Raw genomic sequence first — 72,089 nt, forward strand, 5'->3', positions numbered from 1 at the left:
GTTATTGTCACTGCCTTTTCTCAGAAGGTTTGGCGCAATCTTGCAGTTTCTAGCATATGCCTTACACATTATAGGATTTTTTAAATTAATTTTGCCAACACATTTTGTTGGGGTGTGTCTCTTACTGTATTATGCATAGTAATACCTCTTTTGCATAGAATATATTGAACTCGTCGAAAAAAAAATTCTAACACATTGTTTGTTCAAAGATTTTATCTTCTGTCACATTGATTCTCAACCAATGCTTTCCATTCTTTAAAATATTTGAATGTCTCATCCTTACTTGAAAGTATGTAGATCCATACCTTTCTGAACAGTCATCAATGAACCTCATAAAATACTTAGCTCCACTATGTGATGGTACTCTAGATGCAACCACCCCATAAGTTCGAATGAATCTAATCCAAAGTGTCCTTATTCTTGTGAACAAAAATATAAAATTTAACTCTACAAGCCTTATCATAAACACGCTCTTCATAGAATCTAAGTCTCTCAATATGGTCTTCACCAAAAACTCCATGTTTCTTCAATTCTAACTTTCTACTAAAATGATCCAATATTTTTTGTCATGGCTGAGATTTGTTATTATTTGCATTTATCACAACTGCAGAAGATACAATGACAGTTCTTCCTATCAATCAATATAGGTAATTTCTTATTGTTCCCTTCATAATCGATAAGACCCCTTTCAATACCTTCAAAGTTCCATTATTTTCCTTGAAGGTGTATCTAGATTGGTCTAAAGTTCCAAGTGATATGAGGTTTCTCTTTAGATCTAGAATATATTGATAGAATTGGTTGGTGTTTAAAAGGAGGGTTGAATAAACACCACAACAAATTATGCTTCTTAAATCGAGTTCAGTTGTGTTAGAAACTGAACTGATGTTTTCCCAAGTGTCGATATCAGTTGGGCAACAAAAATAATGCCGAAAGAGCATAACTGATATATTAGAACAATATCGAAGTAAATGGCTTAACTGATTAGTAAACTAAAATTAAGTAGGCACCAGTTCTTTCTGAATGTTCGGAGAATTGAATAGCTCCTATTTCACCCCTTCTTTTACACATGAAGGATATTCATGAGAATGCTTTGAATCGTACAACACTTGTAAAATCCTAGTTTAGATTGGTCTTACCTAGTTTGCTCGACTAAATGAATACAATACAAAAACTGATTCGAATACAATGATTTTACACTTGAAAAATTAGCACAATATGATCCTTAAGATGATAAGATATAATTATATGTAAAGTGTTCTTTGAACTCTTCGATCAGTTTGGCTTGAGAACTGAATGCCTTTCAGAAAATACTTCGTAAGCTTGAGATGAATAGAATTCTGAGAGGGCTTCTAAATGATCTTCAATTTTTTTATAAGTATTTCCAACGTTAACTTGTTTAAAATATACCCGTTTCTCTTAAAACATATCCATTGCAGTGTCCTCTTGTCTGATTTTGGTACATGAAACTTCATCCACTGTTCCAGCTGGCACTCTGATGTAGATTGAATATAGTGAGAATTTTTGTTGGACTCGAGACTGATGACTTGATCAATATGTGGCTATGTGCTTTACAAAAACTTCAGTCAAGTTCCATTCAGTTTCGCTTGACTCGTTCATTTTAGGTAAATGTATCCAGTTTTGGTAATTGTCCAATTCAGGTAATTTGTTAGCTCTTGTACTAGTTTACTTAGCTTGGTTGACTTGTCAAGCTTAGGTAATACCAGTTTAGCTTCTAGGCGAATTTACCCAGTTCGATAAGATGTTCATTTTAGCTTAGGTTCAGCTTTTCCTTTTAAATTTCTTGGCTTCAAAAAAAAAAAAAACTTAATTGCTCCAACATATGTCTAACCTCTCGAATGATTTTCTCTGTTCCGTCAAACGTATTTATCATGACTAACCCCATTCCCGGCACCCTACAAGCTTCATTATTCCCAAGAAAGACCGAACCAAGTCTAGTTTTAGTCAATTTTTCAAACCAATCACGATTAGAGGTCATATGGAATGAAAATCCTAATCAAGGATCCATTCTCTTGAGGAATCCACCTCTGAAACTATTAGAACCTGGTTGATTCATATCCACATTTTACAATAACTGCATCCCCTAGATCATGTAGCTTTTCATTTGATTTCTTCTTCTTTTTAGGGCATTAGCTTAAAATTTCCTTTTTTGTGGCATATGAAGCACATCCTTCTAACCTTATTATTTGATATGGACCTAACTCTTTTCTTGTCTAAGTCCCTTCTTTTTTATCTCCCTCGAACCATCAATACTTCTCCTGAATATTCTTCGACTTTGGAATTCCTTAGAAACCAATGTTGCTTGTACTTAGCTTCCTCCGGGATAACAAGAGTTTTAGTTTTGTTATTTGTATTTTTTTCACTTTTGGTCTTATATATTAATGATAAATTTTTATTTTCAGTCCTGTAAATTGCGTATTTTTTTCATTTTTTTTAATGTTACGGTAATTTTTTCATTTTTAGTCATGTAACTTGTATATTATTTTCATTTTTGATCCTTTAACTTGTATTTTATTTCATTTTTGGTCCTTTTATAACCGATAAAAAGATCAAAAATGAAAATAATTACAAGTTAAAGGACCAAAAAATGAAAACAAAACTTAATTGCTCCAACATATATCTAACCTCTCGAATGATTTTCTCTGTTCTGTCAAACGTATTTATCATGATTAACCCCATTCCCTGCACCCTACAAGCTTTATTATTCCCAAGAAAGACCGAATTACCAAGTCCAGTTTTAGTCAAGTTTTCAAACCAATCACGATGAGGAGTCGTATGGAATGAAAATCCTGAGTCAAGGATCCATTCTCTCGAGGAATCCACCTCTGAAACTATTAGAAACCGGGTGATTCATATCCACATTGTACAATAACTGCATCCCCTAGATCATGTGGCTTTTCATTTGATTTCTTCTTCTTGTTAGGGCATTCTCCTTTAAAATTTCTTTTTTTTTTTTTGTGGCGTATGAAGCACATCCTTCTAACCCTAGACTTTGATCTGGACCTAAATATTTTCTTGTCTAAGTCCCTTTTTTTTTTTTTTATCTCCTTCGAACCATCAATACTTTTCCTGAATATTCTACTTTGACTTTGGAATTTTTAGAAACCAATGTTGCTTGTACTTCCTTCGGGATAGCAACAATTTTAGTTATGTTATTTGTATTTTTTTTCACTTTTGGTACTATTAATGATAAATTTCTATTCTTAGTTGTGTAACTTGCATGTTTTTTTTCATTTTTAGTCATGTTACGGTGAATTTTTTTTTATTCCTGTAACTTTATATATTGTTTTCATTTTTGGTCATTTAACTTGTAATTATTTTTATTTTTGGTCCTTTTATAACCGATAGAAAGATAAAAAATAAAAATAATTATATGTTAAAGGACCAAAAATGAAAAAAAATATACAAAGTTACGGACTAAAAATAAAAATTCACCGTAACATGACCAAAAAAAAAGCATGCAAGTTAAAGGACTGAAAATACAAACTCACCGTTAACAGAACTCAAATTGAAAAAAGTGCAAATAACAGGACAAAAAAATGTAGTTATCTCTGCTTCCTCCAAAGGTAGAGTCTCTCTTCCAAATATCAGCATAGCAACAAGAGTCTCATATTATATGGTCAATGAACTCAACTCAACAATATCAATCCTTGATCTCCTTTATCAATCTTGATTTTCTATGTTCTCAAAGTCAAGTATCACTTTGTTGAAATCATCAACATGGTCTTCTAAAGATTTCCCATGCAAAATTTTGGAAGTATACAACTTCTGCTTCAAATATAGACTATTGGCTAATGAGTTAATAATATACAAGTTATCCAATTTCAACTGTGACGTCCCATATTTAGACATTTTCAAAAATTAAGATGCGGAAAAATGTGGGGAATTTTTTTTTTAAATACAATAGTGCAGGGCATGCATCGTGTTTGCAAGTTCAATGAATCGTGAATGAAATTAAAGTCTATGTAAATAACACTAAAAAAAATTCTAATGCCTCTAACATGCATAAAAGATTTGAAACAAAAGATGCAACCCTACAATCAACACCGGTTCTTATACGGGCACACCAAAACAACTACTTACATAGCAAATCTGAACCGACCATTAAAATCTTAGGAAAGTAGGTGAAACATGAGTTTCAATAAAATAAACTTAGTGCCGAAGAAAAATACTTTTTAAAACATTTGTGACACCAAGCATAAAACTATCATAATGAAATAAACAACATAAAATGTTAAAAAACCTAAAATCATTAAAATCCACTGTCACGAGACCATCATTGAAAATACTAACTCTAAAATTTTCTTTAACATTGACTTTTAAAGATCTTGCATAAAAATAATGTAACAACAAAATATCAATAAACATATGCAAAATTTCTTGCTTTAAACTCCAGAGATTCGAACAGCCGTGTCATACAATGCATTCGCCTCTTGAACTCTTCAGCCTTTCTACAAAAGTTTTTAATTCATTTACTTCTCAATTTCAATTGCACCAATCAAGCATAGTGACCGTAAAGACTCAACAAAAACATGCATTACATAGCTAATATATAATAAAAATCATCATTCTTTGGACGTGCAATACTTAAACATAAACATCATGCATAGAAGCATATATCATAAAATTCTTCATTTGGGGTGAGGTATTATGCATAAATGTGGCAACCATTAGAGTCTTTGGGGTCCCATGATCACGACCGTTGTATAACAAACATATAATTGGTGCATCCCATACCAGCCTTGTGCCAATATGCGTACCGTCTCTGCCTTGTGCCACTTAAACTTTCATTCTTTTGGAAAGGCCCTCCCAGAGCTTATCCCAGGGCACCAATCCCGTATTTGTCACCACAAGTCCACAACAAGGCATCAAAAAATTTTCATGCATACATAACATCATTCAACATTATAACTTTGTCGACTTCATCATTCTTTCTCATCATAAACATCATCATCATAAATTCATCATTTTCATCATAAAACATCTTAAATTTCATAAAATCTTATCATAAAACTTCTTATCGTTCATGAAACATAAGTAAACACATCTTAAAATCGTCATGTCATCATGAACCTTGAAAATAACTTAAAACTTGATATGTCATTCTCTTAAAATCCTTTCATGCTTAAAAATCATGTATGCTAAATGAAATAAAGATAAACACGTTCATAAATCTTTCATAACATTTAATCCTTTCATAGAGAACATAGCTTTCGTGAGAACATAATAGCATATAATACATTATATAACTAAACCGATCCACGTGAGTCGTTCTTGACATAAAACTTGAAACTTTTTGTATAAGAACTCTTAAAAATACTTAAAACACCTTAAAAGATCATAAACATGAATTTGGAACATAAAAATGAAATAAAATTTCTCCCGGACAGAACTACCAGTGCAAGGGCGCAGAAAAACAGCGCAGTGCTAGCGTGACCCCCGATGTAGGGGCGCTAAAAAACTACGCCCCTGCACCGGCGCTACTGTCTGCGCACGCAGGAAGCGATGCGTAGGGTGCGAAACTCGTTTCTTTCTCTCTTTTACGGTCTTTTTCGATCCCTTTTCAAAGCTACTCATTCATGCACCCATTGAAACTTATGATCAAACACATGAAAAACTTCAAAAACGCGAAAAAGATTCATCCAAAAACACCAATCTTCAAAATATTTGTATCAAACTTTACATTCAAAATACACACATTAAAATTCCCAGATTCACATAACTTTTTCATCAAATCTCAAAAATCTTTAAACGAAACATTCACTCGTTGAAACCTTGATTTCCTACATGAAAAATCTTCAAAACTTGAAAGGATTCGATAAAAAAACACTACAACTTCAAAAGCTTTAAACTAAAAATATATCTATACCTATTTAAAAGTGTGAATAAAAGGTCAAAGTTTTAAAATTGTGAAATAACAACTTTGTCCTTTTATTTACACTATAAGCAAAACCATATAAAAATATATAGGGTTATGAAAGTAAAAACAACATTTTAGTTCGGGCATAAACGTAAATCAATATTTATATTATACGTAAAATTGATTATTATGATAAGGTTAAAATTGACAAAGTGTGTGCATATTAGATAAGGATTTAGTTTTCCAAAAAAATTGAAATACCAAAATATTATATTTTTTATTTTCTTGTAGATAATATGATAAGATCAAAATTGACAAAGTGTGTGAATATTAGATAATAAGGATTTCAGTTTTCAAAAAAATTGAAATACCAAAATACTTTATTTTCTATTTTCTTGTAGATAAAGTGAATATATTTTTCACAAATATTTTTTAAAAAATTCAACAAAATCTTAATTTAATACTAAGAGATTGAAACACCGTATATTTGATTTTTATTTGTTTGTATACTGGATAAACGTATTTTTTTAAAAAAAATCTTATATATTTTAATTTGTGTAAGGACCTATTGAGATAAATAATTATATCATGAGTTCATATTTAAATTTAAAAAATATTATATTTTTAAAGTTATTAATATATATATATATATATATATATATACATACATACACATATGTTAATTAAATTACACACCCATCTTGAAATAAATCAATTCAAATAGAGTCAAGTTTTAATCTAAAATAATAAATAAATAATACACCAACACACACATATCATATATACAAAAGTTGAAATTAAAAAAATTTAACTAATTTTCCTCCTCATAAAAGCTAAAACCATTAAAAAAAATTATGAGATAGTCTTACAATTAATGAAGGAATATTAAATACACCAAAATAAATAAAAATATGCATTTACTCTCAAAATAGAAAAAAAAACGATTGAAATAAAAGATGAAATGTAAACGTTTTTAACTAATGACATTGAAAATTCAATCAAAAATTTTGGGAAATAAAACATTATAAGCGAAAGGAGATAATTATATTTTGAAAAGCAATAAATTTAAAAAAAAGAGGATGTCCAACAATTACATCAATCATTAACGATATTGACATACAAGTAATATAAGATAATACATACCAGAATGTAGTTGGAAACGATGAAATTATTGTTATTCTTGTAACTAAAATTTTTTAGTAATAAAAAAATTATGTCTAACGAAAAAATAAAATAATAACGCTAGCAAAATGTAAATGATTGATAGAAAAAGACATCATCACAAAAATTCTATTAAGATGATGTGTATATTGATTCTTTCATAGAGAGATAAAAAAACGGATGGTAAATGAAAAAAAAATGAGAGAGAAAAATTCAAAATATAAAAGGAAAAAATAATTGCGCAATAATTTAAATTAAGGTTTAGAATGAATTATCTATATTATATTTGTTTTTCATAAATCAATAGTCACAAAATAAATAATCAACACATAAGATAAGAAATTACAAAATAAATATTTAATTTAATAAACATATCTTACTTATTAATAAATACAGAATAAATAATATTGCTTTAAAACATACATACATGAGTTAGAAAATAAGACGAATTCATGATAAGAAACAGACCATAATTGCACAAGAATAATAAAAAAACAATAAAAATGAGTTATTGATAATGTCTTATTCTAAACTGTTAATGTAGATATAAAATAATGATTACCATAAATGAAAAAATTATTGAAACTCGGAGGTTACATTGTTCGAAAATATTGTAAATTTTTTTATTAGTTGCAATATTAAATATTATATTGATTCCATAACTAAACATGTAATAGTTTTTCTTTCAAATAGTATATATATTACCAATTATTATAAAATATATTTTATTTAAAAAACGACAACACTTCAATAAAAGGATGATAATAGATCAGTTCTAAACTTAGTTTTGTATTAAACCTGCCCCAAAGAGACGAGTTTAGACTCGCCCAAACGTATTCACAAACAGGTCCGCGTGGTTCTTCGCGTTTAGCCAGACCCATCATAGAAATTGCTATTAATAAAGATGATAAGAATATTGATTTTTTCACAGAGAAAAAATAATGTATTATAAATGGAAAAAAAATCGTGAAATAGATAAAAATTCAACATATAGAGGAAAAATATTTATTAATAATTTAAATTAAGGTTTAAAATGCATTATATATGTTGTTGTTGTTGTTGTTGTTGTTGTTGTTGTTATTATTATTATTATTATTATTATTACTATTACATAAATCAATACTCATAAAAATAGTAATTAACACATAAATTAGAACATTACAAAATAAATATTTTATTTAATTTGATTAACATATCTCACTTATTAGCAAATACATAATAAATCATATCGATTCAGAGCATACATACATAAAAAAGAAAATAAAACAAATGCATGGTATCAAACATATCATACTTGCACAATATTAATCAACCAAATGATGAGAACTCGAATTAATAATTGAATCTTTCACAAAGAAATAAAAAACGGATGATAAATGGAAAAACAATTGAGAGAGAAAAATTCAAAATATAAAAGGAAAAAATAATTGCGCAATAATTTAAATTAAAGTTTAGAATGCATTATCTATATTACATTTGTTTTCCATAAATCAATAATCAGAAAATAAATAATCAACACTAAAGATAAGAAATTACAAAATAAATATTTAATTTAATTAACTTATCTCACTTATTAACAAATACATAATAAATAATATTGTTTGAAAGCATACATACATGAGTTAGAAAATAAGACGAATTCAAGATACGAAACAAACCATAATTGCTTAAGATTAATCAAGAAAACAATAAAAAAAACACTAACTGTAATAATTGTATATGTTTCAATATCAACATTGTGACAAGGTAAAACTATATTAAATACTATATTTATAAACTTACATGAGTTATTGATAATGTCTTATTCTAAACTATTAATGTAGATATAAAATAATGATGACCATAATGATAAAAATATTGAAACTCGGGGGGTTATATTGTTCGAAAATATTGCAAATTTTTTATTAGTTGCAATGTTAAATATTATATTGATTCCATAACTAAACATGTAATAGTTTTTCTTTCAAATAGTATATATATATATATATATAATTATTATAAAATATATTTTATTTAAAGAACGACAACACTTCAATAAAAGGATGATAATGAACCGGGTCTAAACTTAGCCTTGTATTAAACCTGTCCCGGAGAGACGAGTTTAGGCTCGCCCAAACGTGTTCACAAACAGGTCCGGGTGGATTTTCGCGTTTGGCCAGACCACTATATAAATTGTTATTAATAAAAATGATAAGAATATTGACTTTTTCATAGAAAAAAAATAATGCATGATAAATAAAAAAAAATCGTGAAAGAGATAAAAATTCAACATATAAAGTAAAAAATATTTATTAATAATTTAAATTAAGGTTTAGAATGCATTATATATGTTATTTTTATTATTATTGTTGTTGTTATTATTGTTATTGTTATTGTTATTATTGTTGTTGTTGTTTTTTTTTATTTATTATTATTATTATTATTATTATTATTATTATTATTATTATTATTACATAAATCAATACTTGCAAAACAAATAATTAACACATAAATTAGAACATTACAAAATGAATATTTTATTTAATTTGATTAACATATCTCACTTATTATCAAATACATAATAAATCATATCGATTCAGAGCATACATACATAAGAAATAAAATAAAACAAATGATGGTACCAAACATGTCATACTTGCTCAATATTAATCAACCAAATGATGGAAACTCGAGTTAATAATTGTATAATAATCAATATCAATATTGTGCCAAAATAAAACTATATTAAATATTATATCTATAGGCTAACATGAGTTATTGATAATGTATTATTTTAAGTTGTTAATATATATAGCTATAGAATAACGATAATTGTAAGTGATGAACATTGAAACTGTAAGTTTTTGGTAAAGTGACAAGTGATCGGTCCTACAATTGGTATCAGAGTTAAGGCCATGAGTTCGATTCTCATTGATTACAAGGAGTGCAATGAAGATTGTTGAATGCAATAATTATCCTTGCTGGGTAAAACAATCGAACCATGACGCTTGGCTGCTGTGCGGGTTAAAAGATTTGAATTGCACTATTACCGCCAGTTATAGCTTTTGGTAAAGCAGCAAGCACTCGATCCTATATATTGTTACAAATTATTAATAAATTTTTTTTTATTTATAGGACAACATCACTTCAATATACTACAAATTTTAGAGACACAAAATAAAAAATATATACATTTATTCTCAAAATGGATAAGACGGTTGAAATAAAAGACAAAATGTTAACATTTTTAATCAAACGCATTCAAAATTTGAACAAAAATTTAGCAACAAAAATTATTGCAATAGTAGATTTCGAACAACTTAGCTTGAATTAAAAATAGAAAAAATGTCCAATAACACATTGATTATTAACGATATTGATTTACAAGTAATATAAGATAATAACACAAGAATGGAGATTGGAGACAATGAAATTATTTATACTCTTGCAAAGAATTATTTCAGCATGATCCAACAAAATAATCAAAGAATAAAGATATAGAAATAAAAATAATTGATAGAGAAAACATCACAAGAATTATTATCGAATATGATGAGAAAATTATTTTTTTAAGAATAACTAATGGATGACAAACGAAAAAATCGTGAAAGAAGAAAAAATGGTTATGTAAAGAAAGAAAAGACGTTGTAATTTAATTTAGATTTTAGAATGCATTATCTATATTATTATTATTTTCTCAAAATCAGTAGTGGTAAAATAATTTTTCAACACTATTTATTATTTATTATTATTTTCTTAAATTTTAGTTATTAAATATGTCATGACATAAAATTATATATTTTTCTCAATGTCTAATTTATACAAAACTATAGTATTTGTTACAACCATTATTTGCAATAACATCTATAAATTCAATTAGACTTGTAACATATAAAATATTTAAACAAAAATTATTCGTACTCATTTTATAAAAAAATGTTTTAAAAATAATATTATATTGAATTTAATATTTACTAAAATATCATGAAGATTATTAACTAATTGCATGTTTATCTCATCCCATCTCAACTCATTTATTTAACAACATTTTTACTAGTACATAAAAAAAATACTCATATTCAAACATCTTTTCTCAAAAAATTTTAACATCTTTATAAAAAATCTTTAACCAAAACATCAAGAACGATTCACGTTTCACAGTTATATATCATGCTCTTCAAAATCTCTTAAAATAAATGCAATATACATTACATACACATCAACATACATGTTTTTCATATCAATATATATATATATATATAAAAATTTTCAGCTGCCCAACCAATGATGCACAACTCATCCCCGACAACTAAAACCCGGTAGTGGGTTTTAGTGATACGAATTTTTTTAAAAAAAAAAAAAACAACTAAAATTCGGTAGTGGGTTTTAGTGGTCGGGGACGAGTTGGGCAGGAATGGTTGGGCAGCTGAAAATTATAATATATATATATATATATATATATATATATATATATATATATATATATATATATATATGAATTTTCAGCTGCCCAACCATGTTTCCCCAGTTGGTCCGCTGCAAAAAAAAAAACAAAAAAAAAAACAAAAAAAAAACAAAAAACCACTAAAACCCACTATCGGGTTTTAGTGGTCGCGGACCAAATGGAAAAATATGATTGGGCAGCTGAGCATTCCTTTATATATATATATTCTGGATTGGTGGTTTCAAAAGCGTTTAAAAACTTGCAACCATTAAACGTCAGACAAATTACATAACATTAAATTATTTAACACGATATTTAAACATATATTTTAACAAATAAAATCTCAAATTTGAAACATAAAACCTCACGGAAAATAAATAGCATGAAAAACTTTTTAAACACAATCTTTTAAATCATGAATACATCACATTAAATGATCATTAAAATCATTTAATTAAACATTATCTTTTAAATTATAAATAAATAAAATAAAATCATTTAATAATCGTGAGTATTTCGGAATTTTGGCGTTACATCAACCATATATATATGGCCGTTGAAGATTTCTCGTGACTTCTCTCAACACTTTGTCACTGAGGCTAAGAATCAGTGGACTATGGGTTTTGTCCAAGATCTCTTTCTTTCTTTGTCAGAAAGAGTGGATGACATTTCCTTCTCACCAGCTAATGCATCTTCCAATCCTTGATGAACCAGTAGTGCTCGATCGTATCTTCAAGCACCAAAGACCACAATCATTTTTGCCAGTAAGTTTTTTAATATCGCGCAGATGCCATACTTTCTTCAATCCAATAGGCACTTGATATCATTTGTTAAAGTACTAAGGGAGTGTTTGCAATAGATTGTGCTTTTGTAGAAATGATTAATTTATAGATTATAAAAAAGTTAAAGAAAAATCAAAAGTTGATAGTGTTTGGAAACAAATGTGAAAAATCTAAAAATCAAAGTTTGGTAGTGTTTGATAAATAAGTAATTTAAGTGATTTTAACAATGACCTTCTTATTATAATCATTTTTGGAGAATCATAATCACCACATGACTAGCTTTTGGATTTCAATTAGATTAAGCATAAGCTAACACATAATCTAGGTATAAGAAACACACAAAAATGATTTTTTTAAGCCAAAAGCTAATAATCACTTTTCTAAATTCTAGATTTTGTGCATTTGTAGCGACCAATTCAATCACTTTGAGATTAATTAGGATGCTATGACCAAAAATAAAATAAAATCTCTAGAAGATGAACGAGCTCTATTATATATATATATATATATATATATATATATACTATCTCGATTTGCTTCCTTCCCAAGCATATATAATATGTATGTATGTTAGAGTAACCGCCACAAGAAAATCCGGATCACCATCTTCAGCTTCCAAACTCTTCGATTAATAACTTCGAGTCCATACACTAGCTTAAAGGATGTCAATGCCTTGAGACAATATTTAACATTCTTTAGTAACATATTATATACTTTTACATAAGCCCCGTCATTGTTTATCCAAACAAAATTAATCCAAATGGATTCAAATATATATATTTAATTTTTATGGAATATAACGAACCTTTACATTGTAGCCTCTTAGTTATAATCCCGACTCTATAATTTTTTGCAAATTTGATTGCCAATTAAATCAAAATATTTCGATTAATTCCATTCATTACATTTGTTTTGATATGTTTGAATTCTGTGAATTTGAAATCCATCTTTATTGTTAGCATGAAGGACGAGATAAATTTGAAGAAAATTGAGTAATTTAAAATACATTTCATAAAAGCACTCTTTTTCTCAAATCCAAATTCAACTTATTGATGAATTTGCTTTGAAATTTCGGAAATTTTAATCTTTTTCAAATCCTAGGATCTAGTTCTGTTAGATTTGTTTGGACGTGCTTGAATTTAATTTCATGGATTTTGAAGCACTCCCATATTATTTTAGGCTATTTACAGATGAATATGATGAGGAAGATCAAATTCTTATACAATAGAAGTCATCTAATTAAAATTCATCATCCACCAAATTCTTCAATCAAATCCAAACCATTCCATTCGAGCAACCTAAAACGTTGTCGGATAATAGATAAGCTTTACTTTTAACAGAAAACGAGTCCAGAATTCATAACATGCTGATTACAATTGGGAATTAAATCAAACACATTATTCAAGTACTGAGAAACATACATGTAAATGAGTACTCTAATTAAAATTAATTAGATAGCAAATAACCTATAGATGAAGGGGTTGGGATTTGGGAATGAATGTACCTGAAAACTGCAGAATTCAAGCCCCCTTATTCTTTATTCTTTTTTCGATCTTCAGTTCATAATCAATCAAATTCTTGGAGCCAAGAGTACGTAGCACGTCCATATAAGATCTTTAGAGAGTGTTTGCAATAGATTGTGATTTTGTAAAAATGATTAATTTATAAATTATAAAAAAGTTATGAAAAATCAAAAGTTAGGGTGTTTGGAAACAAACGTGAGAATCTCACGTAGCTAGCTTTTGGATTTCAATTAAGTTAAACACGGTTTAAAAAACACACAAAAATGATTTTTTTAAACCAAAAGCTAAATCACCTTTTTTTAGTGATTGCATACGTTCGTAAATAAAAGTTTCCAGGCAATGGAAAATCTTAATCCCATTCAAATGTGTGTATATATATAGACAACCAACAATATATACAAACATTCATCCACTGGTACTAGGCCAAGAACCAGCAACACTTATAAGTCATCGGAATAACCATACAAATAAGGTAAGCCACATGAATATGTTAATGTTTTACAAAGCGTTTTTTATGCATTTGCAAACACACTTGTATATATATGCGTGTGTGTAGAGGAGGGATATTTTTTATTTTTTTTTTGTGAAGAATGTAGAGGAGGGATATTGTTGAAGTAAGTGGAAGGAATTGAAGGATCCTTTCCCATTTAAAAAAAACAAATGAAATCTCGCATATATATGATCAAGAAACCTTCAAAAAGCTGCTGCAACTCTTTGAAGCCAATAATTAGTAATCAACTCGAACCAACCAAATGGCCGGGATCATACCCATTAAAGCTTCTTCCACATACAATAGCAAGAAACCGAAAAGCCCGTTTCTTTTCCCTCGAAATCTCCATGAATTCACTGAAGTAGCAAAAAGGGTAATCTAGGGTTCCATGATACTCGTCGCTGAAATCTTTAAACAATATTTGAGAAAATCTCCATAAACCCAAAAAATCTGACACGGTGAGGAGTAGATCAAGAAGATGGTACCTTACATTCTTCGGATCTGATGCAGATGTAGAGATCCAACAGCAAAAATCGGCCAAAGTGGCATTCACCTGCATATGCATCTGCACCTTCTTTGGTCGATACTCCTAACATTCATTAATTTTCCCTCTTGCGGATGAATTTCTAGCTGTGTATAACTGTAGCCCTAACGAACGTGCTATATATTTTCTTTTATTTTTTTTTTCCTTGATTTTCTAGCTTCGTGTGACAAATGAGCAATGAAATTAAAGAAAAAGAAAGGAAGAAATTGGATGGAGAAGACAGAAGTTGAAGGTGCAGGTGCAAATGCAGATAAAGGCGACATCTTGGCATCATTACATTGGCGCGGCAAAGTGTGTGTTGTTTTTAAGCTACAATCCACGGAGTTTTTGGGTAGCTCCGTGGTGGGTTGCATGTGACCAACCAACTATATGTTGTAATTACCCATCCCTCACCTAAAATATATAGTCCGAGCAAATCAAGATATGTGGCTCCAATTTGGAGACCAGGGTATTTGATTCTTTCAATATATCTGATGTTTTCTGTTTTAAATTAAATTTAAATAAATATGTGTATTCATATTATATATATATATATATATATATATATCTACGTACGTGTATGGAATACCATGTGCTTCTTTGCATTATTTTGAAATCATATAATATAATATAATGGATCCACAATTAAGCTGAGCATTAATCGATTAATTAGTATAAAGTTTTGGAGTTACCACATGCACTTGATGTAAGAATCAACACCGGCCAACCCTCTTTCGAGACTTCAAAGTGTTTACTTTTAATTTAATAAATAAGCTCATAGTTGATTCAGGTAACGACTTTATTTTGGGAAAAACGTAACGACTTCTTTTCTCTTCGATTATTGATTCGAAGCGAACTACGGGTTGGGCGTTTAATCACAATTATTGATTCGACGCGCGAATCACACGCATTCATTTCTAATTTTTCAACCAATATTCAGTGCATGGTATATATGATGGAACCAAAAAAAACAAAAAACTAGTACGGGTTCTCTCTTCCACACAATTATTGAACTTGTCGTATGGAATCTTTCCTACACTTTTTTTTTACAAGAGTGAATTGAAAATGAAAGCTCTTGGTATTTGGCATTTGAACTTTTGGCAAAATAACTTGTCATTTAAAATCATAAGAGTGAATTGAAGAGGAATATAATATATGTTCGTAACATGTTAGACATCTAATTTTTAAATTTTACAAGATAGAATTACTTTCATTTAATTAGAATCTTCTCGAAACTTGATATAGATTTACTTCAAATTCAAAGGCATGTTCTTAATTAAATTTTTTAAATTTTGATTTTTCATGCACATTCTACTACCGCTACTACTAGTCTTCTTTGGCATACAGTAACAATTTGAAACGAGAGATCATAAGAGCATTTGAAGTTGAAGAGCGATATTTACATATGATGCAAAAAGATTTGTTTGTTGAGAAGTTTATGTTAGCAAATATTCTTTTTAGAGATTCACAATATTTGTATTGATCTCATATTATCTTATTAGCGGTAGATGAGATCCTAGCATATGGGTAATACCCAAATCATGCATCCAATGATTCGTATTTTTATACATAGGCGTAATTAATTATATATTGTTGACTTGGCAAATCATGAAACATTAGATCTATAATTGAAATAATATGCATATGCTAGCTTGAAATCTACCCATATTAGCTTATCTTGTAAGTAGTTTCTATGTATATTGCCACGTAAATTAGGAATTTATCTTACATACATCTTTACGTTTTTATTGGAACAACTATGTATCTGTATATATTGATTGTTGATATCAAAAAAAAAAAATGAAGTTTCATAAACTCTATATGATATCAGAACCAAGGTCCGTTGTATGTGTTGAACTGCCTATAATTAGGACACCCATATCGACAATCTTCATCACTTAGCTAGCTTTTGAGGTTGAATTATGTCCAAATCCATTTTCCAATGGTTTAGACTAATAGACTTTTTATTGAATAACAAATGCTGAATAAATTAAAGTAAATAGAATAACAAAACGAAAGATGACTCCAAAATTTATTAGTACAAAAGCTTCTTCCGGAAATATATTTATATTTATATATATTCTATATTATAATGCATGAGAGTGCTAAAATAACCGTTTTTGTCATTTTAATGGTTGTACCAAATTATCTCCACCAGCATATAACTACCCCACTTTCTCACATTTTTTTTCATGTTATTTTCTTAACCATCTATTTTGTAATAGTGAAAAATAAATCACGATAATATATATATATATATAAATATATAATTACGTGTGCATGGATGCTAGTATATATTATGTATATGGCATAATTAGTCAATTGTTCCATCGATAAAAGTTTGTACATATGGTGTATGTTGCTCCACATGAGTGGAATCGAGAAAGAGAGGTAACTGGCACCAACATATATATAGGACGATCTCCGCAACCCGACAACACTAGACTAGATATTTAACCTATATATCCCCTATTATATAATATCATATAATAATTAGGAAATAAAAATATATTAATGATTTGCCCACTATTCTCTTCTTATCTGTCTCCTGCTATGGCCACGTGAAAATCATGCTCTGCCCACGTGGGATTTTGGCCAGAAACTAATCGGAGGCCGACACGTGTCCGGAATCACCTGGCTTTCGCTTCTATCCACGTGGTCTTTTGTTTTCTGACCTTTTGTCGCTGAAATTCGAATCGAAAGAATTAATCAAAGGGGTTTACTTTTTTTTTTTTTAATGAATAAAATTAAAAATACTACCAATAATACAAAAGATATTTATAATAATTATAATGATATTTTGCTATTATATTATGAGATTTTATATTCAATGTATCATGAGATTTTGATAAATAAAATTTTTGTATTAATTTCTTTGTGATGTACAAATTTTATAGTACCTCTAGCGTGCTTCTTTATAAATACGCTTTCCTCAACTTGGTCATGGATCTAGCCAGGGAATTTTATGTAATCTCGAGGATGGTGTAATGTACAAGTATGTTTAAGTTACTGCTAGTGCATCTAACACATATATATATTTTTGTAATTAATTTAATTTATAAATATTTAATTTAATTTATGTCGAAATATGAGCGATATCGTAATGGTAAAAAATAATGAACGGGTCATGCATATACTTGGCCAAAAAATAACAGAAAAAGAAATGATCAAAATAACAAAAATTAAAGAGGAAAGAAACAAAATAATATACCGAAACACCATTTTAATTGGCTCTATTATGCATACAATTAATAACATGAATAATGTTAAAGATACAACAAATATATCGTACAATAATATTTACAACAATTATGTCGTGTTTTAAAAAAAACAATTATGTCGTGATATTTTACTATTATATTGTGAGATTTTGCATTCAATGTATCATGAAATTTGATAAATTATATTTTTCTATGGTGTAAAAATTGTTTTACAAGTGCATTGCTCTTAATAACATAGAGTAGATTAGAGAGTTTGGGTCCATAACTTAGAGTACATATGGTACGTAGGTCTACATAATTCCGAATTCAAGAGTTAGTTATGCTATTATAATAACCATTAAGTTGAATGTCTTATATTTTACCACGGTAACACTGTCAATATATTGTTATATATATACGATTCTGAGAGCTATTTCCTGGACTTTGAACATCTTTCGGACCCTTGTTGAAAGATAAGTGATTTGTTATTTAAATTTTGATTGGATCCGAATGAGGTAAATCATTCGAGAAACAAAGTGATGACTATTGGTGGGCAGAGAGAAATATGAAGTCACCCTTTTGTGTGGCGATTTACACGGGTTACGGTTGCCTCTTCCGATAAATACATTTTTTTAGGGGCGATAAATACAATTTTGAGACAAATATTGTCCTATTTTTACATAATTAACGGACCAGTTTTGATGTACACGTAAGCGTAATATACGTGTGCGATACGGTAGAGTTCAACCAAGCATATAAGTATTATCTCAATGATAGATCTAATGCTCCAATGAAAATGATTTTTATTAGACGGACGTGGTGTTAATAAATCATTCAGAAATTAACACAATTGTTATTACAAATTTGGATGATAGCATATTATAGTTGAGACAAAGTTGAGGATGATAGGTGTAACAACCGGCCTTGTTGGCTCTGTCTTTAGTTATATTTACAATAAAAGTTACACGTATGAATGAGTACATGTTATATTTGAAATGACAAAACTATTTCAAATGCGTACTTTAATTGGAAGAATTTTTCTAAAATATATTTGAAATATTTTTGTAATTAATTTCAAAAATAATATATAATATTGTATATCACTTTTATTTACTTTATTTACTAACTATAAAATATAATCATGAACTATTTTTGTTTACTTTGAAAAGAATGACCAATAAGAGTGAATTGTTCTAAAATCTCTAATACCCTTCCTAACTTTATTATAACTCCCTAGTCAAAAGATTCTTTACTATAACTCCCTAGGACCACCAAACTTGAATATTTTAATGTTTAATTCTTGTACTGGATTTATGCTAATCTATGCTTGAAATCTATAGGTTTTATGCTTAAAATTTAAAGGTTTTATGCTTGAATCTGGAGATTTTGTGCTCATTTGCAGTATAAAGAATTATCCGCAAAATGGAATCAAAGCTTTAGGTTAATTATTCAGACGTAATATTATTCGTTAATTCATGATTTTCTTTGTTGAGGAGAAGATTTCTACAAAAGATGACTACAAACGAAGGTTTGAATCAAAAGGATTTTATTCATATGAAATCCTATAAACAAGTTAATTTATTCACAATAGATTACTTACAACAGGTTGTGATTAATGCTCTTAATTTTGTAGAGATAAAGAAAAATTATTTCTAACTCTCAATTTTAGAGATTACCCCAGATTCCTCTAAACTCTCCGGAGATCTTAGAGAAATTCAAAAGACGGTACAATATTACAACAATCAGCTGTATGAAATACCTCGGCAAATTGATGAAATCCTTAAGAAACAAGAAGAAATTTTTGGAACTCTAAAGGATCTTCAAAATAAAATCATAAATCTAGAACACACTTCGGGTTCTAGAAAAGGAAATACAGGAGGAAGGTTACCACTCTCATTTGGTACCGAACCTTTGTTACATCAGAAAGGTAAAACCAAAATGGTTCAAAAACCTTTAATTAATGATGAAATGATGATTAATCTTATAAAAGCAGTACCAGAGAAAAACATTATCTGATGACTACTTTATAAAGATTAAATCTCGAGGATCTACAAGATCTTGCGGATTCTTTTGCGAATCTCAAAGTAGTAGATCTAAAAATGAATTCCCCTGAAGGTGAACAACCCATAGGGAATCCCCCAAGATATGTGGTTAAAACAGAAGAACCGCATAGTGAGTTCCAGGTTGGAGAAAATTCACATTCAGCAGGAACCAGATCAAGAAGGAGTAAAATCCCACTCCAACAAACTCCTTACGGAAAAACTGTTTTAGATCCAATACATCCTTGCGGGATTATGTTAAACCTTGATGTTTTGGACTTCAAAAACAGAAAAGATCTTATAGATGATTGGACGTCAGCTATGAGAATAGCAGCAGGGACATTATATCTCAATAAAGAAGGATTCATTAAACTTCTAGAAATGAGTCTAATGGGATCTGTTAAGATCGCATGGGAGATGACTATGCCAGAAACTAAGGAATCAATCTTAGCAGGAGAATTCCTCAGCGAGATTGGATAAAGAATGACCACCCTATTTAAAGCACAATTCATAGGGGTAGATTATTTCAATAATCAAGATATAGAGAGAAAGAGAAGATATACTCAAGCTCTTTATAGCCTCGAGTTACATGATATCTGTTTAGTCGATGAATACATTATGTTATTCACTAAATACAGATGGAATTCGGGAGTCGAGGAAAATATATCTATTCAGCTATTTTTCGCAAAAATGCCAAGTCCTTGGAGAGAAATGTTGATCAAAGAATATGTTCCAGGCAATCTTGATACATTGAAAGACGTGCCTCCTTTTTGAAAGGAAAATTAGCAGAATGGTGCCATATGGCAGCATTACAGAAGAACTACAAGAAAATAAGGGGTATAGATAAGCGTACACCTTTGTGTTGTAGAGAAAATGATCTTCCAACGATCATTGGTAACAGATCACAAGGATTTAAAAGGAAGAAATTCAGAAATAATCCCTATAATAAAAAAATGAAAAGTTTTTGGAAACCAAGAACATTTTGGTCGAAACAAAAGGCCAGATCCTATAGATCGGGTAGAAGAAGTGGACCTACAAGAACATCCCCAACAACAGGCTCATCACAAAGCAGGGGAAGAACACCATCAACAAGAACTTTCAGAATAACTCATACAAGAGAAAGTGAAAGTTTCAAGGATTGCAACTGCTGGACATGTGGAGCAAGAGGACATATATCTACAAATTGTCCAGAAAATGAGAAAAAATGAGTTAAACTCTTTGAAGCAACACCAGATATGGATGATGCGGTCTTCTTTCAAGATCTAGTCCAAGTATATCAATTTGAGGATATCCCCTCAGATGAAAGCATATACGAAAAAGAGATATTGTTTAGTCGAGAAGTTTCTGAGGATGAATCAGAATCAGAGTAAAGAGGAAGTGTTTCGGCATGAAACACATGAAAGTTTGGCTGGGTTCTTTAGTCAAACCACGATATCTCATAATATGGTCCAAAGTATTATGAGAAAAAATCCAACATTACAAAAGTACCAAGGATTTTCGGCAGGACAAGTTGAAAGAGTCTTAGGAAACCTAAGGCTAAGACAAAGAAGACATAATTTTATTTTGTAAGAGTGGGTGCCCAGTGAGCCAACTTGTGGCTATGGGCTTTGATGACTCTTTGTATAAACAATCTTTTGTTTAATATTATTTACACTTTTATGGCAATGACTTTATATTACTTCATATTATTATATTGTGAAATACTATTGTTGTTTTGATAAAGACCTTGAATATACTATAGTGTATGTAAGATGTGGTAGAACATGGAGATGTCTATCATGAAATACATCTTATAGTCACTGTATATTCTAAACTGTTCCTAGTCGATTGAGCCGTCCGATAATAAGGATAAGGATCGCTCGAGTTTGAGACTAGCATTTGCGATGCGGAGTACCACGTTTCATTGGTAGGGAACATGGAGATGTTCCAAGCATGCAAATGGATATTCATAGGATGAATAATCGAACTACCCTATCCGAACTTTCCAAGTGGTTATCACTTATCGAGTGGATAAAGTCCGTGGTTTTGGTTGTACACCATTAGTCCTTACGACTTGAAACATCATGGAGACTCTATATGCTAGTGCTGTGCTTTGACTCGTTTACCGACTCTATGGGGGTCATCAGGTGTCGGGATTGGGTACAGTTACGACACATATAGGAGTCGATGCATTGTTGTCAAGGATTCACCACATACTTGCGAGTGTGGATATCCTATGCGATCTGAGGAGATATTAGTGTGACAAATCTCTGGCCAGAGTACTTGATGTGATTTAAGAAATGGTTTCTTAGTAGCACATGCGATGTCACTAATTTGATCTTCAAGATGTATTGCATAGTTATCGAATCTTGAGCGACTCTCGATATACCAATGGTTGTTGATTCGATCGGGATATATGGATGAAGGGACCGTACTGTACGCTAACCAAAATCTACTGGTTCTTGTAGGCACTATCAGTGATACCTAGGGAATCATGGGGCGATGTTGCTAGGCGCTTTACCATGATTCGTTGGGCAAGTCGGAAATCGTTGTTCCGAGTCACAAGGAGTTGTGAGCCCACGGCTAGCTGTATCCCTGAACCATTGAGGGTCACACAGTGTAATGGAGTTTTAATCCCCGTTGAGATAGTTAAATTTAAAGAGTTAAATTTAATGAACTAAGGAGTTGGACTTCTTAAATAAGAGTAAGGGAGTAGGATTTCCTAAAATGACATAGGGATGGACATTTTAGGAAACCACTGAATTCGGATTCAGGAAAATTTATTTTGACTTTAAAATGTGCAGAAATGGTTTCTGTGCACATTGGTGAAATCGGTTCATCAATCGGAGTCACGATGAATTTTATATTAATTTCTGAACGTGCGGGCTTTGCTTGTCGGGCCCTAGCTTATGACTAATGGGCCCTAAGTGTTAGTGGCCTGCATTATAAATAAGTTATTGCAGTACAGAAATTACACACAACAGCTCATTATTTTGAGAAGCAAAAATCGAAAACCCTAGCCTCTCAAAGTAATAATCGGCCGACCCCTCCCATACTCTGCCCGAGAAATTCCGGTCTGTGATTTTGAATTGCAGTCAGGAATAACGAATCAGATTCGTTTAATCTCTTCGCAGAAAAACTTCTGATAGATTTTCTAGTGCAATCTATCAGAGGGATTTAAACCCCATTCGTGGACCTGATTGAAGGAGTTCATCAGTTCCTGGGAGATACAAGAAGCGCAGAGAAATCTGTGTGGTGTCCATTAATCTCGCTTCGAGATTGAAGGTAAAATTTAATTAATTGTTATTTGAATTTTACACACACAATAATTTAATCGTTGAACGGTTGATACCCACACCATGGAATTGTTCCATGATAAAATTTTTAAACTTCCGCTGCACCGGGTATCAATCGTGATTGATCAGAGAGCCGCGTTTTCCAACATATTTATAAGGTATCTAGAAGGGAAATGGCGATCCCTATGAAATTAACCAGTAATAAAATTGAGATGCAGTTAATTCCTTTTGAAGAAATTCGAGAGGAATTACAGAAATTAAAAGCAGAAGTATCAAAGACAATGTCTTGGATTCATATTGGAGCAATCCAGATTATGATCAAAGCTACTTTTAAAGAGGAAATAGATTCACCCATAGATATCGTAGTATGCGATAAAAAAATGAGGAATATACAAGATGCGGTTCTAAGAACTATCTCGGGAAATTTGTGTGCAGAAAAAATTGTGTGAGTTATTTATCCAAGAATAGCCTACAATTTAGCTGATAGAGATTTTAGTCGAGCCTTGACGTTACATCAAAACTTCAAGGAAAAAAAACTAATGAAGGAAGGTAATAGGTCATATTCTATTAAGTATCAAATTTCATATGCTCTTTCTAATACTCACCATTCTGAATTATTTATTAGAAATGAATTCATTGAAATTCCAGAGATCTTTGGGAAAGTTTCTCAAGCAATATACCCGGAAAGAATCGAGTTTCCTTTAATTCAGGAAATAGACATTCAAATTTAAGACAAACCGGTTCTATACAAAGACCTTAAAATAGAACCCTGAAGGTTATCTTTCCAAGGAGACAGAATGACAAGCAAGAGATGGGACAAATCTCATATTCAAGATATTCCACCAGAAGAAAAAGAGTTTTCTATAATAGGAAAACTTAGATTTCCAGAAGGATGGAAAGAAGTGAAAATAGTATTCGAAATTACAAGTCATCGGAACCAGTTTCTTTGTAACTCGATTTACTATTTGTAACAACAGGAAAAAAGAACTTACCAAGGAGTGATAAATATTGGAGAATTGGAAGTTCAAATCTGGGGAATTCCAGGAAAAGAAATGAATCAGCTCATTCTTGGTCTAGAATTTCTGGAGGACCATAAACCATGGAAACGACTTGAAAAGGGAATAGAGTTCATGGAAAAATAAAAGACTTGGAGGATTCAATAAGAATTCTACGAAATGGAAAACCAAGAGAATTGGATAAGGAAAAATCGCTTAATCAGATTCGAAAAATCTGTTCACAAACAGAGGAAGAAGCAACTGCTGAAATTAGTAAGTCATGAAAATGATTTACTAGAACACATTGAAGAAGTAGAAAGGAATAACCATACTCTACCTTCTGAGGCCTTAGAAAAACTAAAGGTAAATAGTCTTAATCGGATTAGTGAATTACAACACAGTCTGTTAAAAATGGCGGGGCCATTTAGTAATCCCTTTAAAAAATGACAACAAGTCCTTTCTCCATATACATTCCGATAGGGATGTTGTATGAACAATATAAGGCTGAGTACTTTGCAACTTATATTGACTCGGGAGCAGGAATTTGTACAGCAAAAAGAGGAGTCTTCCCTGAAGAATGTGAAGAAGAATTGCCAAAAATTGCTGGACGAAATTTCTCTCGAAGAATTTTAATTCTTTGCAAAGGAATAAAACAAGCAGAGATCCTTATGGGAGGTGCAGGTCAAACACCTTGGTACAAGGTAAAAACACCACCAATTTATTTTCATGATACAGGAGCTGATATCCTATTATGAAATAACTTCTTACAAATGTTTAAGAAGTACACACAAGACAATGAGTCAAGAAAACTTATGTTCACTACAATTTGTGATCATAAAATTATTGTTCAAAGACTCAAGGTTGTTTTTTATCGACAATTGCCGATAATATTTCGCAGTCAGCGTGGTGATAAAGGACAACTTTTTCACCCGAAAATGAAAGATCCAAGAAGGTTTGGAGAAACCATGTTGAAAATAACAACAGAACAAGAACTCCAAATAGAGGATATGGAGCTTCTCAAGGTAACTCTAAATCACAGAGATATAGAGTTAGAAAATAAGGTATCCCTTGAAGATGTCAAAAAGAGACTCAAAGAAAGTTACAACGAGCATCCTTTGGCATGGTGGGATAGAAATCAACTCAAAGCCAGTCTTACTCTAAAGGAAGACAAAGAGTATGAATTCGTCAGATATAAGTCTATCCCGATGAACATAACAGATCAAAAGGATATGAGAATGATTATCAAGGAACATTTGGACCTTGGCTTAATCAAAGAAGGAGTTTCACCATATAGCAGCCCAGGTTTTTTGGTTAGAAATCATGGTGAAATAAAAAGAGGGAAACCCATGCTAGTTATTAACTACCAAGGTATTAATAAAATCCTGGAGTTTGATGGGTACTTCATACCGAGTAGAGAACACCTAATTAGCTGTATACGAAATGCTAGAGTGTTCTCAAAATTTGATTGTAAGTCTGGATTTTACCATATTCGAATGGAATAAGGCAGTAAGAAATTCACAGCCTTCTCTACTCCACAATGACACTATATTTGGGAAGTTATGCCTATGGGATTGGCTAATGCACCCCAGATATTTCAAAGAAAGATGAATAATTTTTTTAAAGATTATTTCAACATTATGTTTGTTTATATTGACGATATTCTGATAGCATCAAAAAACATAGACGAACACGTTAAACACTTAGAGATTTTCTCTAAAATTTGTAAACAAGAAGGACTGGTCTTATCTGAAAAGAAAGCAATCATAGCAACAAGGAAAATTGAATTCCTTGGTATTGAGATTGATAAAACTGAAATAATTCTGCAACCCCATATTGTGGAAAAGGTAAAGAATTTTTCAGATAAACTCAAAGACGTAAAACAACTCCAGAGTTTTTTTGGAGTACTTAATTTTGCAGGGATGTTCATTAACAACCTAGCAATGTACATAAATGTGTTCAGTCCTTTGTTAAAAAAGGATGCTAGGTTTATATGGACCGATGACCATACAAAAGGGGTAAACCAATTAAAAGAGCTATGTAAGAATCTCCCAAAAATGGCTATACCCTTAGATGAAGATGATCTGGTATTATTTACGGATGCCAATGAAGATTGGTGGGCAGCAGTCCTTACCAAGATCACTCCAGATGGGAAAATACCATGCAGATATTGTAGCGGTCTTTTTTCAGAATCAGAGGTCATCAGATGGCATATCAATGAAAAGGAATTTTATGCAGTTAAAAGGGCTTTTGAAAAATGACCATTATTTTTACTTGCTAAAAAATTCACTCTGAAGGTTGATAACACCCAGGTAAAAACTTTCCTAAGAAATAAAATTGAATCTAAACCTGAGAAAGCTAGGTTATTAAGATGGCAAGAATTATATCAAAATTATATTTTTGATATTGTTATTATTAAATCTCATGAAAATATTCTTGCAGATTTCTTAACAAGAGATGGAAGGCAGTGACGTGGATTCCATCATGAAAATGCAGAGGCATCTCAGGGAACACCTTGGATTGCTTCAAACCGAGTTCAACCAGTTATCCATTAATGCTGAAATGGCCGGCAGGTTACAACAAGCTGATCGGATCAAAGTATCTAATCGAATTACAGGATGTATGCAAGCTCAAACACAACTATGGGCTGCTATTCAAGGGCCAATTGTGAAAGCTATAGAGAAACCATTGGTTTCTCATAAACAAGATATGATAAAACCATTGGTTTTACAAAAATAAGAAATACAACCACCGGTTGGGAAACAAGATGTTGAGGAACCTAAAACTCAAGAAACAAGTGCTAATATATCATCAGCTTTTGATGATCTAGATGAAGCAACAATTGATGAGGATTCCTCATCAAGTCAACCCTCCGTCTCTGGGGTAAAAGAGGAAGAGATCAATCTTAGGCCCAACACTGACAAGGGCAAATCTAAGATCGATACTAACCCAACTATTATTTCTCCATTTCAGGTTTATCAATAAAGGTGAGAGAAATTAAGTACAATAAGTGAAATTAACCCTAACACTTGTAGGGTTGATGTGGCAGGGATATATCCAAGGGTTTGGCTAAAAAACAATGTCAATCCTAAGGATGTAAAGCTTCGGTATGAATTTGGAGCCTTGGCCTCAGCTTATACAACGTCACCAAGTTTCCCGAAGATATCACAGTTACCGAAATGGATTCAGGAAGAAGTCCAAGAAACATGGGCAAATAACGACCATTTGTCCAAAGGAGATGTGCTTGAGTTATACTTTTTCAGTGCAGCTCCGGAACCAATAGTGAAAGGATCACACGAACCCTTTCATTTCATCAAGCTAAGGAGACCTGATATAAATAGTCACAAATTTATCAAGGATCCTAAAACTGAAGAAATACCCTTAGTGTCCACTTTCGGGGAAAATGAGATCTCAACCAGAAGGGCATGGGGTATTTGGGTCTGTCTTACTGAGATAGACAAAGTCAAGTTTCCATTTAAATTTTATCAGAATTCTGCGACTGGATCTTTTATGTTAAACACAATGACAGGGAAAACTACAGTTTATGCGGAAGAACTCTTTGAAAAGAAGAGAAATCTTTTGTGGAACAACAAGCTGCCGGGGAGTAAAGAAACTCGCCGAAAATTTTGTAACATGACTCATATTGGACGATGGTCAGAGAATATCTGCCCAGAATGCCCAAATCAGAAGGAGCCAAAATTTGGAAAAACCTTTAGACCCCGAACGGATCGAAAAAATTTTTCCGAGACAAGCAAAGATGGACAAGGACCACTGAAGATGCGTTTTCACAGGGGCCTACTTCAAAAGCAAAAGATGCCCCGACTACAATAAAGCAAACATGTGAGGAGAATAAAGTCAAAAGAAAGTGGGAGGCATGTGATTCCTCCACTAGTAAAAGATGTCATCAATAATGACATAAAGAATACAAGACAGCTGCCTCCTCCACTAGTAAAAGATGTCATCAATAATGACATAAAAAAATACAAGACGGCTGTAAGATTCCCTGAAGTTTCTCGGTGAAACGAGTGGAAACTCAGCTATAAATACAAGCGTTCAAGGAAACTGAAGATATCGATCATTCCCTTCAGTTTTCTTACAAATAAATTGTTGTAATATTTCTCTCTCTTTGTACTAAGTTTTCTTTTTATGTATTTCAAGAACAAGGCTACTATGAGTAGCTAAACAAGTTGTCTTCTCCTCTTCAAAGCAGTTGATTTATGTAATAATATTATGTCTGAATAATTTCTTTAAAATCTCTTGTTCTTTCATGCTCATATTTTATAATTAAATTTATATATCATACGCCTTAAGGTAGAAAACGAATTAAGGCTGTGCTGGGTGTCGTTGAAGGAGCTTGTGCAGAAACCATCTGTTGCGACTGCGTGGTTGGAGTGTGAGGAGCACTTCGTAAAACTCGGCAGGTATGACCCGACAACATTTTGGTCAAAGAGGTATTTGAATTTAATTCATCTTACGGAAGCATGTTGGATCCTAATCCAGGGTATATCGGCTGGAAACCTTGCGTAACCGATAGTCTTGCATGACCGGGATTGGTTCGATAGGTTTAACAAAGCCACGTACAAAGGATTAGTTACTAAATAATATTTAATTCAAAAATAGGGACCACTGAGGAGTTGAAATAAAGAAAATTATGGTTAGAGAGTTAAGATAAAGTTTGAAGGGTTGGTAGGGATTTTTTAATCATTTACCCAAAGAATAATGATCCTTTCAAAAAAAAATAATAATAATGATAGGTGGGGTATATATATAATATTATGTTCATTGAAGTCGGTCTGCTCTCCTTGATATTTCCTATATACATATATTAATTAATTAATAGTACAGTCATTGTGAAAGTTGCGGTTGACTGATTTATACTCAAAACATTTTAAGTTTGCTTGATATCTTAAATATTAGATATTTTTCTCTTCAAAAAAAATAAATATTAGATATTTTATGAAACTAGGGTTGAGTTTTGTATTCTAAAAATAAACAAATTGTGTGTGATTTTAATTATTATACAAAAATGTGTACATAAGAAATATTTTTCAATATGAGTTAATGAAAATAAAACATTCTCTTGAAATTTAATTTGAAATATAAAATAACAATTCAAATAATTTTTTATACATATATGCACACACACATATATATAAATTCGTAAAACCATCTCACAAAAAACCTATTAAAGTGAGAAATACCATGCTCCGGTGGTAATTTACATAATTAAAAATCAAAAATATAAATTAATACAACATACTTAGCTTTATATTTTTCAAATTCTGAAAATACCCTTCTTGACCCTAGTTTTATTAAATTTAGAGAAATATAGTATGATAAACATTCGAATAAAAATTTAGAGGAAAAATGTATCACTCTCCTAATTTTTTTTTAAAGGACTCTAATATAATTTTATTTTATATAAAAACTTATTACAAGTTGAAGTAGCAAAAAAATTGATATTACTCGATTGGAGAGAATCTGGGTAATTTGTGGAGATCTGGATAGTCGGATTAATACTCGAACTGTTTCAAATACCGAACTTCATGGGTTGTCACTGCATCACAAAGCAAAGTGAGTGGCGTCGGGGGTTGCCCAACGAAGACACTCCGACGCTCAAGTCAGTATTTGCTCAATAAAAGTTCTAGAGAACTAGAACATGTGAATATTGACCGCGTACCTTAAGAATGAGAGTTGAGCTATTTATAGATAGTCAGAGAGTTTCATGGGCTTGAGCCTCTTATGAACTTTTAGGAATTTATGGGTCTTGATAAAGTGTTCAAATAAATAAATAAATAATATGGGACCCAAATAGATTGAGTAATAACCCATCATAAGCCCCTCACTCTCGGGCATGTTGCATGCTTCGGGATGACCGAGAGTAGAAAATTTTGAGATACCGTTATGGAGTAATTGTAGTAGGAATGTGTTGCAATTGAATCAAAGATAATAGGAAGCAAAGTCCTGGTTGAATTGAAATTGATGGATTCACAGTCCTATCGAATAATTATCATAGAATTGCAGTAGGATTGTGGTGTAATAGGATATAAATCAAAATTCTGTCAGAATAATAATTGTAGAAACTCAGCAGAACTCTAGTTGGATTACCATTATAAATTCAACACCGTAGTGTTTTCATCACAACTTACTAACTCAATATTGTTTCTGAATTTTTTATTGCAGTATTCGTGTGTTGGAAAATTAATAGACCAAAGATAGTAGGAGTAATCCACATGGCAGGTAAAAAATTTTCCTTTCGCACGTAGCTTTAATTTTGATAGTAGATGAATAATATTCACTCTCCTATCTCTTGGAACCTCTCCCAACGTTTTTTGTACTATGTGTATCTATTTATGTAAATCCCAATCTATCATATCTCCACCATCACCAAGGATCATCGACGTACAGCTAAATCGAAGACGACGGTGTTGACCGGCTATGGATGTGATAGGAGAAAGGAGATGCGGCAGCTCTCGGAGATCGACTTCCAACCATGGAGCATCCACTATCGGTGGATGCGTCCAGATCTGGCTCGATCGATGCTGGTCGAGGAGGGTGGTTGGCGGCGCGATGAAAAGGTGGCGATGGGCTCCCGTCGATATACAACCATGGAGTAGCTTTCAAGCTATCCTGATCTGGTTCGACGGAGGTGGCATCGTTCGTGGCGTTACAAGGAATTCATCGCCGCTTCGTCGCCGAGCCATTGCTGTCGCGCTATCATCTGCGCCGTACCACGACCATCATCGCGCCGCAACTACGGCGCTTAGATCGAGCCAGGAAATGGAGCATCCACCGGCGGTGGATGTTCCATGCTAGAAGTCGACTCCGGGCATTATTTTTTCTCCATCGCACAGAAATATTCATGATTTTACCTATTTTTAATGTTGAATAAGGGAAAATTGTATTCTAGTTCAATAATTTTGTCACTTTGCAATGTGCTCGTCTATGTTATCAAGTTTCAGTTTTATGTAGGGGTGTCAATTCGGGTGGGTCAGGTTGACGAAAATAACTCTAAAAAATTTGGATGGGTTGGGTTGACATTTTCCCAACCCACCTAAAAGGTGGGCTGTCCCGCTTCGCCCCGCCTAATGGTGGGTTGCGGGTTGATCGTCAAATTACACGTAGGCCCGTTAGATTGGCCCGCCCCGCCCCGCCCTGCCTAATGGTGGGTTGCGACGGGTTGTGGATCGGCCCGCCCCACTAGCCCATTTATCTTTAGTTTCACATCAGCGTCACACTGAAAAAATGACCAAAATCACCAACAAAATATAAAAATGACATGCTAAAACTGAAATTTAACATTTCAAAAGGACTAAAATCGCTTTTAATTAACTTGACTTCACCGTTCAAACGGACTCTAAGCATGATCACTACTTTATTATAACTTGTAGCCCGCCATAGCGAGTCCCACACTAGACTACCCCATAGAATTTTTTTTTGTCAAAGATATGCACAATAATGCTTTCTGAGGACCTTAGCTTATCCTTTTTCATGTGTGGTGAGAAGTTTAGTTTTTTATGTGATGAAGTTACTGAAATTGATTCTTGTAGGTCCCCAAATCTTCTACCCACTCCGAATTTTATACAGTATATATTGCATCTGTAATTCGATTAATTTAAAAATTTATTAAAAAGAACCTATTATTTTTAAGAATGTGTTTAGATTTTTTTCTATAAAAAAAAGCATACATAGTATATATTTTTAATTATTTCGCTGAGAAGTACAAGGAGGCACCTTTATGGGGATTTTTTTTTTCTTGGTTGAGAATTTTATGGGTCACTTTCTATGATGATATGAAAGTGAAGATTTATCCCACCGACAAATCAAATGTTGTCAAATTTAATACCGACAAATGTTGTTAAAATTTATTAATAAGTATTTTCTTAATAAGAGGGGCCTATTATATTACCGATCTTCTCCAGGTCACGACATTGTGTTGTAATGGTTTTTTTTTTTTTTTTTTTGACAAACGTGTTGTAATGGTTTTAATACAATGAAATGATAACTTGTGTGATGTGACATTGTTCATCCGAGTGTGCGTCCGAAATATGTTGTTTTTACTTTTTATATTCCTTGATTTTTGTTACCTACCTATTGGATCTCCACCAAACACAATAAAATATAGCTCGCCTCCTTTCTTATTATTAACAAATTTTTTTTTATAGATATGCGAAAGCCTTGAACGAATTGTGTTGAATAAGGTGACACCAGACACAACCCGTAATTACTACTACTGGTTGTATTGTTGGGTTCTTGAGTTGACTCATCAGCCAAACCAAGTGTTAACCAGCGTTTTAAAAGACGTCGTTTAGGTCTGTTTAAATGCTAGATCGTTGTCCATGGTCTCAATTTTTAGATCTCATTTAAGCGTTTATGTGGTGAGTGACCGTCCACCTACCACCTTTTAAATTGGTATTAACGGAGATGTCACGTCGATATTCATAAGATAATATCATCAATAATTGTGTATTTAGTTTATATTTCAATTCATGAGTGATGATTTAGTTCAACATACCTTAAAGATATTATCATAATATGAGATCTAACAACTCATAATTTACCATGTCAATCCTATAATATTAATTATATATGTGTATTGAGACGTGGATTCTTGAATGAATGATTTGGTATTACCCATAAGTGATATTAAAATTGATAATGCTGATATGATGCAAAATATAGGTCATTACATTAGATCTTGTTTGAGCGTTACGACAGGAGCGCGCATAACTTTATTATAAATCCAATTACAATTATTGACTCAAAACACATGAGATTCTTGTTTGATGCTCTATATATAAATGGGAAAATAAAATTATTAAAACAAATATTAGATTCGTTTTATATCTTAAAGATACATTGAACTAAACCCTAACTTAGGGCTGTAAACGAGCCGAATCGAGCCGAACTATAGCAAAATTTTAGTATTTGAATTCGAGCTCGAGTTCGAATTGAGATATTCGAAGATCGGCTCGAAGCGCGAATTTTTTTTTATTTTCGGCTCGAGTTCGATTCGATAGAGAGTTCGAGTTCGAGTTCGAGTTCGAGTTCGAGTCGAATATATTATATAATATTTATATAATATTATCTATATATAATATAATATTATAAATAATATATAATATATTTTATATAATATATTATATATGTATATTATATAAAGGTTCGTGAGCCAGCTTGCGAACTTTGAACAGAGGATTTTAGGCTCAAGTTCGGCTCCTATAATAGTTCGAGTTCGGCTCGAATTCGAAAAATTCGAATCCGAATCGAATATCTTTTCGAGCCGGCTCGGCTAGTTTACAGCGCTACCCTAACTGGGTATATCTATACTTATTGGTAAAGTATGAGTAGGAGTGTCAAAAATGAACCAAACCCGTCAATCCGACACGAGTCGATCGAAAATATCGGGTTATGATTAGGAGTTTTGGGTTCGGATCGAATCGGATTGCCCCGAAAACTAACCCGAAAAAATTAATCGAGTTTGGGTTGGGTTGGGTCAACCCGGATTGACCCGAGATGACCCAAAATTTATTATTATTTAATATAAAATTAAGAAAAATTTGTTACATTTTTATATGTTGTATATTTGAAAAAAATTATTGTATATTGATATAATATATTTTCGTCATTTAATGTTTATTTTGTACAAATTTGATTTTTTAAAATATTTTTTTTATTTTTTGTAGTAAGTATAATTTAAATTTTCTACAACTAGACTTTCAAATTTAAATTATATATAAGCTTAGATTTTGTTATTACGTGTTTAAATTAAATATTATTATTATTATTGTGTGTTTTAAATTTTATTTAATTATTTTTTTAAAAATAAAAATAAATAAATAAAATAAAATCGGGTTGGTTCGGGTAGACCGGGTTAGTCGGGTTGGCCATTTTCGGGTTGAGACATTAAAAAAATCGACACCCGACCCAAACCCACCCGAATTGACACCCCTAACTGTATGAGGGTGTTAAATAAGATGAATTAGTAATGCGTTATTTGAATCTAATGTATGTTTGCTCGTTATATTTATGAGATTATATTTTGAATTATTTTATTAATTTTAAATGTTTCACAAGCTTGCTCATTATATTTTAAAAAATCATTGTAGAAACCATGAATATACATGCTTATATGTTGCATTTATGTGACATGATACATGTTTTATTACTTTATTTATATATATATATATATATATATATATATATATATATATAAATGATTAATAATGTTGTAAAATTTTTACATTTATAATATGAGCCTTGTTTCTTTGAAATTTTTTGGTAAAAAACTTACTCTCATGATTTTAATTTGGTTTCTCAAGTCTTGAGTATACACACGAAATCTATTTGTTTTAGATTAATTTTAAATATTGCAAGCTTGTGTGATACAAATGTATACAAAAAAAAATGAGAATTTTCATGATTGAGCTAGAACTAAAAATCGTAATACTTAAATAATGAAAATTTAATTTTTTTTAGTTTTGATCAATTATTCAATGCTTGATCAAAATAAATTATGTGGATTGGAAAAAAAAATTAAATCGTATTTATTGTCATTTGTCATATTACACTAAAGTCTAAATTCATAAAATTATCAAATGAGTTTAAAATATATTTTATATAAATTTTTTTAAAATATAATTTATTATATTAAGTTCAAGTCTCCCTAACTCTAATGCCTGGATCCGTCCCTGTCAGCATATATAATGTTGAGCATGTATCTCATTCAAGATAGCCATTCTAGTAAGGCTACTCGGTCCTACATTTTTTTTAAAATATGATTTGACCCTAGGAGCTACCGTTACGATGGAGAACGAAACTACGGTGATCTAAACAAATGTGTGCGATAAGAAGCGGATTGGACCACAGATGATACTACTTACTCATGACGTCTAACCTGAGCAGGATTGACTAAGTTGACTCAGTTGCCTAGTCATATCACTTTCATGTATCATATCGGTTTGCATATTCACACTCTACGTATCGTGTGTTACTCGCTCACATCCTTGATTTTATGTTGGATACCCCATTCGACAGGACAAGTCTTGGGTTGAACAAGACAGAAAACTCGAGGTAGAGTTAGGAGTGGTGCCAGTGAACGTCTGTTGAGGTTCTTCCGTTTAGTTCCGTGTGTTTATCTGTGAGATTTTTCACCTACAATTTTCAATTTTTGTTGTACAAGTTGATACATGTTTTCATTCGTTGTTTTCCGGTTGTATTCCGTTAGAATTGTTTTGAGATGTTTGATTTGATTTTAATTTCCACAAGTTAATTTATCTGATTTAAGTTTATCGCATTAAATTAACTACATGCTTAAATTCTCACCGATAAATGATTCAAGTCCGATCATTACAAACCACGACTCCTCCCACGATCTTCTCCTCGGTACTGCCAGCTATCAAACACATTTAAATCATTTTGATTGATTGGTTTTCTCATATTGGGTAACACATCTTCTAGAACTTGGGCCAAATTATTTGGGCTTAGGTTAAATGTTTGACATCATCTTTCAATCACTCCCAGTTAACGGATGTGCTTATTGCTACCGCACCTTGGTCGGTCCGTGACCACTGGATGTCGAAGGATCCCCACCGTGCCTACGACTTTCTACCCCAACCCCAACCCCAACCCCAACCCCAACCCCAACTTCCTCTTGGTCTTTTCTTTTAAAAATAAAAATAAAAATAAAAATAAAATTTTAAGCTGACAATAAAATTCGAACAAAGAGAATGTCTTGTGAAGGCTGAGGCAAAATATTTTTTGTGGGTAATTTCTCCTACATTTCATCATTGGAGAGTGACATTCTTTAAGGTCTAACAGACGCCAAACATGGGGTTCCGCATACAATTTAATCCCAACCATCCACAAAACAACAATCTTCATTACAAGACTTTATATTAACCATTCCTCAAGTACTAACTATCATCTAATCGGATTCAGTCAAGAAGATCGCACCGCTACACCGATACACGTTTCAAGTTCACAGAAAGTTCCCTAAGAAAACGTCAGCAAATTAAGGCGGAGAAATGAAACTCCTGCCAAATTTTATCCATGCTGACGGATTGGAACCCCATACCTAGCCACTTGATAAAATGAATCCACGGACAAGATTGGCTCCTCGGTCCAATTCAAAACTCCGGTTCGCTCATAATTCCAATTTTGTACATTAAAGTGGCAATAGGAGTTTCCAGTGTATACGACATCATCCAATAAGGATACACTAAGACAAGGCACAATGCTTACAAAGGGCATTAAAACCTCACCTTCTTTCATCCATAAACTCATTTTCGGCATGATATCCATATCCAGAAGCAAGATTACTGCTACTGGTATTATCATCTTCAAGAATTACTTTGACTCCATTATTCTTCAAGGCATTTACTACTGCCCAGATTTTCGTGCTGTTCTTGAACCCTTTCTTTTCGATCTCCTTCTTCACAGATACATGGATTCCTCGTCCTTGGCCATGCTCAAGGCCCTCTACTCTAAGTCTCATAGCTAAAACTTCTCCCACAACTGTTGCTGCCTTTGCATTGCAAGACCGGCCACATTCGAGAGTGTTTTTTAGAGCGTGTTCAACTGTCGATGCTGTCACAACTATTCGCCCGTTGTTCCTATCCACAACATTTGCAGTAATGTACTTTAATGATATGAACAGTCTCAGCACATATCTCTTCAGCACAGTCATACTTCGAAAATTCGATCTGCATTAGAGATATGGTGATTAATATCTCAGATCTCACAGCAACTATCATTCTGATACATTAGATAGCCACAGGCCCACAACTCATTCAAGAAATCTCCACCAAAACTCTTAAAATTCAAAGCAAAAGGCAAATGCATCAATTTTACAAGAGTGAGAACCAACAAAACTTCATCTAATACCAATGTTATTGACATTTTATAAGGGCAGACCAATGGACAGATACATAGTCTACCATTTTTCCCATCATCAAATGAAAATAGACTTATCAATTTCAGGCTCTCAATGTGAAAATAGAACTCAAATGAATCCCTGATGTCTGAAAACACCAAAAAGACTGGCACTTTTGAACAAACAGTTCACCAATCATTCCTCAAATCGTGCAATTTCAGGAAAATTTTACTAAATCACATCTAACAAAATTTCCCAATTACAACAATTAAAAAAAAGGCAAAACCCATAAAAGAAACGGAAAATTCGAAATGTTAAGGAAGATAAAAGTTATAAAAAATACCTCTTCGCGAGAATTTGATTCAGCGCAACGTGTAATCAGAAGATTAAGCTGAAAAAGAAGAGTAGCGGTGGTTTTAGAAAGAGCCGGAATCGGAAAATGGATAGCTAGGCTTTTATGGGCTTCCAAAACGGGCCTGAATTGTCTACAGATGGCCCAACTCTGATATGGAACATATTTGGGCCAATGCTTTGGTAATTCGCCACGTGTTTGACCTCCTGAAACTTGCTATAAATACTGGGTGTCCAGCTCTTTCTGCCCAAACCCTCATTCTCGGAGTTCTAATAGCATACGTTTCAGCTTATCTCAGGAGACACGTAGCCCTAGATCTCCCCGTAATTTCTCCTTGTCCCCAACACCGACTTCCAATCCTTCAAGGTACGTTTGAATCTCAATTTTGTAATCGAAATTCTTTTGCTGGAACTTTTGATTTTTATTTGGTGGATGATGTTTGTGTAGATGGTGTCGGATGCGAGCAAGAAGAAGGCGGCTCAGAAGAAAGCTGCGGCGGCCGCCAAGAGAGGAGGAAAGGCGACGGCGGCGGCGGCCTCATCCAAGGCGGCAAGTTCGGTTGAGAATGGAAGCAACGGGGACAGTTTGGCGAATGGAGTTGACGCGCTTATGATATCTGATCGGACGTGTACCGGAGTTCTTTGCTCGCATCCGTTGTCCAGAGATATTCGGGTGAGCTTTTGGATCCGTTAGTATAGGGCTTGGATAATATAGGTGCCGTTCGTTTGTGCTGATTCATGTTTTTAAGTAATCGCATTGAATTAATTGATCAATTGTGTGGGGTCTATCTATTTGAATGGTTAAGTGAAAGCGGATTTATCTTAGTTTTTTAATGAGAAGGAAAATTCAGATAATTCATTATTAGTTTATGTTTGTCAATTGTTGCTATGCAAGTCTATGTCATGAAGATGATACTTGGAAGCGTTCTACAAGTTAATGGAGTAGATATGGTTAGGTAACCATAAAACGTTGAAAACGACTAAATGTGTTTTTGCTAATTTATATCTGGTTTCCTCACTTAAATCTAATGAGCTTGAGTTGGTCGGAGACTTTTCTGGTCTTCGTTTCTTGCGGAACTGATAGTTTGTTTTATGGTTATCAGTACAAGATTGACCTTTTTTTTAAATAAAGGTTTTAATCTATATTTTTCATTAAATTGTTTGGATCGGTTCCATGAATTTTGAAAACCTGGCCCCTAAAGTTTTAGCAATAAATTTGTAACCAGGAAAATACTCTTATAGTCCACTATTTCATTTATGGTGGCATTATTATGATATTTTGTGTTAGACAGTGAGTAATGACTACAACGAGGAGTTCCTTACTGGGCCATCCTTGACTAACCCATTGAACTTGTCAAATTTCTGAGTAAGAGATGATTTGTGGAGTTTGAAAGAACATTCCTCGTTCTTTCTGTCTCTTATAACTAAGCAAATGTTATCACGCAAGTATCTGGTCGTTGTCCAGAAAATTCAAATCGTCCGTGTGACACGCTTTTGTGATCATCCTTAATTGAATTTTGTTTTGTAGATAGAATCTCTCTCTCTCACTTTCCACGGGCATGATCTCATAGTTGATACTGAATTGGAACTGAATTATGGAAGGTATGCGGTGACTTCTTAACCTCTACGAATATTTTTGCCATTAATTTCTGATGCCATTTAATTCTACCTTCTCTTATACTTTCTTGTCCAGACGTTACGGTCTCCTTGGGCTAAATGGATGTGGAAAGTCTACCCTTCTTTCTTCAATAGGTTGTCGAGAGCTTCCCATTCCGGAACACATGGATATTTTTCACCTTAGCAGAGAGATTGAAGCTTCTGATATGTCTGCGCTTGAGGCTGTTATAAACTGCGATGAGGAGAGGTTAAAATTGGAGAAAGAGGCTGAAGCGCTGGCTGGTCAGGTATAAGATGGTTAGATTTAAGAGCAAATGTATCCTGTAAAATGGACCATCGATAGACTGCTTATGTGTTTGATTTGATTGTAGGAGGATGGTGGTGGAGAACAACTTGATCGCATTTATGAACGTTTGGAAGCTCTCGATGCAGCAACTGCTGAGAAGCGTGCTGCTGAGATTTTGTTTGGTCTTGGTTTCAACAAGAAGATGCAAGAAAAGAAAACACGCGACTTCTCTGGTGGTTGGAGGATGAGGATTGCTCTAGCACGAGCTCTTTTTATGATGCCTACCATACTACTGCTTGATGAACCAACAAATCATCTTGGTGAGATTAGACATCATTGTTGTTTGCAACACTTAATATGATTTCTGATCTTCTATGAACTCTAATGTAATGGTCCACTTTGCTTATTTGAAATAATGACCCAAGTAGTCTTATCGAGACATCACGTATCATTTATGCACAAACTTTCCTGAGATTTTTGTGTAGTTCATTTAATTTAAAGCGGATGTGGAAAGGGGAAAGAGTTCATTCTGCATGTTTGTGTGGCAAAGTCATTAAAATTTGAAGTAAGCGTGTTCGCTTATCATTATCATAGCCTTGACCAACTTTTTAAATTGCAGACCTAGAAGCTTGTGTTTGGTTGGAAGAGACATTGAAGAAATTCGATCGAATTCTGGTTGTGGTCTCACATTCCCAGGATTTTCTGAATGGAGTCTGCACCAACATCATCCACATGCAGAGTAAGAAACTGAAGCTCTACACTGGCAACTTTGATCAATATGTTCAGACCCGTGCTGAGCTTGAAGAGAACCAGATGAAACAGTATAAGTGGGAGCAGGAGCAGATATCTTCTATGAAGGAATACATTGCACGCTTTGGACATGGCTCAGCTAAACTTGCACGTCAGGCTCAGAGCAAGGAGAAAACTTTGGCAAAGATGGAGCGAGGTGGACTCACTGAGAAGGTAGCCAGGGACAAAGTTCTAGTTTTCAGATTTACTGATGTGGGAAAGCTACCTCCTCCTGTTCTACAATTCGTGGAAGTTACATTTGGCTACACCCCTGATAATCTTATCTACAAGAACATAGATTTCGGTGTAGACCTTGATTCAAGAATAGCACTGGTGGGACCCAATGGGGCAGGGAAGAGTACCCTGCTGAAGTTGATGACTGGGGATCTAGTTCCTCTCGATGGCATGGTTCGGCGCCACAACCATTTGAAAATTGCCCAGTTCCATCAACATTTGGCCGAGAAGCTTGACATGGAAATGTCTGCTCTCCTGTTCATGATGAGAGAGTACCCTGGAAATGAGGAAGAGAAGATGAGGGCTGCAGTGGGGAGATTTGGTCTTACAGGTAAAGCTCAAATTATGCCTATGAAAAACTTGTCTGACGGACAAAGAAGTCGTGTCATCTTTGCGTGGCTAGCTTGGAGACAACCACATATGTTATTGTTGGATGAGCCGACTAACCATTTAGATATTGAGACTATTGACTCACTGGCTGAGGCTTTAAACGAATGGGACGGTGGTATGGTTCTTGTAAGCCATGATTTTAGGCTTATAAACCAGGTGGCTCATGAGATATGGGTGTGTGAGAACCAGTCTGTGACTCGGTGGGAGGGTGACATCATACAATTTAAGGAGCATTTGAAGAAAAAGGCAGGGTTGTCTGACTGAACAGGATTTGCAGTCATGGTGCCCCTCCTAGTCGGCGAAGAGCTTAGCAATTTTGATCTAGCGGGGTATTGTGACTCTCCGAGGACTGGTCTTGCCTCAAGCAATGACGCCTCGAGTTCTTTGTGCTACTATAAGTTGAGTCAGCTATTATCATAATTTGTATCTGGTCATGCTATTTATGGTTTTGCCTGCGATTCTTGATCTTGGTTAGGGGGGCGGGGTTGGCAGGCCTCTCCATCGATATTCTTTTTTGAAACGGAGGGTATGCCCCCACATATATTTGCTTATGCAGTACTCCCGATTATTATCACGATATGACTGCTTTGTGATGTTTGTATTCTTTAATATAATTCTTGTGCCACAGACACTGGTGGAATGCAAATATTAAAGAAGTTACTTTTTCTCGTGTGAGGTTTGATGCGATGTTGGTTAAGCTTTTGTTGTTTGATATATGCTTGTGCCACGGTTTTGTCGAATTGTCTTAGTTGGTGTTTGGATGATAGGAGTATAAATTCATAGATTTCAAGCATGTTAGAAATCCAAATTTGTTTGTAGAAAAGAAAATCATAATCTTGTAAATATGGATTTCTGGCTCATTTAGTAATATTTTTATACAATGTAAACAAGCATTTCGTTGCTAATAAAAAAACCAAAATCAAACTTCATATCCCCAAGTACAAGTTTAGATTGTGTTCAGATTAACAGCATGGTCAAAATGACGATCAACGCAAACTTTTGTAGAAAGAGGAGTCCGATATAAGAAAACACAATTACCACACCCAGGCATGCACCATAAGAGTAATGTCATTCCCACACACATACACACACACACACACACACACACCCTCATTACCATCACCGTTGTTCAATCAGGTTGTGTTATAAAGATGTACTTCGAATTCTGAATAACTGTTGCGTGTTTTTTCGCTCGCAAGCGCACGATGTCAAATTATAATATAGGAATTAAGTCCAAGTCGATCCCACGGAGAATGAATAAATGATATTATATCAAATATTTGCAACTAATAAAATCCTAATTCTATGTAGAGCTACAAAAATGGTTTGATTTTTATAAAACTAAAATTTGCAAGAAACAAAACTAAATAACCACGAGTTCACGAGAGAAAAATTCAATAAGCGATGAATGCTAGAGGTTCGACTTCACTTAACTGTCCACCACAAATTATTTCTAATAATTGTTCAATTATCAATTCTTTTAGTTTACTAGCCAAGAATCCCCTATTATTTTCTACTACCTCTCTCGAGTGTCAAGCAGAATTTCGTATTCAATAGCAAACTCAATATGTCTATCTAAGTTTAACTATTAAATCCGGTAAATGGCACGAGAATTCTTCTAAAGACTTCTATGGAGTTATATGCCTCTCGAACAATATAAACACCAAAGATGTATTTTTCTATGTCATATTCAAATTCTCATCTGTCGAGTGATAGATTCTAAATCAATTATCATTCAATCTATGACCAGTAAATTGAAAGCATTAAAATCAGGAAAACACAAATAAACTGTGCGAAGAATTCAAATATATAAATCAAAATATCTTAATCATGGTTTCCAGTCAAGATCCGTCTACCTCTAGACTAAAAAATTAGTTCATAACAAATTCAAAGATCAAACAAAACTTGTTCTTCAAATAATCTATCAAACTAAAAAAATAGAGTTTAAAGGAAAACTAGAACGAAGTAAAATTAAGCTTTTCCGTCGCCGATTGCCGTCGTCTTCTGTCTTTGTATCAAATTCTCGAGCTCTTGTGCACTTCAAAACTCTCAATAGCCGTCTCTATGCTTTGAAAACTCTCTAAACCCTAGTATCCTCCAGAATAAGTTATAAAATCCCTTTTAAAACTCGATTAAAGACTTTCCATATTTTTGGAGACTGCGCAGCGCTGGAGCGCTCAAAAGATGGCGATGGGGCGCTCTGGACATGAATTTACGGGCGCTGGAGCACTGAAAAACTAGAGCTGGGGCGCTGAAATTTCGAATAAAATTCTTTTACTGAGCTACAGAGAAGCGCTGGAGCGCTCTCAATGCGGCGCTGGGGCGCTATGCCTTTTGTCCAATGCGCAGCAATCTTGACAAAAACATATCTTAATCCTAGCCGTCGGATCGAGCTGAAAATTTGACAGCAAGTTTAAAACATCCAAAACTTCAATTTGAACGGTGAAGATCGGATTTTGATGTCTGTAGAAGCTCCAGTAATTTTGTAAACTTTGCTGTCTATAATTCATCTTTCCGCTTCTTCTTGCTACTTTTCTTCAAATCCTTGCAACTCATAAAAACAACAACAAATATGCATAATATTCACTCGATACATCACAAAATCCAAGTCAAATCATATATAAATTAAGTGCATAAAATTCACTTATCAATAACACCGCAGCAACAATAGCAGCAACAACAATGAACAAGTCGAGGCGAGATAATCTCTCTATCCGCAAGACGAAATGGCCCGTTTAACAGTACTCAACGTTGGCGGCAACCTTTTCTAAGATACGACGGCTTTGGAAACGAGATATATCAGCACAGAAAATATCTTGAACTTCAGCAAACTAAAATAAGCAAAACTTTCTTTGAGAGAGATTGGAGAGAAATTCTTTGCAAAGAATCTAAAATTATACATATGTATGTATATATTATGACTCCAAAGAACACGTTTTACGGCATAAAGATGCAACTCATGACAGAAAAAGCCCAAACAGAGACGTACCTTTTCGAAACACAGACGGCGCGCTCGAGCGGCAATATTTTACCGCTCGAGCGGCCAAACTTCTGTCCCGTAGGTGAGGGCTGCGCTTGAGCGGTAATTTTTGTCAGCTCAGACACACACAATAAAATAATAATAAATATTATTTTAACTAAATTTTATTCAAAAAGAATAATTGAATCCCCGCCGCGCCGAGCCGGCCGGTTGCGCGCGTGTGTGTGTTAATTGCATCGACTAGCGTCTTGCCCCTTTATAAAACATACGGTGCCCTAAGAGCCAAATCCCATAATCCAAAGTTGGATTATATAAATTAAAAATTACATTGGATTTGTTCCAATATGGGACAAGTTTTTCTTTTTTTTCCTCCAATTCATTTCACCAAATTCAAAATTTTCCAACACATGGGACAAGCCTTTCAAGCCCATTTCTTTCTTCCTACAATTCATTCAACATTCTCCAACAATCCGCCACATAAATGAATTTGACATACGTTAGCATTCTCACTAGAAAGTCTTTATGAGTTATTGTTACATCAGGATAGGTAGCTTGTGGCTTTGAACCTACCTTAGCAATATACTACAGGATTTACTAGTTGCATAGTGACGCGATGAATTAGTCAACCATTTATGTAAATCAAGTCAATAGTATTTACATAACAATATTCTAACATATTTTGTTCTCACGTTGTGTTCCTTTCGGCCCTGGATCATATCTTAGATTCATAAGCGTTTCAATCAAAGCGGCCAATACTTTGCACTTATATAGGTGATCTCCTATCAAGAGTATCATGCGGTACTCTACCTTATAGGTATAGGAATCATTAAAAAAAACTTAAACTCACCACATTTTGCAGGTATGTTCTACTTGGATGATCTAGGAATGAGCGAGTAAAGATTTCAAGTACTCAAACTAATATTTATAACTTAGTTGTCCCATTGAACCTAGGTTTTGGGATCTCCAATTCTCAAGGTTGGGTTACCGTTATAAATATTTTATTTTGTGGATTTTATTCTCATTCCTCTTAGTAGTTTGTACATTTGATCTCTATTTATACTTTTAGTAAGCGGATCCGCAAGGTTTTCCTTTGACTTTACATAGTCAATCGAAATAACCCCATTCGAGATCAATTGTCTTATGGTATTGTGTCTCTGACGAATATGTCGAGACTTACCATTGTACATACTATTTTGTGTTCTTCCTATTGCTCACTGACTGTCACAATGAATAGTAATGAAAGACACCGGTTTATTCCAACAAGGAATATCTTCTAGAAAGTTTCGAAGCCATTCGGCTTCTTCTTCAGCTTTATCTAAAGCAATAAACTCGGATTCCATGGTCGACCGAGTTATATATGTTTGTTTAGAGTATCTCCATGACACCGCTCCTCCACCAATTGTGAACACATATCCACTAGTAGACTTGAAGTCTTTTGTGTCATAAATCCAATTTGCATCACAATATCCTTCTAGGACCGCAGGATATTTTGTACATTATTCCATAACTTGAAGCGTATTTAAAATATCCAAGCACTCTCATTAGTGCTTTCCAATGATCCTCACTTGGATTACTTGTGAACCGACTTAGCTTATTGACTGTATATGCAAGATCAGGACGGGTACAATTAGTTAAGTACATTAAACTTCCTATCACCCTTGCATATTCTACTTGTGAAATAGTTTCTCCTCTATTTTTGGCTAAATGTGTACCCAACTCCATAGGTGTTCTAGCCGTAGAACGATTTGTGGCATTAAATCGTTCGAGAACCTTTTCTACATAATGAGTTTGGGATAAAATAATTCCAGTAGATGTTCTAGAGACTTTAATCCCTAGAATAATATCACACAATCCCAAATCCTTCATGTCAAAATGTTGTCTCAACATTTTCTTTGTTTTCATAATCAATTCATGGTTGCTTCCCATGATTAGCATGTCATCTACATAAAGGCAAACAATTACATATGCATTTGTTGTACCTTTAATATAAACACATTTGTCACATTCATTGATTTTGAAACCATTTGACAACATTGCAGTGTCAAACTTTTGATGCCACTGTTTAGGTGCTTGTTTAAGTCCATACAATGACTTGACAAGTTTACACACCTTTTGTTCTTTCCCGGGTACAAAAAACTCTTTTGGTTGTTTTATATATATTTCTTCTTCCAACTCTCCATTAAAAAATGCAGTTTTAACATCCATTTGGTGAATCTCAAGATCATGCAATGCAGCAATAGCTATGAAAACACGAATGGATGTTATTCTAGAACTGGAGAGTAAGTATCGAAGAAATCATATCCTTCCTTTTGTCTAAGACCTTGAACCACTAGTCGAACTTTATATTTATCTATAGATCCATATTCTTTGCATTTCCTTTCAAGGATCCACTTGGATCCCAAAGGTTTACATCCCGGAGGAAGATCAACCAACTCCCATGTATGATTATGCATGATGAAATCTATTTCATTTTGTATGGCTTCCTTCCAAAAAGGAGCCTCAGGATTTGATAATGCTTCTTGAAGAGTTCTTGGTTCATTATCTAACATATATGTTAGAAAATCCGGATCAAAATACTTTTCAACTCTAGCTCGCTTGCTTCGTCTTGGTTCATCAATGTTTTGTGGAGTTTCAGTTATGTTTTCATGATTATCATCATAAGTCGCTTGTTCGAACTTATTTCTTTCTTTTCTTTACAAGGAAATATATCTTCAAAGAACACAACATTCCTTGACTCCATTATTGTGTCTTCTTTTACATCAGAAATTGCCGACTTATGCACTAAAAATCGATATGCACTACTATTGTATGCATAACCAATAAATACGCAGTCAACCGTTTTAGGCCCAATTTTTATTTGTTATGGTGTAACACCCTGTTTTTATCTTAAATGAGTTTATTTGAGTTAATCAAAGATTACAGAGTTCAAAAGCCGACTTGATTTTGATCAGGGTCCTTTTTGCAAATTTTGAAAATTTCAGGGACTAAAACGCAAATATCAATTTTATTAGATATTTATATGGATTTTGACTCATTCCAACCTCACTTCATCTCCTCCATCACGTCTCCCTCCTCCATTGAAGCAAGAAACGTTTCTTCAAGCTTTGGAATTCTTCGATTTTGTCGATCCGTCCGTTGGAATTTATTTCTGAAGGCAGATTAGCGATCACTGCAGCGAGGGCTCCGTTATACCGTAAGTTTTTCTACGATCAGATACATTCTAGTTTTTGGATGTTGTTAGAATCGTTCGAGATTCGAGTATATTGTTCTTGGCAGAGTTCTGATCGTTTATTATCTGTCAGTTTTGAAATAGAGCGACGTTCGGAATTGTTATGATTTTTGGAAGCTATTTTCAAAAGTTTGAGTTTTGAGATTGGTTGGGTTTGAGATTTTGTTGTTGTATTAGCATTGAGTCGTATTGATATCGATATTGAACTGCTGTCTGCGTTTCCGATTTGATCATTTATAGTCGTTATGCCGCCGGTTTGAGTTTTGAGGATTTTGAACCGTGTTTGAGTTGTAGAACTTTGGGCATTGGGTTTGTTCGTTGTTGTTGATCATTTTTTGTTCTCCGTACAGATTCGTTTGGAGTTGTCGAGACAGAGAAGCAGCAGTCGATCGTCTAGAGTTTGACGAAGAATCGGTAAAGGGATTACCTTGAGCCGATATTGTTGTTAGGTTGTATAGTTCTGATATAACCTTTTTATTGTAGCTTATCCAGAGTTGGAACTACTTGCATTGAAAGGTAAAAGCAGTCATCGTTAGCGGGATAGCATACTCAGGACAGTTGGTTCTCGAGTTTCCCTTAAAATCACATATTGCATCAATATTGTTCTAGCATGTGGAACTGTATTTTGTTGATTGATTGAGATTGATTATGTGGCTTACGTTTTATGTTTCTGTGATTCATTCATCTTGAGCCAACTTTGATTTCAGCGGGCAGAACAACCCTTTTTTTTTAGACGTTTGGGAGCAATAATCTGAGTGGCCTAGGCCGTAGCCGTCTCGCCTAGTGCTAGTAAACTCATTATAGTTGTTCAAAGTCTAGAGGAGTGGGATACGTGGCACCACCTCGATTGGGAGAGTCGGTGAGTCATCACGTGATCTCATCCTCGGGATCCCAAAATCACCGCAGCAATTCCTCGTTTATCAGATTTGATATCCCAATTTAAAGACATGCATTTCATTACGTTGATATTGTTTACGTGTTGTCTTGAAAGCATGTTTACTGATTTCATTACTTGTTATGTTGCTTTTACTGGGAGTATCTTTCTCACCGGTTTATCCGATTGTTGCTTTGTTTTGTATGTATACTTGGAAACAGGTGGGGCAGGATCAAGTCAGAGGAGGCTTGGCTAGCTTCGAGGGCAAGTGTAGAAGTGAGACTCGATTTAGAAGTCGTGTCAGCATGTCTACTTAGTTATGTTGGAACATGTTTAGATATCGAACTTGGATTTGGTGGTTGTCTTGCTTATGTTTAGAACTGGTTATGTGTTGTATTCGGCTTGTATTAGCTAGCACCGACGCATGTTCTATTTTGTTTAACATTTGGACAACTCCCTTTAGCTCCTGTATTGGTTGTTGCTGGTGTTGTTGTACCAATGCACGATATTGTTGTTGGGACTTTGTTTGTTTCCGTCTCCCGAGCTTTATATATGTTTTGTGAATTTTTCATACCTGGAGCAGCCAGGGCGACGCGCCCGCGCAGCTTAGCGCGCGCCCGAGCGGCCTAAGCCACTTCTCGGGCAGAGCGTCATGCGCGCCCGCGCCTCGGGAGGGCGTGCCCGCGCATGAGCCAGGGTGTCGTGCGCGCCCGCGCCGAGTGAGGCGCGCCCTTCGCTGCACTTTTAAAAAAAAAAAAAAAATTTGTTCATGGCTTTTCTTACTTGCTTGCTAGTTACTCCATACTTATATGTTTAGAACCGAGGTCTCACATTAAGTGATATCAGAGAGTTAAGATTCTTGGTTGAACTAGAGTGAGCGGGGTAGTTCGAGTCCGCATGTATTGGCTCCTCGCATGTGTTTGAGTTCTTTAATTGTTAGCATGCTTTATTATTTAAGAATTAATTGAATTACATGATGTTGTGATTTAATTTATAAAGCATGAACTACTTGAGATATAACTATTTTTGTTATCGACGGGTATCCGGTATTCCAAGCGGTTGTAAGGGCACCGAATTGTAGCGATTGAGATATCTTGTGTCCTAACCTTTGATTATCAGATGGATCCTCGTCGAGTGATAAACAGAAACCCACCGCCAGTTATTCCTGCGACTGAGCAAGCTAGTACTGAAGTTGATCAGTTGGATGCTACAGCGACTCCTATGGAAACCTTGCTGAAGAGGTTTCAGTATTTTAATCCGCCTTTGTTGATGGGTACTGAGAATCCAGTTGACTGTGAGAGTTGGTTGGATGACATTGATCAGCTGTTCGATTCCCTGGATTATACAGATGACCGCCGAACCAGGTTAGTCATTCATCAGCTGCGTGGTGTTGCAAAGAACTGGTGGATCATGACCAAGAGATCCATGGAGAACAGAGGTACAGTTGTCGATTGGTCTCTTTTCAAAACTGAGTTTTATAAGCGGTTTTTCCCTGTTTCGTACCGAAAGGACAAGGGAGCCGAGTTTGCCAATCTGAGGCAAGGGAATCTGAACATTGAGGAGTGCGTAGCCAAGTTTGACAGCTTGTTGCATTTTGCCCCGCACATTGCCGACAGTGAAGAAGCCAAAGCTGATCAGTTTATCAACGGCTTGAATCCCGACATATTCACGTTGGTGAACACTGCTAGGCCAGATAACTTTGCGGATGCCATGAATCACGCAAAGGGAGCGAAAGCAAGCTTGTGGAGGCAGAGAGGTAATCAGATGGTGTCTCAGCAACAGAGGCAGTTTCAGAACAAACCATCTCAGCATTAGAATCAGCCACCTCAGTTTCAGAACCAACAGCAGAGGTACGAAGGTGGAAACAGTGGGGGAAACAGAAGGGATCAGTACAAAGCAAGGGGGAAACAGTTCAAGAGGCAGGGGAACAGTTCTTCTAGTTCCAGTGGTTCCAAAAATTTTGGTTCAGGACAGAGTTCTGGATCTTCATCCTTGTACTGCAGCAAGTGTGGGGGGAGACACTCACCGGATCAATGCGTGGGAGTCTTCGGAAACTGCAACACTTGTCAGCAACCGGGACACTTTTCTAAGGTGTGCCCTCAGCGTAACGGAGATCGAGCTCAGAGTGGAAGTTCATCTCGACCTACAGCTCAGCCTGAGAGGCAGTCTTCTGCAGTGCACTCTTTCCAGCCTCAGCAGCAGAACTGACAGGGAGGTAACTCTAGTGCGAACCAGCCTCCAAGACAATAAGCACGAGTCTTTGCTTTGACAGAGGATCAGGCTCAAGCAGCACCTAATGATGTTATAGCAGGTAACTGTTCGATTTTCGGTTATTCTGCTCATGTTTTGATAGATACAGGTGCTTCCCATTCCTTTATCTCTGAGAAATTTGTGTTATTGCATGCTTTGCCTACTGAGTTGTTACCTACTGTAGTAGCTGTTACTTCACCTTTGGGTGAAGGAATTGTTTCTGTCAGAATAGTCAGGAACTGTGAACTTTGTTTTGAGGGGAATCTGTTAGAGTTCGACTGTATTGTTGTAGTAGCCCGGTTCCATTTTACAAGATTAGGTGATTTTAAACATGTTAGAAAATGACATATAATTTTAAAAGTGTCAAAACATGTTTAAGGAGTCCTTATTTGGTTAAAATAAGTGGAAAATCAGATCAAAACATCCGAAAATGGTAGGGTAGGTCCCGGGTGTCCAAAACCAGTTCGGAAGCACCCGGAAACAATTCGGAAGAAGCGGTTCGATCGGAGCTTCCGATCCCCGTTCGGAGCTTCCGATCCCTGTCAAGTGCCAAGTGTCTTCGAGGATTGAACACGTAGCTGCAGGTGGAGATCGGAGCTTCCGATCCTACGATCGGAGCTTCCGATCATGGCCTATAAATAGGCCATCGAGAGCCTCATTTTTCACACAAAATCATATTCTTTCTCTCTCGATTTTAGAGCATTCTAGGAGCTTTTTGAGGTGTTTCCGGCCTTCCTAGGCTTGGTCCGGAGGTTGGTGAGGCGCTCCAGGGTTACGATGGAGTGGTGCCCAAGTTCTAGGGCAATCGTCATCAGTGGGCTGACGACGGACGCAGGTATAGCTCTGGCTCCTTATAGCGAGTATGCTCTAGCGTAGTTAAGGATTTTAGAATAAGATAATAATGCATGAGTACTTTGCATTGTAGTGCGGATTATAGGCTTGGACATAGTGCTGGTCTAGCTTGCCTAGTTTTTGAGGTACGAAAGTATTATTCGAGATATCCAGATTGAGTATGCATGTATTATGTGTTTGCATGGATTATGTGATCGCATGTTTTACATGCCTTTATATATACAACATGTCATGACTGTATGTTGCATACATGAACATATTGAGTTTTTACCTTAGAGGTATCTTGTAGTAGGGTGCTCACCCTACGAGTTTGTGGATGGTTGGATACGTAAGTCTTGTGTCAGGTCACCTTTATGGTTGGACACATGTACTAGTATCAGGTCACCATTATCCACTGGGTATATGAGCCACCTCCTGATGCGACGGAGCAGCGTGCTATATACCCTGGGCCCGGTCTATGAGCTTGTTTCTTGACCTGAGAGTCTTGGTACCCAGTTCACTTGCATACATGCACACATAATACCGTATACTCATACTCTCGTACTGAGCTTATCATGCTCACGTCCCGTACTTTGTTGTATCTGGACACCCTATTCCATGGGGCAGGTCTGCGGCTGGACGATGCGGGTGGTTCCAGGAGAGCTTAGGCGATGGAGGACCAGCAGGGTTATTGTTTAAGCTTTTGTTTCAGTTGTATTTGGGTTAATACACTGGTTTTATTCGATATGGTTGTAAACAATATTTTTATTATTGTTTATCCGCTGTTATTTCTGATATTTTATTTGATTAAGTTAAATGCATGCTTAATCTTCTGATTATTAGGTGATCACGGTGCGGGTCACTACAATTGTGCTTGGATTGTCAGATTTTGATTGTATAGTCTGTATAGATGCTTTAACCAAGTACAGAGCAACAGTCGATTGTTTTCTGAAGATTGTCATATTCAAACCTGAAATGGCAGATGAGTGGAAATACTTTGGTAAGGGTTCTCGATCTAGAATTCCTTTGATTTCAGTGTTATCTATGACTCGTTTGTTACAGAGAGGTGCAGAGGGATTTTTGGTTTATGCAGTTGATGTACTGAAATCTAGCCCTGAATTGGTTGATATACCAGTGGTTAGAGATTTTGCTGATGTGTTTTCGGAAGATGTTCCTGGATTGCCGCCTATTCGAGAGATCGAATTCAGCATCGACTTAGTGTCAGGTACTCAACCCATTTCCAAAGCTCCTTATCGTATGACACCTATTGAACTGAGAGAGTTGAAGGAGCAGCTTGAGGATTTGATTGCCAAGGGATACATCAGACCTAGTGTATCGCCTTGGGGTGCTCCTGTTCTATTTGTTTGGAAGAAGGATGGTTTTATGCGACTCTTTATTGATTACCATCAACTGAATCAAGCTACAGTCAAGAACATGTATCCTTTACCCCGAATAGATGACCTTTTTGATCAGCTGCAGGGTTCTTTTGTCTATTCGAAGATTGATCTGAGGTCAGGTTATCATCAGTTGAGAGTGCGAGAGGAAGATGTTCCTAAGACCGCATTCAGAACGAGGTATGGTCACTTTGAGTTAGTCATGCTGTTTGGTTTGACTAACGCTCCAGCAGTTTTTATGGGTTTGATGAATCGTATCTTTCAGCGTTATTTAGATGAGTTTGTCATTATCTTCATCGATGATATTCTTATCTATTCAAAGAACCGTACTGACCATGCAGAGCACTTGAGAATCGTCTTGCAGATTTTGCGAGTTGAGCAGTTGTTTGCCAAGCTATCTAAGTGTGAATTTTGGTTGGATCGAGTTGTCTTTCTCGGTCATATTATTTCTGGAGATGAGATTTCTGTAGATCCTAGCAAGATTGAAGCGGTTATGAATCGGCCTAGACCAACATCAGTACCTGAGATCCGAAGCTTTATGGGTTTAGCTGGTTATTATCGCCGATTCATCGAGGGTTTTTCGTCTATTGCCAAGCCAATTACCCAGCTGACTCAAAAGAATGCGCCTTTTATCTGGACTGCAGGTTGCGAGGCTAGCTTTGTTGATCTGAAGAGGAGACTGACCAGTGCTCCGATTCTTTCTATTCCGAAAGGTACTGGAGGTTTCACAGTTTATTGTGATGCTTCTAAACGAGGCTTGGGTTGTGTTCTTATGCAGCATAAGCATGTGATAGCGTATGCATCGAGGCAGCTGAAGCCGCATGAGACTCGTTATCCGGTTCATGATCTTGAACTAGCTGCGATTGTTTTTGCTCTGAAGATCTGGCGTCACTATCTTTACGGTGAGTCATTCGAGATCTTTTCTGATCATAAGAGTCTTAAGTACTTGTTTTCACAGGCAGAATTGAATATGAGACAGAGAAGATGGTTAGATCTGTTGAAGGATTTCGACTGTGAAATCAAGTATTATCCGGGAAAGTCGAATGCAGTTGCAGATGCCTTGAGCCGAAAGCTTTGTTCTTTATCTCTTTCTACTATTGATGTTTCTCAGTTGATCGATGATTGTTGAACTTCTGGTTTAGAGTTTGAAACAGACAGGAAGACTATCAGAGTGTTTGCAATTCAAGCCGAGCCAGAGTTGTTGATTGCGATCAAAGAGGCACAGAGGTCTGATCCGAGCGTTCAGGTTTCAGTAGAGAAAGTCAGAGCTGGGCATCAGTCTGAATTCCAGGTTAGAGATGAAGTTTTGTTAGTGAATAACCGTATTGTTGTGCCTGATATTTCGGAGTTGAGACAGCGTATTCTCCGAGAGGCTCATTGCAGTCGGTTCAGTGTTCATCCTGGAGGTCGTAAGATGTACAACGATCTGAAGAACCAGTTCTGGTGGAAGAGAATGAAGAGGGATGTTGCGAGGTTTGTATCTCGGTGTTTGAACTGTCAGCAAGTGAAAGCAGAGCGGAAGCGATCGGGTGGTCTATTGCACAGTCTATCTGTTCCTGAATGGAAATGGGATCACATTTCTATGGATTTCGTCACAAAGCTACCACGATCTGTTCGAGGATGCGATGCTATTTGGGGTGATCGACCAATTGACGAAGTCTGCTTGTTTTATTCCGTACAGGATGACGTATCGTCATGATCAGATGGCTGAGTTATATGTTAGCAATGTTGTGAGATTGCATGAGGTGCCGAAGTCGATCGTTTCAGACCGAGACCTTAGATTCACTTCGTACTTCTGGCACTGTCTGCAGGAGGCACTTGGTACTCAATTGCATCTGAGTACGGCTTACCATCCTCAGACCTATGGACAGTCAGAGCGGACTATCCAGATGTTAGAGGATATGCTTCGAGCGGTAGTGCTAGACTTTGGCACTAGTTGGCAAGATTTCTTGCCTCTTGTCGAGTTCTCTTACAACAACAGCTTCCAAGCGAGTATCGGTATGGCGCCTTTTGAGGCTTTGTACGGCAAGAAGTGCCGATCTCCTTTGTTTTGGGATGATTTGTCCGAGTCACCTGATTTGGGACCGGATATGCTTAGAGATATGACAGAGCAAGTTAAGATCATTCAGTCTAGAATGATGTCAGCTCAGGATAGACAGACGAATTATGCTAATGTCAGACGCAGACCTCTGAGTTTCGATCAGGGAGACCGAGTCTTTCTGAAGATTTCACCTTTCAGAGGCACCGTTAGATTTGGGAAGAGAGGGAAGTTATCTTCGAGATTCATCGGGCCGTACGAGATTCTCGAGAAGATAGGTGATCTTGCCTACAAACTTGCACTTCCTCCGTCTTTATCTGGTATTCACGACGTTTTTCACGTCTCTATGCTGCGGAAGTATCATCCAGATCCTTCTTATATTCTTCAGCCTGACGAAGCCGAGTTAGATGAGACTCTGAGATACTTTGAACGACCTATTCAGATACTTGATCGGAAAGAGAAACAACTCAGGACCAAGTTGATTCCGTTGGTGAAAGTGCAGTGGAGTCGACACGGAGTCGAGGAAGCGACTTGGGAGACTGAGTCAGAAATGAGACAACGTTTTCCTGAGTTATTCGGATGACGTGAGTTCTTCTTACTGTCCTTAGTTCTTTTTTATATCTTATGTGATTGATTCTGTTTGATTTCGGGGACGAAATCTCTTCTTAGAGGGGGAGAATTGTAACACCCCGTTTTTATCTTAAATGAGTTTATTTGAGTTAATCGGAGATTACAGAGTTCAAAAGCCGACTTGATTTTGATCAGGGTTCTTTTTGCAAATTTTGGAAATTTCAGGGACTAAAACGCAAATATCAATTTTATTAGATATTTATAAGGATTTTGACTCATTCCAACCTCACTTCATCTCCTCCATCACGTCTCCCTCCTACATTGAAGCAAGAAACGTTTCTTCAAGCTTTGGAATTCTCCGATTTTGTCGATCCGTCCGTTGGAATTTATTTCTGAAGGCAGATTAGCGATCACTGCAGCAAGGGCTCCGTTATACCGTAAGTTTTTCTACGATCAGATACATTCTAGTTTTTGGATGTTGTTAGAATCGTTAGAGATTCGAGTATGTTGTTCTTGGCAGAGTTCTGATCGTTTATTATCTGTCAGTTTTGAAATAGAGCGACGTTCGGAATTGTTATGATTTTTGGAAGCTATTTTCGAAAGTTTGAGTTTTGAGATTGGTTGGGTTTGAGATTTTGTTGTTGTATTAGCATTGATTCGTATTGATATCGATATTGAACTACTGTCTGCGTTTCCGGTTTGATCATTTATAGCCGTTATGCCGCCGGTTTGAGTTTTGAGGATTTTGAACCGTGTTTGAGTTGTAGAACTTTGGGCATTGGGTTTGTTCGTTGTTGTTGATTATCTTTTGTTCTCCGTACAGATTCGTTTGGAGTTGTCGAGACAGAGAAGCAGCAGTCGATCGTCTAGAGTTTGACGAAGAATCGGTAAAGGGATTACCTTGAGCCGATATTGTTGTTAGGTTGTATAGTTCTGATATAACCTTTTTATTGTAGCTTATCCAGAGTTGGAACTACTTGCATTGAAAGGTAAAAGCAGTCATCGTTAGCGGGATAGCATACTCAGGACATTTGGTTCTCGAGTTTCCCTTAAAATCACATATTGCATCAATATTGTTCTAGCATGTGGAACTGTATTTTGTTGATTGATTGAGATTGGTTATGTGGCTTACGTTTTATGTTTCTGTGATTCATTCATCTTGAGCCAACTTTGATTTCAGCGGGCAGAACAGCCTTTTTTGTTTAGACGTTTGAGAGCTATAATCTGAGTGGCCTAGATCGTAGCCGTCTCGCCTAGTGCTAGTAAACTCATTATAGTTATTCAAAGTCTAGAGGAGTGGGATACGTGGCACCACCTCGATTGGGAGAGTCGGTGAGTCGTCACGTGATCTCATCCTCGAGATCCCAAAAGCACCGCAGCAATCCCTTGTTTATCAGATTTGATATCCCGATTTAAAGACATGCATTTCATTACGTTGATATTGTTTACGTGTTGTCTTGAAAGCATGTTTACTGATTTCATTACTTGTTATGTTTCTTTTACTGGGAGTATCTTTGTCACCGGTTTATCCGGTTGTTGCTTTGTTTTGTATGTGTACTTGGCAACAGGTGGGGCAGGATCAAGTCAGAGGAGGCTTGGCTAGCTTCGAGGGCAAGTGTAGAAGTGAGACTCGGTTTAGAAGTCGTGTCAGCATGTCTACTTAGTTATGTTGGAACATGTTTAGATATCGAACTTGGATTTGGTGGTTGTCTTTCTTATGTTTAGAACTGGTTATGTGTTGTATTCGGCTTGTATTAGCTAGCATCGACGCATGTTCTATTTTGTTTAACAGTTGGACAACTCCCTTTAGCTCCTGTATTGGTTGTTGTTGGTGTTGTTTTACCAATGCACGATATTGTTGTTGGAACTTTGTTTGTTTCCGTCTCCCGAGCTTTATAAATGTTTTGTGAATTTTTCGTACCCGGAGCAGCCAGGGCGACGCGCCCGCGCGGCCTGAGCCCCTTCTCGGGCAGAGAGTCACGCGCGCCCGCGCGTGAGCCAGAGCGTCGTGCGCGGCCGCGCGGCACTTTAAAAAAAAAAAATTGTTCATGGCTTTTCTTACTTGCTTGTTAGTTACTCCATACTTAGATGTTTAGAACCGATGTCTCACATTTGGCTTAGGTACTTATACTTTAGCCAAACACCCCCACACTTTGAGGTATTGATAAGAAGATTTACGACCTTTCCATTGTTCATAGGGTATTTCATTTTTTCCTTTGATTGGTATCTTGTTTAGAATGTGAGTTGCTAAGAAAATCGCTTCACCCCACATGTTTTGAGGTAAGCCAGAATTTATTAACAACGCGTTCATCATTTCTTTTAAGGTTCGATTCTTGCGTTCTACAACGTCATTAGATTGAGGTGAGTATGGGGCTGTCGTTTGATGAATGATGCCCGAAGTTGAGCAAAATTCTTCAAAAGGAGCTACATATTTTCCACCTTGATCACTTCGAATCATTTTAATCTTTGAACTTCGTTGATTTTCAATCTCAATCTTATATTTCTTGAAAGCTTCGATTGCTTCATCTTTGCTTTTCAATAAATACACATAACAATATCTGGTGCAATCATCAATGAATGTTATAAAGTACTTATTTTCACCTCGTGTTTGTACCATTTTTAAATCACAAACATCAGTGTGTATTAATTCGAGTGGCATAGTACTTCTTGTGACAGAATGAAATGGAGATTTAACCATTTTCGCTTCAACACAAATCTCACACTTATTTTGTGGATTTATTTTAAACATAGGTATTACATTTAATTTGCAAGTCTTTGCAACGTGTTGAAGTTAACATGTTCTAATCGTTCATGCCATAAATCATAACTCTCAGTCAAGTAAGCAAAACCGACAGTTTTATTCTTCGTCTCAGGGCGGTTAACATTCATTACATTCAATTTAAAAAGATCACTATCTTGGTACCCTTTTCCAACAAATACACCAGACTTTGTCAATACAAACTTTTCAGACTCAAACACCAATCTAAATTCTGTCTTGCTCAAGAGAGGACCAGAAACCAAGTTCTTTCTAATCTCTGGCACATGCAGCACATTCTTGAGCGTCAACTCTTTGCCCGAGGTCATTTTCAAGACCACATTTCCTACTCCAACAACTTCAGACGTTGCAGAGCTTCCCATGAACAACTTTCGATCCCCAACGGTGGCATAGGTGGAATACATATATTTTTCTGCACAAATATGGCTCGTAGAGCCGGTATTGATCCACCATCCTCTTGGATCATCCACCATGTTGGTCTCACAAATAACAACACTAAGATCATTATCAGAAATCGCTAAAGGCACATACCTTTGTTCAACCATGTTTTCTTGCTTTTGTTTTTATTTTTATTGTTTTTCCTTGGAAGTCGGCATTCTCTTGCCATGTGATTTGGTTTGCCACAATTGTAGGAACTTCCTTGGAATTTCTTTGATTTTCCCTTTTGCTTTACATCATAGGGGCGCTTCCTCTTGTGATTCATACTTGATTCCGCCAGATTTGCTTTTCCCTCGGTTTTCAACATCTTTTTATGTGTCTTGGTTTCGGTGTTTCTCTTATCCTCCTCAATGTGAAGTCGCACTATCAGATCTTCAAGTTTTAACTCCTTACGTTTGTGCTTAGGTAGTTCTTGAAATCTTTTCACAGTGGAGGCAAATTCTCAATGATAGACGCGACTTGGAATGGTTCATTGATTTCCATCCCTTCGGCCAATAAGTCATGCAAGATAATTTGTATTTCTTGCACTTGACTCATCACTGTTTTTGAATCTATCATCTTGAAGTCCAGAAATTTTCCAACCACAAACTTTTTTATTTCCGCATCTTCAGTTTTGTATTTCTTTTCCAAGAAATCCCAGAGTTCCCTGGCTGTCTTCACTGAGGAGTAGACATTATAGAGAGTGTCATCAAGGTCATTCAATATGTAGTTTCGACACAGAAAATCACTGTGATTCCATGCGTCAACCGCGGTCCTCCTTTGGGTGTCAGAATCGCCTTCTACGACAACAAAGGGATCCTGTTTGAGAAATCTGGACAGATTGAGGGTGGTCAGATAGAACAACATCTTCTGCTGCCAATGTTTGATTTCGGAACCAAAAAACTTTGGCGGCTTTTCTCCATGTGCGGGGGCTGAAGCGAGCGGAGTGAACGAGACAGTAGACATCTTCAGAATTCGAGAAATACAAAATTTCATCTTGCGATTGTTATAAAGATGTACTCCGAATTCTGAACAACACCACAACAACAATAGCAGCAACAACAATGAACAAGTCGAGGCGAGATAATCTCTCTAATTGTCCGTTTAACAGTGCTCAACGTTGGCGGCAATCGTCTCTAAGATACAACGACTTTGCAAACGATATATATCAGCACAGAAAATATCTCGAACTTCAGCGAACTAAAATAAGCAAAACTTTCTTTGAGAGAGATTGAGGAGAAATTCTTTGCAGAGAATCTAAAATCTGATGTTTCACGTTATCAAATTTCAAAGTGGTTGTTTCTGCGTTATAACAGTCATATATATATATATACTATGACTCCAAAAAACACGTTTTATGGCCTAAGGATGCAACCCATGACAAAAAAAGCCCAAAAAGAGACGTACTTTTTCGGAATACAGACGACGTGCTCGAGCGGTAAAATTTGACCGCTCGGGCGGCCAACTTCAGCCAACCTTTCTGTCTCGCAGATTGAGTGTTGCGCTCGAGCGGTAGTATTATACCGCTCGGGCGGCCAAACTTCTGTCCCGCAGGTGAGGGCTGCGCTCGAGCGGTAATTTTTTTCAGCTCGGGCGCACACAATAAAATGATAATAAATATTATTCAAAAAGAATAATTCCCACCCCACCGAGCCGAGCTGGCCGCGCACGCGTGTTAGTTGCATCGACTAGCGTCTTGCCCCTTTACAAAACATACGGTGACCTAAGAGCCCAATCCCATAATCCAAAGTTGGATTATGTAAGGTGAAAATTACATTTTATTTGTTCCAATGTGGGACAAGTCTTTCCACTTTTTCCTCCAATTCATTTCACCAAATTCAAATATTTCCAACACATGGGACAAGCCTTTCAAGCCCATTTCTTTCTTCCTACAATTCATTCAACATTCTCCAACAGGTTGAACATGTATGTTTCAACTATTTTAAACGAGTTATTTGCACAAAATGTAAAGACCCAAACTCTATAATAAATAAATATGCGGAAATTTTTTTTTTTTTTTATACTACTAAATAAATATATGTACATATATGCCCATACATATATGCACTAAATAAAATACTTAAAATAAATTCATGACTGAATAAATAAACAATTTAAAAACTTAAAAAAATGAATTCTTTAAAATAATAAAACATCTGAGTCAACCCTAGAATTAAAAATATACTGCATAAATAAAATAACTAAGAGAGTGCATGCACTAAAAATATTTAATAAAATATCCAAAAACATCAACCCTTAAAAATATTCCAAATGTATCATGACAACATGCACGGCGACTCAGAAGCTGTTACGGTCACGGGGCTACTGCAGCGCTGCTCATACGTCCTCACCACCGGTAGGAGTAACCTGCCCCTCTACGTACTCACCTGCACCATATCAGTGTAGTGAGCCTAGAGGCCCAACATGCATACTAACAAGGGTTTAAAATAATTTAAATCAATTTAATACTAATACATACATATACATGAATGAGCATGCTTAAAAATTACATAACATAAATTACATAAATAAACATACATAACATACATAATATCATACATACATAAGTTGTTGAGCATTTATTTTCTGAACATCGAATGGTCCTATCCGTAAGTGTGACCCATAGTGCGACTGATCAGTCTAAGAAACCATCGTACGAGGCTGGTGGCGAACCACCCATACATAAATGGCAGAAAACTGCCCATACATAAATGGCAGAAACTGCCCATACATAAATGGCCACACTACTTCAATTTCCACCTAAAATATTTTATTTGCTCAACCATAGAAATTAAATCATAGCATAAAAATTGATTTCATGAATGCATGTACTTAAATAAATTGTGTGTCCTTCATATATATTTAATTTAATTTTTCTTACTAACATATAAATATTAAAATAACTTAAATGCATAAAAATAATTAAATATATAATCAGGACACATGCAATTTTCTCATGGATGGTTCTGGACTGCTGGCCCTACACTCAAGCCCATTAACTTAAATCTGGCCCATTAACATACTTAAGCCCAATAACTTAAACTTTAAGCCCAATTAATTAATCTAAGCCCAATTAAAATTACACTAAGCCCAATAACACTTAAACTGGCCCAATGGGCCCAAAAACCCAAAGACTGGCCCATTAACTTTTATGGGCCCAAAAGTCCCTAAAATTAATGGACTAACTTAATTAAAATTTTAAAAGTCCAAATAAAATTATTTGGGGGTCCAAATAATTTTATTTCAATTTATTTGACTCAAAAACCCATAAATTCGTAAAATACTTTAAAAATAAAAATACTCGAGCCCGGCCCACCAAACTCGGACCCGAACTCACTAACCCGACCCACTACCTAACCGACCCGACCCGGACCACTCAGACCCGACCCAGACCCCTAACCCAGCCCAACCCGATCCCCCCTCTCCCATTGCTTCTCGGCCGTGAGCAGCAGGCCTTCTTGGCCTGCTGCCGGCCGGCTCCGGCCGCCCCTGGCCGGAGCGCCGCCGCCCGGACGTAACCCACGTCTGGGCGGACCCAACCTGACCAGGCCCCAGCCCCCATGCAGCCAGGAACAGGAGCTCGAACCATTCTACTCAAGAACAATAAACTGCGCAGAAAAATGGGCAGCCATGTTCAGATCGGTCCAGGCCGAACCTAGCCCGTTCCAGCCCTTGTCCGACCCTACTACTCGACCCTAGGGACCCCAAGGAACCCCTCTAACCATGTACCAGCAGCCCACCCAGCCATGATCAAGAAAACGTGAGCATGAATCATCAAAATGCCAACCGAGTGCAATAGAGAAATAAATTTTGAAAACTTGCTGTCCAAACATGATGAATCTCGGTCCTACACACCCACACACATACATACACTGATATAGGATTTAAAAAGGGAAGAAAATCATGCCTTTCACCGTAGATGACGAGAAAACACGAGCGTGGGACGGTTCCGGGACGACGGGACGAAAATACGGGCTTTTGGAGCTTCGAACCTCTTGGCTATGGCTTCTCTGGGATTGCTGGGTCGAGAGGATGAAGGCAATGAGTGGGGGTGGCGGCTGAAGTTGAGAGTGACGTGAGGTTTTGGGTGGGGTTGGGTAGATTTAGGTTTTATTTTAATAGAAAATAGGGTAATTAATTATATAATTAAGGATATAATATATATATATAAAATATAACTCAACTAAAACTCTAAAAGAAACCTTTAAAAAAAATCTGAAACATAAAATAAATCTCGAAATATTAATTTAGGGAAATTTTAAAAATACTAAAAAGTCAATATTTTGACTAATTTTGGATAAAAATGATCCCTAAAATTAAATAAAATTAAATACTTAAAATTTTGAGATAATAAAACTCAAAATAATATTTTAAGGCTCCAAAAAGGCTCATAAAATAATTTGGGTAGAAAGTTGTCATCTCGTCCGTCCACGGTCCCGTCTACGCGATTAAATAATAAAAATACTAAAAATCATAAAAATCACTAATTATGGGTTAAATGCTTAAAAATAACTTAAATCATGCATAAATAATTCACATAATTATTTAACCCATAAATCATAAATTTAAATAATTAAATATCCTAATTATGCAGGCGGATTTACGTATTTAAAAATACCGGGTGTTACAATTCTCCCCCCCTTAAATTGAATTTCGTCCTCGAAATTAAAGTACTTACCCGAACATCTCCGGGTAGCGAGTCCTCATATCCTCCTCAGTCTCCCAAGTAGCTTCCTCCTCCGAGTGATTCAGCCACTGGACTCTGACCATCGGTATGACCCGCGTCCTAAGCCTCCGCTCCTCTCTAGCCAAGATCCGCACTGGTCTCTCTTCATACACCAGATCTGGTGGCAACTGTAAGGGCTCGAATTCCAATACATGCGACGGATTGGAGACATATCTCCGAAGCATGGATACATGGAAAACGTTGTGCACTGCCGCTAGCCCTGGAGGTAGAGCTAAACGATAGGCCAACGTGCCAACTCGCTCCAAGATCTCAAATGGCCCTATGTATCTCGGATTAAGCTTGCCTCTCCGCCCAAAACGCGCTACTCCCTTCATAGGTGACACCTTCAAGAATACGTGATCACCTACCGCGAACTCCAAATCGCGTCGTCTGGCATCTGCATAACTTTTCTGCCGACTCTGTGCTGTCCTCATCCTGTCTCGAATCTGCGTCACAATGTCAGCTGTCTGCTGCACAATCTCCGGACCCAACAAAATCCTCTCTCCAACCTCATCCCAATGCACCGGAGATCTGCATCTCCTCCCATAAAGTGCTGCATATGGAGCCATACCTATAGACGACTGAAAGCTGTTGTTATAGGTAAACTCCACTAATGGCAGTCTAGTCTCCCAAGATCCTCGAAAATCGATAACACAAGCTCTCAAAAGATCCTCGAGAACCTGGATCACTCTCTCGGACTGACCATCTGTCTGGGGATGAAAAGCTGTACTGAACAAAAGTCTAGTCCCCAAAGCTGTGTGCAGACTCTTCCAAAACGCTGAGGTGAACCTCGGATCTCTGTCTGACACGATAGACACCGGTATGCCATGCAGTCTAACAATCTCTCTGATGTAAAGCTCTGCATACTGTGTCAAGGTGTAAGTAGTCCTTACCGGCAAGAAATGAGCTGACTTGGTGAGTCTATCCACAATCACCCAAATCGCTGTACACCCTCTAGTACTCCTCGGTAAGCCAACCACAAAGTCCATCGTAATATTCTCCCACTTCCATTTCGGAATAGGGAGAGGTCTAAGAAGTCCTGCTGGACGCTGATGCTCTGCTTTGACTTGCTGACAAGTCAAGCACTCTGACACCACTCTCCCGATATCACTCTTCATCCCGGGCCACCAATACAATAACTGTAAGTCTCGGTACATCTTCGTACTTCCGGGGTGAATGGAGTACGGAGATGCGTGAGCCTCTGCTAGAATCTCGGCTCTCAACTGATCAACGTTCGGTACCCACATCCTCCCACGGTACTGAACGATGCCATCCTCCACTGTATACAAGAGACTACCTCTGGCCTCATCTCTCTGTCTCCATCGCTGTAGCTCCTCATCAGTGGATTGTCCCTCTCTAATCCGATCTCTCAAAACTGGCTGCACCGTCAACACTGACAAGCTCGGTGCATAGCCTCTCGGGTAGCACTCCAAACCAAACCTCTGAATCTCGGTCTGTAGTGGTAACTGTACAGTCAAACATGATACCACTGACGACTTTCGACTCAAAGCATCTGCTACTACATTAGCCTTACCCGGATGGTAGCTAATGTCACAATCATAGTCCTTCACAAGCTCAAGCCATCTGCGCTGCCTCATGTTCAACTCCTTCTGGGTGAAGAAGTACTTGAGGCTCTTGTGATCGGTGAAAATCTTGCACTTCTCGCCGTAAAGATAGTGCCTCCAGATTTTCAACGCAAATACCACTGCTGCAAGCTCCAAATCATGCGTCGGATAGTTCTGCTCATGAATCTTCAACTGTCGCGACGCATATGCGATAACTCTGCCACTCTGCATAAGTACTGCGCCCAAACCAAGCTTGGACGCGTCGGTGTACACCACTAACTCCTCATGTGGTACTGTCATAGCTAACACAGGTGCTGAAGTAAGTGCATCCTTCAGCTGATCGAAACTCCTCTGACAATCTGGACTCCAACTATACTTCGCGTTCTTCTTGGTCAAGGAAGTCAAGGGTACTGCAATAGAGGAAAAACCCTTGATGAACTTCCTATAGTATCCTGCTAACCCCAAGAAGCTACGAATCTCCGAAGCATTCTTTGGAATCCCCCAATCCCTCACTGCCTGCACCTTGGACTGATCCACTGCAATCCCATCTCTAGAAATAATGTGGCCTAGAAACGCCACCTGCTCCAACCAAAACTCACACTTACTGAACTTTGCAAACAGTCGATGCTCCCTCAAAGTCTGCAAGGCTGTATGCAAATGCTGTGTGTGCTCCTCAATGCTCCTCGAGTAGATCAATATGTCATCAATGAATACAATGACAAACTGATCTAGATATGGCTGGAAGACACGATGCATAAGATCCATAAACACTGCTGGAGCATTGGTTAACCCAAAGGGCATCACCAAGAACTCATAGTGTCCATATCGTGTCCTAAAGGCAGTCTTAGACACGTCTGAATCTCTGACCCTCAACTGATGGTAACCAGATCGCAGATCGATCTTGGAGAATACCGAAGCTCCCTGCAACTGATCGAATAAATCCTCTATCCTCGGTAGTGGATACTTATTCTTCACTGTGACTCTGTTGAGCTCTCGGTAGTCAATGCACAATCTCATGCTGCCGTCCTTCTTCTTCACAAACAACACTGGAGCTCCCCATGGAGAAAAACTAGGACGAACAAAGCCCTTCTCCAACAGCTCCTGAATCTGCTCCTTCAACTCTCTCATCTCTGTAGGAGCAAGTCGATACGGTGCCTTAGAGATAGGCACAGTATCCGGCAACAACTCAATACTGAACTCCACCTCCCTCACTGGTGGAACTCCTGCAACATCGTCAGGAAAAACATCTGGATAGTCACGTACCACCTCTATATCTGATAAAGACCCGCTAGAAACATCGGAGGTAGTGACCACACTAGCAAGAAATCCCTGACATCCATTGCGCAACAGTTTCCTCGCACGAACAAGTGATATCATCTGAGGAATACTGCTAGACTGAGATGCAAAGAAAGTAAACATCTCACCTCCTGCTGGCTTCACTGATACTGTCCTACGTCGGAAATCAATCGAAGCTCCATTGATAGCCAGTCCATACCCAAAATCATGTCAAACCCGGTCAATGGAAGAACCACTAGATCTGCTCGAATGGAGTGTCCCTGCAGCTCCAATGCCAGATCCCTGATGACACTAGTGGTAGTGATAATCTGTCCGGATGGCATGGTAACATCGTAACCACTGTCTACAACCTCTGGTGTAATGCCTATCCGTCTGATAAAATCCCGGGAGATAAACGAATGCGTGGCTCCTGAATCTAGCAACGCAACCGTGGAGTTGCCTCCAACTAGAATTCTCCCTGCACGCAGAAATTCCCAACAATTCATCCCACTACGCTCTCAAGGTTAAAACACTACAATCCTTAATTCTAATCACAAAGAAACAAAATTCTTATTCTAGCATGCTGATAATTAAACTCATGAAACAGGCATTCAGATATGATCGCAATTAAACATAAGCAAAGAATTGAAAAAAAATTCTAGGGGTTAGATATACCGGTGATCAAGGAGGTATCTGGGTCTGCCTCCTCTGCCTGCATCACATATACTCGCCCACTGACATTCTGCCTCTGCGGGCAGTTGGCAATCTGATGCCCTGGCTCCTTGCAGCGATAACAGACTCCTGCTCCCAAAAGACACTGCCCGGAATGCATCTTCTGGCACTTCGGACACACTGGATATCTCCCTGGAGTAGGGGCCCCGCCCCTAGTCTGCTGCTGTGGCTTCCCCTGAGGCCTCTGCTGAATCGGGCCCTTAGATGGCCCTGTAGACTGCTTCTTTGCAGGTGGCTGCGAAGATGGTCGCTGATACCCTGTCTGTACAAACTGCCTCTTACCCTGCTGTTCTCTCTGTATCTCCCTCCGTCCCTCCTCGGAACGCAAGGCCCTGCTGACTGCAGACTCATATGTGAAGACGTCTGCCATACGCACGTCGTGCCTGATCTCAGCCTTCAGGCCCTCAACAAACTGTCGCAGCTTCTCCTGCGGGCTCTCAGCAATCATGGGCACAAAACGACAGCCCCTCTCATACTGGCTCACATACTCCACCACAGATCTGTCTCCCTGACGGAGACTCATGAACTCCCGGATCATGCGACTGCGCACATCCTCAGTGAAATACTTGGCGTAGAAGATACGCCTGAACTCAGCCCACGTCAGTGTAGGTAGATGGACTCCTCTGACTGCACCCTCCCACCAAAGGGCTGCATCGCCTCGCATCATGTATGTCGCACAGCTCACCCTGTCGGTGTCTGTGATCCCCATATAGTCGAAGATGGACTCAAGAGAGCGAATCCATCCCTCAGCCACCAAAGGATCGGTGGTCCCCAAGAACTCCTTAGGCCCCTTCTTCTGGAACCTCTCTGCGACGTCCTCCTCGTGGGACAGTCTGGGACGGGCTGCTTGCTGCTCCAGCAAGGCAGTAATACCCGCCATCATCGTGGCACTGGCCTGCTCCAGTGCTGTCATGGGGTGCTGCTGAGGTGGCGGTGGAGGTGGAGGTGGATGTGGAGGTCTCCCACGTCGGTTCACCTGTCTGGGAGGCATTCTGCACCACCACATATTTATTTACGTAAATCGCCTTGCATAACTAAGTGTTTTAAAATTAAGGCTAACTTAAATTCTAGAAATTTAAATCATACTAATAACATTAAAACTTACAGACCGGTAGCGTGGATTTCTGAGCTCGCATAGCAGTAGTGACCCCTCCAAGGACCGTGCTCTGATACCAACTGTAAAGACCCAAACTCTATAATAAATAAATATGCGGAAATTTTTTTTTTTTTTTTATACTACTAAATAAATATATGTACATATATGCCCATACATATATGCACTAAATAAAATACTTAAAATAAATTCATGACTGAATAAATAAACAATTTAAAAACTTAAAAAAATGAATTCTTTAAAATAATAAAACATCTGAGTCAACCCTAGAATTAAAAATATACTGCATAAATAAAATAACTAAGAGAGTGCATGCACTAAAAATATTTAATAAAATATCCAAAAACATCAACCCTTAAAAATATTCCAAATGTATCATGACAACATGCACGGCGACTCAGAAGCTGTTACGGTCACGGGGCTACTGCAGAGCTGCTCATACGTCCTCACTACCGGTAGGAGTAACCTGCCCCTCTACGTACTCACCTGCACCATATCAGTGTAGTGAGCCTAGAGGCCCAACATGCATACTAACAAGGGTTTAAAATAATTTAAATCAATTTAATACTAATACATACATATACATGAATGAGCATGCTTAAAAATTACATAACATAAATTACATAAATAAACATACATAACATACATAATATCATACATACATAAGTTGTTGAGCATTTATTTTCTGAACATCGAATGGTCCTATCCGTAAGTGTGACCCATAGTGCGACTGATCAGTCTAAGAAACCATCGTACGAGGCTGGTGGCGAACCACCCATACATAAATGGCAGAAAACTGCCCATACATAAATGGCAGAAACTGCCCATACATAAATGGCCACACTACTTCAATTTCCACCTAAAATATTTTATTTGCTCAATCATAGAAATTAAATCATAGCATAAAAATTGATTTCATGAATGCATGTACTTAAATAAATTGTGTGTCCTTCATATATATTTAATTTAATTTTTCTTACTAACATATAAATATTAAAATAACTTAAATGCATAAAAATAATTAAATATATAATCAGGACACATGCAATTTTCTCATGGATGGTTCTGGACTGCTGGCCCTACACTCAAGCTCATTAACTTAAATCTGGCCCATTAACATACTTAAGCCCAATAACTTAAACTTTAAGCCCAATTAATTAATCTAAGCCCAATTAAAATTACACTAAGCCCAATAACACTTAAACTGGCCCAATGGGCCCAAAAACCCAAAGACTGGCCCATTAACTTTTATGGGCCCAAAAGTCCCTGAAATTAATGGACTAACTTAATTAAAATTTTAAAAGTCCAAATAAAATTATTTGGGGGTCCAAATAATTTTATTTCAATTTATTTGACTCAAAAACCCATAAATTCGTAAAATACTTTAAAAATAAAAATACTCGAGCCCGGCCCACCAAACTCGGACCCGAACTCACTAACCCGACCCACTACCTAACCGACCCGACCCGGACCACTCAGACCCGACCCAGACCCCTAACCCAGCCCAACCCGATCCCCCCTCTCCCATTGCTTCTCGGCCGTGAGCAGCAGGCCTTCTTGGCCTGCTGCCGGCCGGCTCCGGCCGCCCCTGGCCGGAGCGCCGCCGCCCAGACGTAGCCCACGTCCGGGCGGACCCAACCTGACCAGGCCCCAGCCCCCATGCAGCCAGGAACAGGAGCTCGAACCATTCTACTCAAGAACAATAAACTGCGCAGAAAAATGGGCAGCCATGTTCAGATCGGTCCAGGCCGAACCTAGCCCATTCCAGCCCTTGTCCGACCCTACTACTCGACCCTAGGGACCCCAAGGAACCCCTCTAACCATGTACCAGCAGCCCACCCAGCCATGATCAAGAAAACGTGAGCATGAATCATCAAAATGCCAACCGAGTGCAATAGAGAAATAAATTTTGAAAACTTGCTGTCCAAACATGATGAATCTCGGTCCTACACACCCACACACATACATACACTGATATAGGATTTAAAAAGGGAAGAAAATCATGCCTTTCATCGTAGATGACGAGAAAACACGAGCGTGGGACGGTTCCGGGACGACGGGACGAAAATACGGGCTTTTGGAGCTTCGAACCTCTTGGCTATGGCTTCTCTGGGATTGCTGGGTCGAGAGGATGAAGGCAATGAGTGGGGGTGGCGGCTGAAGTTGAGAGTGACGTGAGGTTTTGGGTGGGGTTGGGTAGATTTAGGTTTTATTTTAATAGAAAATAGGGTAATTAATTATATAATTAAGGATATAATATATATATAAAATATAACTCAACTAAAACTCTAAAAGAAACCTTTAAAAAAAATCTGAAACATAAAATAAATCTCGAAATATTAATTTAGGGAAATTTTAAAAATACTAAAAAGTCAATATTTTGACTAATTTTGGATAAAAATGATCCCTAAAATTAAATAAAATTAAATACTTAAAATTTTGAGATAATAAAACTCAAAATAATATTTTAAGGCTCCAAAAAGGCTCATAAAATAATTTGGGTAGAAAGTTGTCATCTCGTCCGTCCACGGTCCCGTCTACGCGATTAAATACTAAAAATCATAAAAATCACTAATTATGGGTTAAATGCTTAAAAATAACTTAAATCATGCATAAATAATTCACATAATTATTTAACCCATAAATCATAAATTTAAATAATTAAATATCCTAATTATGCAGGCGGATTTACGTATTTAAAAATACCGGGATGTTACACAAAACACCCCTGTGAAATATTAAAAATGCACAATTCTTCCCTGTGAAATTTTAATAAGCATATTCAACACCGATCTTTTATAAAATTAGCACACGTGTCTCATCATATGAGCGATTGTTGCGCACGCGCCCCTCATGCGACTGGGCTAGCATTTTGAATTTTTTTTTTTGCACCAAATACCCCTGTGAAATATTGAAATTACATATTTGACCCATTGAGAGTATAATTTTTAAATTTATTCAACTCATAAGATCCAATTATAAAATATTTATCAAACATTTACATTTTATGAATTTTTATTTTTACTTCAAATTTATTATTATTAATTTTTTTTCTAAAAAATATTTTTTATCTTGATATCATTATTTTATTAAACTCACTTCGTGCTTCCAATTTTTTCATTAAATATGCATTCATAAACAAGGATTTAAATCTGTAAAAGTACCAAAATATTAAACTAATTAAAATGATAAGTTCAAGCATATTATTTTTTCGATTTACGACTATATAATATCGAACCAAAATCTAAATTTTTGAAAAGATGCATTGCACAATTTATAATAAATACTAAAAAATAAAATAGTTATATAATGATAAAATTTACTATTAATTCTATATTTAACTGAATAAAATAATATTTTTAATTAAATAACTATGAAAAATATTAATATTTTATCTTAGTATTAGGTATACGAAAAATATATTTTAATAGTAAATTTTTTTATTATATAACCATTTTATTCTTTTTTATTGTTTACTGCAAATTGTGCAATAAATATTCTCGAAACATTTAGATTTTAGTTAAATATATATAGTTTAAATTGAAAAAAGTAATATGCATGAACTTATAATTTTGGTTCAATATTTTGGTACTTTTAAGTTTTAAATCCTTAGCTTGTTTATAAATGCATTTTTAATGGAAGAGTTGAAAACACGAAGTGATTTAATAAAATAATGATATCAAGATAAAGTAATAATATATTTTTTTAGAAACAAATTAATCAATAATAATAAATTTAAAAAAAAAAAAAAAAACTCATAAAATGTAAATGTTTAATAAATATTTTATAATTGAATCTTATGGGTTGAATGGATTTAAAAATTATATTCTCAATAGGTCAAGTATATAATTTAATATTTCACATGGGTATTTGGTGCAAAAAAAAAATCAAAATGTTAGCACAGTTACATGAGAGGCGCTTGCACAACAATCGCTCATATGAAGGGGCACGTGTGCTAATTTTATAAAAGGTCAGGGTTTAAAATACCTATTAACATTTCACAGGGAAAAAATGTGAATTTTTAATATTTCACGAGGGGTGTTTGGTGCAAATATTTCAACATTATCCTTCTGCTAGATGCATAGCTCAGTCCATGCTTATGCAGTACAAAAATGGCTCTACATAAAAAATAAAAAAATAAAAAAAAAAATTTGCTTACACCGAAAAGTACATAAAGTTAAATTTACAAAAATAAATCTTAAAGATTGAATAGATATATTTCCTCGATCAACCAAGCATGGCCGCACATCGTATTTTGGGGGCACATCGTGGAAAAATGCCAAAACTGAGAGGCTACAGAACCCGGCGATTTACAACTAACTATATCCTTTGTATTATGACTTTGGTATACGTTATGTCAGTTATATTTACAAAATGCATTAGGGATACTGGAAGATGAATAGACGAGATGGTTTAGTGTAACATTTTCACAAACAGAGAAGACTGTAGAAAACCAGAGGTATGAAAGCATTATCGAGCTGTGCAGTGTAT

The 72,089-nt window shown here is 35.9% G+C and overlaps 4 protein-coding genes across 5 annotated transcripts in view; 1 reads left to right on the forward strand and 3 right to left on the reverse strand.

Annotated features, from left to right (window-relative positions):
* Positions 1 to 36,052: 36,052 nt before the first annotated feature.
* LOC140885015 (uncharacterized) lies at positions 36,053 to 37,627 on the reverse strand. Its single transcript, XM_073291930.1, has 2 exons — positions 37,504 to 37,627; positions 36,053 to 36,990 (listed from the first exon to the last, which is right to left on the reverse strand). The coding sequence occupies exon 2, from the start codon at positions 36,972 to 36,974 to the stop codon at positions 36,546 to 36,548; it is 429 nt and encodes a 142-aa protein (XP_073148031.1). The 5' UTR covers positions 36,975 to 36,990; positions 37,504 to 37,627; the 3' UTR covers positions 36,053 to 36,545.
* Positions 37,628 to 37,768: 141 nt separating this feature from the next.
* Positions 37,769 to 41,495, forward strand: LOC140880519 (ABC transporter F family member 1). Its single transcript, XM_073285038.1, has 6 exons — positions 37,769 to 37,878; positions 37,960 to 38,184; positions 39,040 to 39,113; positions 39,205 to 39,415; positions 39,500 to 39,734; positions 40,034 to 41,495. Exons 2-6 carry the CDS (start codon positions 37,960 to 37,962, stop codon positions 41,089 to 41,091), a joined length of 1,803 nt encoding a protein of 600 aa, XP_073141139.1. The 5' UTR covers positions 37,769 to 37,878; the 3' UTR covers positions 41,092 to 41,495.
* A 17,135-nt stretch (positions 41,496 to 58,630) lies between these two features.
* On the reverse strand, positions 58,631 to 59,152 carry LOC140877329 (uncharacterized). Its single transcript, XM_073280866.1, has one exon. It carries the CDS (start codon positions 59,150 to 59,152, stop codon positions 58,631 to 58,633), a length of 522 nt encoding a protein of 173 aa, XP_073136967.1.
* Positions 59,153 to 71,738: 12,586 nt separating this feature from the next.
* LOC140880013 (dolichol kinase EVAN) overlaps positions 71,739 to 72,089 on the reverse strand; it is a 5,579-nt gene continuing 5,228 nt past the window's right edge. For both annotated transcript variants that reach the window (XM_073284053.1, XM_073284054.1), the window contains one exon: positions 71,739 to 72,089. This exon is cut by the window's right edge and continues 50 nt beyond it. In XM_073284053.1, coding sequence (XP_073140154.1) covers positions 72,026 to 72,089 — 64 coding nt within the window. In that variant the 3' untranslated portion in view covers positions 71,739 to 72,025.

This window comes from Henckelia pumila, chromosome 2, assembly GCF_033568475.1.
Source record: "Henckelia pumila isolate YLH828 chromosome 2, ASM3356847v2, whole genome shotgun sequence".
Lineage (NCBI taxonomy): Eukaryota > Viridiplantae > Streptophyta > Magnoliopsida > Lamiales > Gesneriaceae > Henckelia > Henckelia pumila.

What these genes read in the sequence shown, in the direction of transcription:
- LOC140885015 (XM_073291930.1), bottom strand. Translation starts at nt 36,974, where the DNA reads ATGACTGTGCTGAAGAGATATGTGCTGAGACTGTTCATATCATTAAAG.
- LOC140880519 (XM_073285038.1), top strand. Translation starts at nt 37,960, where the DNA reads ATGGTGTCGGATGCGAGCAAGAAGAAGGCGGCTCAGAAGAAAGCTGCG. An exon ending in CGTTGTCCAGAGATATTCGG is followed by an intron (nt 38,185 to 39,039) that starts GTGAGCTTTTGG and finishes TTTGTTTTGTAG; the next exon opens with ATAGAATCTCTCTCTCTCAC. An exon ending in TGAACCAACAAATCATCTTG is followed by an intron (nt 39,735 to 40,033) that starts GTGAGATTAGAC and finishes TTTAAATTGCAG; the next exon opens with ACCTAGAAGCTTGTGTTTGG.
- LOC140877329 (XM_073280866.1), bottom strand. Translation starts at nt 59,152, where the DNA reads ATGTCTACTGTCTCGTTCACTCCGCTCGCTTCAGCCCCCGCACATGGA.